A 71,782-nucleotide genomic window follows, 5' to 3' on the forward strand; every position below is an offset into this window, starting at 1 on the left:
CGAGGCAGGGTGTTAAGTCCCCAGTTCCTCCCCCTCAGCCTTTTTGTCCAGTTGTTCAGTCCCCGCTGTTTCACCTTTCAGTTCTATTGCTGGTTCCCAGGAGGCCCCGGGGAACCTCTGGTTCTGCCGCTCCTGGGTGCTGCTTCCTCTGCTCCCTGGGTCCCACCGCCCGTTGCCTACTCTTGGTACAGTCCGCCCGCTTGTTTTCTGTATCTTGGCAACTGTTACCACCCCCATTTCCCAGAGGAGGAAGCCACAGCTCCCAGAGGCTTATGGGAAGGGACTAAGCCAAGGAGAAGCCTCAGGCCACCACCAGTCTCTAGCTTTATTCGTTCCGTTTGGTTTGGTTTTGAAATTGGGAAAGTTGCGGGAGCTGAGACCGCCCACACTAATAGCATGTTTTCTGTCTGGTGCAAATGTGTTTGGCCTGTCGATTGTTTATTTATTTATTTATTTATTTATTTATTTATTTATTTATTTTTTCGGAGCTGAGGACCGAACCCAGGGCCTTGCTAGGCAAGCGCTCTACCACTGAGCTAAATCCCCAACCCCTGTCGATTGGTTTTTAATCTTTCTTTTTCTTTTAGATTTAGAAAAAAAAAAGTGAATGGATATTTTGCCTGCATATATGCCTGTACTATTTGCATATAAAGCCCACATGGGTCGGAAGAGGACCTTGAATCTCCTGAAACTGGAGATTACAGATGGTCGTGAGCTGCCGTGCAGGTGCCGGGGGAATCGAAACTCAGGCCTCTGGAAGAACAACCAGCGTTCTTAACTGCTAAGCCATCTCAAGGTCAGCCCAGGCTGACCTTGAATTCACCATACTCTTTCACTACCGTCTAACTTCTGGAATTATAGGCATGTGTAACATGCTTAATTTATGTCTGCTTCTTTTTTGTGTCATTTCTGTTTTGGCTAGGGGCCAAGAAGTGTGTGCTCACACATACCTGCCTGTAGGCGGTGCTGGCTGAGTCAGCCCCACCTCAATATGGGGGTGTCTTGGAAGGGTGTGCCACAGGCCCTGCCACCTTCCTCCGACTCTCACCGTGATTCATTCTGTCCCAGAGGTAGCATTAGTAGCCGTGTGTGCCTGTCCATGACAGAGCCGTCCCTTCTCCCTGCTGCCCAGATGGAGGGGCTGGCTCTGCTGCCCCTGGCCTCACCCTGTCCCCGGATCCCACGAGCCCGCATCTCCAGGCAACCAGGGCGATGGGCCCACCTGGGCTGCAGGTACCGGTGTCAAGGGTGGTGGAGGGAGGATTGGATCTGTTATGTGTCGGGAACAGGTGTCACTTCAGTCTTCACAACAGTTCTGTGAGGCAAGAACACCTTTAGGCTGGTCCTGGTTCTTAGCGATTCTAAGTGATGCTGGGGACTAGCCTGGGCAAAATCCATTCTTGGATGGATAATTTACAGGTGTGACAGCTCCTGCCACACACATTTTGGCTTGAAGACACATTTGGCTGGAGGCTGGAGGTGGCCCTTCCCCAGGATGAGATTCAGGAAGCGGGGTTGGTCCTCTCAGATGGGGCGAGCTTAGGGATCTGGCTGGGAGTGGTACACATACACATAGATCTTTGTGCCACATAGCACATTCCTTGAGCGCCTGTGGGGGAAGTGTGGGGGCTCGGTCCTGTCAGTGGGAAATGGGCTCAAAAGGTGAAACCTGTCTGTCTGTCCACTTTGCCCCCGGTCAGTCTGTCAGATGGGTTGGCTCCCTGCTACTGCTGCTCAGAGATGTGAGGCAACAGTTACTATCTTTGAGACCTGGCTTCCTTTCCCAGCCTCTAAGGGCCCACATGTTACTTGGCTTACAGCCTTCCTCCATCTGCAATGCCACCATCGGGCACCTTCTACTCTTGGCCGTGACCTTCCCTTCCGTCCCCATGGCCTCTCCTGCCTGCCTCTGCCACTAACAGGGTGACATCAGTGATGGCCTCGTGCCCACTCAGATGATCCGGGCTCTCCCTCCTCTTGAGGGCCTGACCAATCACAGCCGTGTCTGTAAAGGCTCCTCCCATGCCCACCTCGCCAGAGCATAGTCACGAATTCTGGGGATCAAATGTGAACATTGAACGAGGGGCCCCCATTATTCTGTGTATCTATTATACATCCATTCTATCATTAGCCATCTATCTGTCCAACCCATCTGTCTGTCCATCCCTCTATCGACCTACCTACACTCTCTACCAACCTACCTAACAGCCTGACTACTAAGGTCGCTCTTCTTTCTCCCACCCCGGCCTTAATCTCCTGAGTCTGTTAATCCTGATCCAACTGTGAGAACGTCCGGCCGCTGAATGTGCTCGGCGATTATGGCTGGATGAACGAGTGAACGATCCTTTAAGAGTGAAATTTCATAGCATCCCCTTTGTTTACTTACAACAATACGAGAGCAACAAGAGCGGCGCGCTCGCTTTCAGAACGGCGGCTTTCCAGACAACAGGGTTATGTAAGCATCGTCTTCAGTTTTATTTGTATCGTCTTCGAGACGCCCTCTTATTACACGTAGCCTGAGCGTGCTTCGAATTTTCAGTCCTCCTGCATCAGCCTCCCCAGTGCTGAGGTCACCATGCCCAGCATGGTCATAGTTTTTTAAGTGTTTAAAGAAAATCCAGTAAAGGGGCCCAAAGAGATGGCTTAGTGGGTGAAGTGCTCGCTGTGCAAACATGAGGACCTCAGTTCAGATCCATGCAGGTAAAAGCCAGGAGCAGTGCTGTGCGCCTCTAACCCCAGAGCTGTGTAAAGTCAGGTGGATCCCAAACTCATCAGCCAGCCAGCCGGTCTGTCTGAAACTGGGAGCTGCAGACCCAGCAAGAGGCGCAGTCTTGAGAATATCAGGTGCAGGACGTGGAGGCAGAAACCTGATACAAAAGGCCACTTTTGGCCTGTGCACACCCAGGCACACACACCACACACATACACATACACATACACACACACATACACCCATACACACACATACACACCCATATACACAAACACACACATACACCCATATACACACATAGACACACACATACCACACACACTCATACACACACATACATACACCCATATGCACACACACACATACACCCATATATACACACAGACACACACACATCACACACACACACACATACACACACACATACACACACCCATATACACACATAGGCACACACACATACCACACACACACACCCATACACACTTACACACCCATATACACACACCGACACATACACACATACATACACACACACCCATATACACACATAGATATGCACATACCACACACACCCATATATACACATAGATACACACACATACCACACACACCCATATACACACATAGGCACACACCCATATACACACACAGACACATACACACATACACACACACAGACACACCACACACACACACACACTCATACACACAAATAAAACTGAAAAATAATAAATTACCACCGAAAACATGTCCTCCTGTGTGCAATATATGGATAGTTTTGTTCATCAAGGTGATATTAAGTATATGATCAGCGGGCATACAGTGAACTCCAACCATCGACGATGAGCAGCAGATTCTCTTTCTCTGTTGAGAATGGAGTTCATTGTCCCCCAACTGAAAACCACTTCCCGGGGATGGTTGTGGCTGCATCCCTCTAGGCTAGGCATTACATACCGTCCACAAGTCACCGCATCAAGTCTCCCAGCACCGAGACTATTCCTCTCACCAGGCATTCACTCAATCACTTATTTATCCAGAAAATTCCAGTGAGGCCACAACCACCTTCAGGTCACACTCTATCCAGCATGGCTCCCCTCATCTGTGTGTCTGAATGTGGCAGTCTAGGGCTGGCCCCTCAGATCTGTTAGGGAAATAGTCATTCGATGAATTAAATCTCACTGCTGGTGGGCAGGGAGGTGGAAGTCGAAACACGTAGTCTGGGAGGAAGACAAAAGGTTCGCATCGGCATGCGGCACAAGTCAGTGGTCCTTCTAGTAGGACTTTCCACAAAGTGAACAGGGCCAAGGCACAGAATCTTAAAAACCGTACAACATTACAACGTTGATCTTGGGAGGAGCCTTAAAGTCCCATCTATGAAGGTGGCTTTGGTAGGATCTCTTTCCACTCCTCCATAGAAATATATTTTGTTAGCTACCCCAAATCGCAAAGAAAGTTCCATTTCCCACGTGGAAACTAGCAAATATTTACACTTACTTACTTGTGTGTGTATGTGTGTGGGGGTTGTCAGAGGACAGTTTGCCATGAGCTGGCTCTCTCCTCCCACCCTGCGAGACCTAGAGATGGAACCCGGGTTGTCAGGTTTGGTGGCAAGCGTCTTTCCCGGCCGAGCCATCTCACTGGCCACAGCCATGTGGTGACTTTGCTCCTGGCAGCCACTCATCACGGTTGGTGAGCAGTGACTGAGCCAAGATGCTGTATAGCATCTGCTGATTCTTGCCTAGCTTTTGTGAGAGCATCAACGCTTCGAAATCAGGGCAACACAAGCTATCTGATAGCATAAGCCAGTGTATCTGAAGGACAGGCGGCCAGTGCCCTCTGGTAGAGAACTTCCGTAGTTTCATGGTGGGGACAGCATATGCTGTATGTCTGTGACTGTGGCTTCATTTCCCAAAAGCAGGATGCACTTCTGCAGTCCTAAAAGCAGTATCCACTTCTGTGGTCCTAGTTATCACATCATCCATTCATCCAGCTCTCTGTGAACCAAGGACGTGCTGAGTAATTTTGACCTCTTTGGGTACCAGTGTTTATTGACTTGTACCTACGACTGCCATGAGAAAGCAGTGTAAACTGTGAAAAAAAATTAGAAGCAAAATTCACCTGTCATTCCCACCTCCAACCCACAGGGACAGTCACCAAGAATGGTTTAGTGCACATCTTGTAGGATGTTATGCTTGGTAAATACACATAAATGTATATTTCTATGTAAAGGTATATGTAGAATGTCTATGTGATGGTTCGTGTTGTCATGGTGATGGGATCTGTTATTACTAGGAGATAAAACCCCATCACCACTATGAGGGATTGTTTAGATTCCATTCCTCTAACTAGGCATGCCTCAGAGGGGCTGTCTTGAGTAGGGATGAAGACCTACCCTCAAGGGAGGCAGGCACTATTCCCTAGAAAACATCAAGAAGAAACTTGGTCTTGGGCACATAATCTTTAACTCCAGCACTCGGGATGTAGAGGCAGGGAGATCTCTGTGAATTCAAAGCCAGTCTGGTCTCCATAGAGAGTTCCAGGTCAGTCAGAGTTACATAGTGAGACCCTGTCACAAAATAGATAGATAGATAGATAGATAGATAGATAGATAGATAGATAGATAGATAGACAGACAGATAGACAAAAATTTAAAAAAAGACACAGTATCCATCACTCCACTTCCTAGCCACAGATACAATGTAACAAAGTGCATATATAGATAGATAGGTAGATAGATAGATAGATAGACAGACAGACAGACAGACAAAAATTTTAAAGAAGACACAGTATCCACCACTCCACTTCTGGCCACAGATACAATGTAACCAAGTGCCAGAATGGACCACGTTCTCCCACCCCGAGCCAAAGGAAAGACTTCCATCCTTAAGTTGCTTTTTTTTTCCCCCAGAGCTGAGGATCGAACCCAGGGCCTTGCACTTGCTCTACCACTGAGCTAAATCCCCAACCCCTTTAAGTTGCTTTTGCCAGAGGTTTTACCACCATTGCAGGGAGCTCTTCATTACGTAGCTAAGACATTACAGATGATCCTTTCATGATCTGGCTGCATGTATTTGTGGACACACGTGCATGTAATCCCTGGTGTATGGTGCCGTCTACCAGTGAACAGCCTTTCTACCTGATGACAGGTCGACCGCCTCTCCACAGCTGCCTGGCTGCTCCTCTTGTGCCTTGTTTAGTGGCCTCCTCTGAGTGGAATTTGGGGTCCTTTTCCCTGGCTCTTGTTTTCCTTGGGGTGCTGTGGTAAGGTGTCCTGCGATGCTGTACCTTGGGAGATTTCTCCCTGTGACAAACTCCCTCCACAGGGATCACTGACCTTGAAATGTAAACTCTGAGGATATTGAAATATGTCTTGGCATTCTTGTTTTTAAACTTTTATTTCAGTAAGGGTCGTTTTTGTTTGTTTGTTTTTCTAATGCCATGTGCTATTTACCAGAGCACATGTGGACTGAAAGGAAAACTTTGTGTAGTCAGTTCTGTCTTTCCATGTTTATGTGGGTCCTGGGAATCAAACTTAAGTCGTGAGGCTCACACAGCCAGCTCCTCTACCCTCTGTACCATCTCCTTCCCTCATTTCCTGGTATTATTATTATTACTTTTTAAAGATTTATTTATTTATTATATATAAGTACACTGTAGCTGTCTCCAGACACACCAGAAGAGGGCATCGGATCTCTTTACAGATGGTCATGAGCCACCGTGTGGTTGCTAGGATTTGAACTCAGGACCTCTGGAAGAGCAGTCAGTGCTCTTAACCTCTGAGCCATCTCTCCAGTCCTTATTTTAAGGACAAGGTCTCGCTATGTAGCTGTGGGTATCCTGGAACTCACTCTGTAGACCTGCTCGCTTGCCTCTGCCTCTAGAATGCTAGGACTAAAGGCATTCTTGACATTAAGTTATTGTAATATTTAGTTTTTGTTAATTGAATCCAAATATACTTGCAGTGCATTCGTGTGTGTGTGTGCGTGTGTGCGTGTGTGTGCGTGCATGCATGCGTGTGTGTGCACGCTGCCTGTCTGTCTGTCTGTCTTTTGAGACAGTATTTTATGCCATCCAGGCTGACCTAAACTCAGAATGTAGGTGAAGACAACCTTGGATTGTAATCCTCCTGCCTCAGAGCACTGGGATTACAGGCGTGCACAGCAGTACACCATTTTGGCGGTGTTAGTGGTCTGATAGTGCTCTCAAGGCAAGCTTTCTACCAACTGAGCTGATCTCCAGCCCCATCTTTGCCCCTCTAAGATCGCTGCCCATAGGTTGAGCAGCTTTTCTCATACTCAGTCCCTGGCAGAGTTTCCAAACCGGAGCCAAGAGGCAGGAAGACTCATTTTGATCCTAGAGTGACTGTCAGATTCTCTCCATCAATTATAGCTAGGTAACCTGGCTGACGACACCCAAGTAGCTCATGAGCCAAATCACCCTTAACATCCTTAACTCATGCTTCAGTTACCTATGTCTGCAGATGCAAGATCAGAGTGACTCACAAGAGCACAGTGGGGGTGACAAGGTCAACCTGTATCTCTGTGCCTTCATCACTGGCCGGCCGTGGCCTCTGAGGGAGATGGCTCAACCCCTTGGAGCCTAATTTTCCTCGGCTTTAAATGGTTGCGAGCAGCAGTGCCTACATGGGCTCCCTGTGAGGGTAAAATGGAGTCTATGCTCGGCACAGCGACTGACGCAGTGAATGATGCACCTCAGCCATCAGCGGTCAAAGGGAGCATGCTTGGAGGCCTGTTGCCATGGGAACAGCAGATTCAGCGCCCATGGTTTCCTGCAACATTAGATAGTTTCCTTTAGAGTTCTGAATCCACACCCTCCTTCCGACAGCCCCTCTTCTCCAAGCCCACCCATTGATACTCAGATCTGTGCCACTCTGAGAGTAGCTGTCATTCACATGACCATCCTCGGGGATCTCCACTGTGGGACCCAGAGCTGGGCAGAGGCACCAAGGCTGTCGGCTGTAGGCTGGTCTGCAGGGTGCTGCCCACCAGTGCTCTGGGATTTTCCTCCCGCCTGCAGTGTGGACCCTGTTTACACACCTTTCCTCAGACACCCGTGACTCTGTCATCTCCTCAGCAGCTGCTCATGTGAGACTGGACTGCCTTTGCTGCGACTCACACTCACGCCAGGTCTGAGGATTTCCTCAGCTGTTTGTCATTCTGGTGGGCGAAATATCTCACCAGTTCGAACGTACGTTTTCCTGCCCATTGGGGGTTCTGCCTCCTTTCAAAGAGAGCACTGATGCCTCATTTCCAAAGTGAGCGGAATATATCAACTTTCCTAGCCTATTGATATTTTATTCTGGATTTCTGGAAACTCTTTCTAAATTAGATAAGGCACTGTCGTCTAGTTTTTTTATTGTATTTGTTTGTTTAGTGTGTGTGTGTGTGTATGCATTTGTGTGTGTGTATGTATTTTTTTGTGTGTGGTATATGCATGTGTATGTCGTGTGTGGTATATATGTGTGCATGCGTATACCTCTCTGAGGTGTGTGTGTGTGTGTGTGTGGTATATGCATGTGTATGTGTGTGGTATATGTGTGTGCATGAATATACCTCTCTGAGGTGTGTGTGTATGCATTTGTGTGAGTATATATGCATTTGTGTGTGTGGTATATGCATGTGTATGTGTGTGGTATATGTGTGTGCATGCGTACACCTCTCTGAGGTGTGTGTGTGTGTGTGTGTGTGTGTGTGTGTGTGTGTGTGTGTATGGTATGTGCCTGCCTGTGCATCTGGGTGTGGAGTTAGAGTTTCGCTTGAGGTTTTTCTTGTATCCCTCTCTGCCTTATTTTTTCTTTTAGCACAGTGTCTTTCACTAAATTAAGCTCACCGCTTTTGCTAGACTGAGAGCCTCTGAGCCTCTGGGATCCTCCCATCCCCAGCCAAGTATAAAGACACGCATTACCACACCTGGTTTTCTGGTCGGTGCTGGGGCTCCAAACTCAGGTCCTCAGGTTGCACTTTATCCGTCGAGCCACCTCCCAGCCCCGACAGTCTGCCTCTTAAGCCCTTGAATAGCCCAGGGAAGTGGTGAAAGGTAAGAATCCTACAATGAAGCAAGGTGAGAGCCAAGCCCTCAAGGTAAGCAGCCGGTGCTTTTCTTACCACAACACTGGTTTCCGGCTGCTTCATGGAGGGGGTGTTTTGGAAACAAGGATGGCCCTCGTAAGACCTAAGAGCCAGGAAGACCTTCAGTGTTGGTCATCTACAAGCACGCCACTGTTTGGAGAGAAAACCTACAAATCGTGGAGATTGTTTTTCTTCAAAAACAACAAACAAAAAACTGAGCATGGGTGGGGTTTGCGTGTGCATGTGTTTCCTGTGTGTAATTGCACATACGTGTTCATGTGTGAATGCCAGAAGTTAGCGTCAGGTGTCTTCCTCTCTTGGGTTCTACCGTGAACTGTTTGGCTAGCTTATCTGGTCAGCAAGTCTGGGGTCTGTCTTTCCATGTCCCCTGATCCAACGCTGGGGTTCCAGTGTGTATACCATTTGGGGCTTTTCCTGGGTTCTGGAGACCCAAACTCAGGTCCTCATGCTTGTACTGCAATCACGTTACTCACAGAACCACCTCCAGTTCCTCTCAGAGATTTTAAAAGTTCTCCTTAACCTCCTTCCCTAAAGATAGCCGTAAGCCCCAGAGCCCTGTGGGTTGGTCGGGCCATCAAGGTGACAACACATCAGGACACAGGGAAGACTTTGGTGGGATTTGGGTGTGGTGTCTGCTTCATGTGGTTAATACATCTTTCGCCTGGTGTTTCCAGAACATTTTCGCACGTAACCACTATGAAATACTAACGGATGGCATTTTATGTTTCACACATGGCATCTTCTGAATACTGGCACCTAGTTTTCATTCATGGTAACATCCGATGTGGTGCTGCTTTCTCGTCTGGAAGCTTCCGTGTGCACTGAGCGCTCACAGGGTTACAGTGAGGTAATGGGTTCCTGCTCCCAGGGTGTCCTGAACACACCTCCATGCCACGGGAGCTCCTTTTCCTTGTCACAAGGTATCCAACAAGAGCAGTTTAAGAAAAGAAGGTTCCATCTGGCTTCCTGTGTGAAGGAATAGAAGACATAGGCAGGGACAGATGAATGCTGTGTGTGTGTGTGTGTGTGTGTGTGTGTGTGTGTGTGCGTGTGCGCGTATATGCATATGTGTCTCTGTGTGTATTCATGTATGTGTGTGCATGTGCATTTGTGTGATATGTGTTTGTTGCATTGTATGTTGCATGTGTGCTGCATGTGTGTGAATGCGTGTGTATGCATGTGTTTGTTTCTGTGTGAATTCATGTGTGCACATATGCATTTGTGTGCATGTATGTTTGTTGCATTGTGTGTTGCATGTGTGCATGTGTGTTGCATGTGTGCATATGTGTGTGTATGTATGTGTCTCTTTGTGAACTCATGTATGTGTGTGCACATGTGCATTTGTGTGCATGTGTGTTTGTTGCATTGTGTGTTGCATGTGTGCATGTGTGTGTATGCATGTGTGTTTCTGTGTGAATTCATGTATGTGTGTGCGTGTGTGCATCTGTGTGCATGTGTTTGTTGTGTGTGTGTGTGTGTGTGTGCATTCATGCATGTGTGTCCAGGCCTTGTACAGGACAAGCAAACATTCTGCTCGAGCTATATCCTCAGCCCAGTGAGCCCATTATAATTCAAAGAATGAGTACACCGGTCAAGTCACACTTTGTTTTTAATTGTTTTGTCTTAAAAGGAAAGCTACTGCCTTAGAGGGCTTTGAGGAGCCTGGCAGGTGATACACGAACATCTGTAGCCTTTATAACCAGCCTCTCACTGCCCCTGTCCTCCCCGCATGCGTACGGCCTCACAGAGGGCAGTACAGCATTTCCGATGCACAGGTTGTGCTCTGCACAATAAGGTTCAGATTGTGTCATAAGGATGTGACGCCAAAGGTATGCCATTCATACCGTGGTCCTAGGCTGAGTCCTGACAGTGCATGGTGACATGCTCATGGAAGGGCATGCACCCCAGGTTCCCTGCCCCAGCCATGTGCGCATGGCTATGTCCTGAGATCACTATGGATGGCTACGTCTCCACTCTCAGAGGCTGATTCCTGCCCTTCTTTCAACTTGAGTCACCCATTAGTGTTGGCCATGGGAATCTGTGAAGTGTACGCACTGCTGGTGCCATGCGTGTGGCATCTGGGAATGTGTATGAGTGGGAAAATGTAGGCTCCTGCCCCTCTTGGCAAAGCGGTTTGACAGCTCAGCAGTAAACTGTATTAGTCAGCTGCATAACAAATGATCCCGAACTCAACCATCAGTCATTTCTAAAATCTACAATCATCTGTTCTTGTTCAAGTGTCCCAGTTTGGTTGAGGTTAGCTAAGCTAACCTGGGCTCCACAGGGCTTGCCCCGAAGAATAATAATAAAAAAATGATAGGGTGGAAATTGACCGAGACAGAGCTTCACACCACACATCCACACACGACCGTGTACACACACACTGTACACATACACAGCACGTATATGCATACATACCACACATCAAGAGCCTTTGAGCCTGAAACCTGGTATTTGGTTCTGGATCTGTCTGTCCGTTGCTTGCTGGGATAGCCTGTTGTGCTCCCAGCATTCCCTATTGGGATCTGTCTCAGTTCATACGCCCCAGCTTAGCATTGCATAATTGCATAACAACAATTATGAGACAGGAGGAGGCTCCCAAACCAACCAGCAGCCCTGTGCCTGGTGTGAGGTGTGACAGGCACAGGGATTTCAGCTGACAGAGCCAAGATGGGCCTGTGTGGGAGGGTGGCATTCTCTCTCCATCCAGGTGCTATATCCAGCCAATAACAGAGAAGCCACACCTAGCAGCTAAGGTGCACAGGGGACTTGCCTTGCTGGAGATTACAGTCTATGGGGTCAGAATGCCTGGGCTGCCCTGGCTTGGCAGGAAACCTTGGATGAACTACCCTCCTGTTCTGCACCTCTACTTTCTCATCTGCAAAATGGGATAATAGCAACGGGAAGTAGTAAGGACTGACTGAATTGACCCAGGTGAGTGGGGAGCATCCCCATTCACAATGCTGAGTGATTGTTCCCTGGGCAACATTTGGTACATTCTGGTTGTCAACAACAGAGGGATGCTCTCAGTGTCCAGTTGGGCAGAGGCTGGAGATGCTGTTAAACAATCCTAATGCAAGGGATGGCCCTCATTACAAACAAGTGATCCGCCAGGGTCAGGTTGGGAACCACACTGTGGGGTTCAGAGCAGAGCCTCGCACAGGCAAATGCTAATGTCAGTTCGCTGGGGGGCTGTGTTAGGGTCAGCTGCCATTATAGCCACATCAGCTACATCTGTGACAAGAGCCTGTTCCTTATGCCAATGTCCTCTAACATTTATGGCAAGGACAATGGCACTGTTGCTGTGACTGTTTCTGTGGCGTACAGGCTCACACTCCCCGTGTGCCAGGCTGAGCCACCTGTCCTGCTCCAGGCTTACTGGCTTCTCGCAAGGAACCCGGCCACACCTCTACCAAGTCCTGTTTCACCGGGTTGTGCCACATTCCTGGCCCCTGGGTCATATTGACCTTGGCCCCTGAGGAGTTTCTCTCTCCCTTCCCTGAGCTCCTTTTGTGTGTTTCCAAAGCTCCACACTGCTCTTCAGCTGAGGCCTTTGCTCCTGTCAGCTGGAAAGAACGGAGCACAAAAGAGCTGCATTTTTAAAAAATATTTCTTTATTTATTATATATGAGTACACTGTAGCTGTCTTCAGACACACCGGAAGAGGGCATCTGATCCCATTGCAGATGGTTGGGAGCCACCATGTGGTTTCTGGGAATTGAACTCAGGACCTCTGGAAGAGCAGTCAGTGCTCTTAACCACTGAGCCATCTCTCCGGCCCCCAAGACATTTCCATGCTGCATTTTACAGTTACAAAAACCAGACCAGAGAGTAAAAACATATCCACCGTCACATAGAGAATTGGTGAGGTTGGACCACTACTAAGGACTTCTAGGGCCCCTTGCCTCAACCCTGGGACATTGGAGAAAAAGAAGGTGACATTGGGAACTCAGAGAGGAGCAGCTTTGCTGTGAGGCAGCCAATGCACTCAGATCCCCTCGTCGATACCCACGGCCCCAAAACCATCCAGTGCAGGTATTAAGACCCAGGGGGATATCCCAGTAGATAAAGTACTTGGCACACAAGGAGACCCTGAGTTCAATCCCCAACACCCAGCCCCGATTCAGCCTGCATCTGTAATGGAGCACTCTGCAGACAGAGCCAGGGGGGGAACCCTGAGGCTCAGTGAGCAACCAACCTAGCTGGGTCAGTGAGCTTCAGGCTCAATGGATGACCCTGTTTCAAACAAGAAGGTGGAATCTAGGCATGGTGGTGGTGGTGCACACCTTTAATCCAGGACTCAGGAGGCAGAGGCAGGCAGATCTCTGAGTTCAAATACACAGAGATAGCCTGTCACAAAACGCCATAATAGTAATAGTAATAGTAATAATAATAATAATAATAATAATAATAATAATAATAAATGATAAGGTGGAAATTGACTGAGACAGAGCTCCACACCACACATCCACACACGATCATGTACACATACACTGTACACACACACAGCACATACATACCACACATCAAGAGCTTTTGAACCTGAAACTTGGTATTTGGTTCTGGGTCTGTTGGTCCATTGCTTACTGGATAAGTCTAGTGGCTCCCCTTGTCTCTCTGGTACTATTTCCTTGTCTGTACATTAATTGTATCCCCGTACAGGGGACTGATATATCAACTTGAAATTTGGCTGGGTCTACTGTTGGGCATGTACGCATGCGCAGTTGTGTTTAAACCCGGACTAGGAGCCGGAAGTAGCCATGCTTTGCATGCCTGTACACTCCACGCAGCAACAAGGCACTGGCATCAAACCAAGGCTTGTTGGGAAGTTCCAAGCAAGTTCCGTGATTGGAAGTTCCGTTCTTGCTAAAAGGGGACTCATGGCCACACAGCATAGTGTGACCTCAGGAACTGCTTCCCCTTGCGCTCTCTGAACTCCCCAGAAAATTCACCATGGGATGACTGTTCCACTCTCACCGCTCAGCTAGCGAAAGGTGGCACCGAGGCTGGCCCTTGTTTGGGCTTAGTCGCTCTAGTTTTCAAAGTGTCAGGAAAACACACGAATGCATGTGGGGAATTTTCCAATGCTACGAGAGGCAGCTAAGAGCAGAGCTATGTGCCAGCAGGAGATGCAAAATCTTCCTCCAGGCCCCGAAACACTCATCCTTCCGTCCACTTGAGTGCGTTTAGGGGTGGAGCAGTCGACAGCTCTAGATGGAGCTCAGTGATAGGGGGAGGCACAGCCAGAGGCCTGGGCTGAGGTACAGGTAGGACAAGCTATGTGTAAAAGAGAGTGTAAAGGTCTTTATGCAGGAATGATTGAAATTCCAAGATGGTGGAGCTGGAGGTGAGGTTCCTTAGGGCTCCTGCACAGGGCCCTGGGTTTGATCCTCAGCACCACGGAAAGCTCGGTGTGGTGGCGCACACCTGTAATTCCCACACCCCAGAAGACCGGGATCATTCTTTACTACGCTATGAATTTGAAGCCAATCTACGCTACGTGAGACCCTTGCTAAAATAAAATAACATCCCGGTATGACGTCAGCAGAACATGAAGCCAGGAGTAAAAATTTCCTGTGCATACTCTCCCTGGGTGGGGTGTATGGTCATACATCCATGGAGCTGACCGTGAGTTCCAGATCTTACCTCTATAATTTAGGAAGATGAGCTGTAGTAGTCGAAACGCCGTGACTGCAGCGCCAGGTGCATAGTGGGAAATGGCTAGACAAGAGGCCCGCCCATCCCACCAGGTTCACGGTTTTCTATCTGTGCTTGTTCCCTTGGGTGGTTGCTGGGTTTGGATTTGGCTATTCCCATGCAGTTACAGGCATGAAAATTCCCATCGTAAGTTCTTTCCGAAAGTGTTCCCCCTTCCTGGAATGCATCCTAATCTAAAAGTGAATTGAGATCATTGTCTTTGTTAACGCTCATCCAACTTTGCCCATACCCTGCCCTGCCCCTTCCGTGTGTGTGTGTGTGTGTGTGTGTGTGTGTGTGTGTGTGTGTGTGTGTGTGTGTCTGTTTTGTGCTGGGGACTGAACCTACAGCCTTTTCCATGTAAATTTGTTAATTTGTAAATTTGTTGTAAAATTATATAAAAAGGTTTTCTTTTATCCCCCACCAGATCTGGCACCACAGTGCCCCAAGATATCTGGTAGACATCTTGCCAGAAACACACATCCCAACTCCGTGGCGGCCCAGTGTCTCTGCCGCCACACGCTCTCCCAAAATCAAATCGCCACAAGAAAGAACACACAACACAATAACCTCTGGTCCAATTGATAAGATATAATTGCCCACCTAAACATACAAAGCCCTGTACACATCCATCCTTTAAGAACATTCATAACAACAATTTGTGCATAACAGCAATTTTGCACATTGTGTAAAGGTACAGCGTGGAATCTTAATGTCAGCCTCCATGTTCTCTCACAGCTTCTCTTCCGGTCTTCTCCAGTCTCTCGTCCTTTCTGTTCCAGTCTCCTTCTCTTCCCTCAAACTTTTCTCCCGCCCATCCTTCCTTCTCGTCCAATGACAGGCCTCAGTCTATCTGCCTCACCTGTATGACATCATCCCACATTTACATGCCAAGCAAGCGCTCTACGAATGAGCTACATCCCCAGCCAACCTTCCTTCCACTTTTAACCTTTGCCGTTTTATAGTACAAGCCTGTTTGCTCGTTTTTACTTGTGTGGGGATGTGTCTCTGCAGAGTGTGTGTGTGGAGGTCAGAGGTTGACACAGTGGGTGTCTGCCTTGGTTGCTCTCTACCGTATAAAAGGAGGCAGGGTCTTGTCTAGTTAGCCAGCTTGCCCCTGGGGACCCACTGTCTCTGCCTTCTGAGTACCAGGGTTACAGACCCAGCACCGAGGTGGATATCAAGCATCTGATCTCAGGTCCTCTTCCTGTGTGGCCAGAGCTCTCCTGCCTTTGTAAAGCAGCGTCTTCATGAAGTTTTTTTAAATTGAGCATTTAGAGATTTGGGGCTTTTGTTTTGTTTTTGTTTTGGTTTGGTTTTTTAAATCTGGGCAGTTCAAAGCTTGAAGACATTTACTGTTTTCATTAGAGGGACCAGAGAAATAGAGGGATCTTGCCTGGTTATCAATACTAAGCTCAAACAGTTATAGACTTTTCTAGATATACTCACTTCTCATTTGAGGAACCTGGAGGTATCGTCCCTCCTCACCTGACAGGGCTGGTTAATGGTGCAACAGCTAGTGGGTGTCAGGGCCAGTATTTGGGGCACTTTAGTACCAAGGTGTTGAAGCCTCTGGCTCTGATGGGAGCAGAGAAACAGCAACCCAAGCTTATTTGTAGTCCTGGACTGTCATTCATTGGGACCAGGAGCCTGACTGTCTCATTCTGGAGTCATCTGACTGCACAACGTGCAGATCCATTCCGTGTTATGTAGACGGACAAGGAGGGTCAAGAAAGGGATGCAGGAGTTCCCAAACTGCACAGTTTGGGTCATGACAGTCTGGGACTGGGACCCTTACTCCCACCCCTTGTGACTGCAGACACCAGTCCCTCTGTGATTCTAGCTCTTATTAAGTTGACGGTTGAGGTTGACTGTCACACAAAACAAGGACTGCTGGCCATGCTAAGGGAGCACTCCGGCCCTTTAGCTGTCTTTGGCATTAGCAGCATTGCCTGTGACCAAAGATTCTGAAAACGTCGCGGGTCAATTTGCTAAGAGCCAGCGTCTAGTATCTGGGGTCGTACTAACTTCAGGAGGGACCCAGGCCTGGCCTAGAAAGATCTGAGCTGCCCTGACCACCCCCTCCTTTTACTTGCACAGCCCTGGCCTTTCTACAGGCCCCACAAATCTGCCACGGTATCCTCTGAAGCCACGCCCTGCTGACTGTGCCCACTCCCGGCTGTCCTGGGCAGAGAGCTTGTCTATGGACGGCTTCTGGACAGGGGTGGAACGGATCCAACAGAGGGGTGAAATGAAGAAGGAAGACTGTGGTGGAAGCAGAAGCCAGCTCCTAGAAGGTGAGGCTAGCTGGACCTGCAAGCTGGATGTTCAGGCCTTGTTCCAAGGGAAGCATCGTGTCAGGGCCCAGGCACGAGCTAGAGCACAGGGGAGTTCTTTTTGCTTGGACTGTTGCAGCAGTCTCTCCACTGAGCTCCCTGCCATCTGTTTTCTGCTGCACTGTCAAAAGGGATTACCCTATAAGGTCCATCGGTTTGTCTCCATTTGATGAACTAATTCAGGAAATACCTACTGAGTGTCTCTTGTCTGCCAGGCCGAGTGTTTAGACTCTGGGATACAATGGAGAATCCAGCCTATGAGGACCTGACATTCTACAGATTTTAAGCACCCTGTACAGTTCTCTTAACTCCCTCTGTCTCTCAGGGTACCAGCAGTCTTGTGTCCCCGTGGTGACCGCACCAAAGCCATTGTTAACATGTCTCACTCTTCTGGGGGTGACAGGGCTCAGCTGGATCTTCTTCAGTGACAAGCCCAAGGTCATCTGGCTCAGTCATCTCAAAGGACTTCTTACCTACGTGCCTGGGAGCAAGTGTGACCTCCCACACTTGTGACCTTGGTCTAGACTGCCTCCACGTGGCCTCTCTGTGTGGCCCAGGCCTCCTCACAACATGACATCTGGGTTTAGAGAGTAAAACCTGAGGAAGAGCCACAGTGGAGGCTCCCAGCCAGCCTTGGGGGACAGCCACCATTGCTCTGTGCTTCCTATCATCCTACATGCACCCACAGTCTAGGGGAGAGGACCCTATCCCTTGGTGGGATGACATTTCCCCTAGCCCACGAGCTTTCCCAGAACTGGCCTGGGGCCTGTCTCTGCCTCATCCTCCAGTCTGTCACTCCACCACGCTCTTCTCCCCCAAGGCCTCCTTGCCGTTTCTGACCGTGAAAGCATACCCCTGCCTTTGTCCTCGCTGCCTCCTCTTTCTAGAATATTCTTTGTTCAGGCACCATACAAGATGATCTGCCTTTAGCCATTAGCCGAGCTCAGAAAGCGCTTCCTTGCTTCCCTCTCTACGGCAGTACTCTGACAACCCCAGGACTCCTGGCCCATGCTGTTCACTGCTGTAGCAATTCTCATGCCTTGACAGTACCATAGCAGTGGCTCATTCCCGGCCACCATGCACTTTCCATAAGGCCAGGGCATCCTCAGCCCCTCCCACGTCACCTGCGTGCTGGCATCTGGAACAGCTGGCCACATTCCCAATGCCCCATCCTTCCTCGTTTGGCAAGTGAGGGAGCGAGGAGGGTGTGATGGTGCTGCCCACATGGAAACCCTCTGACTTGGCCTACGCTTCATGGGCCTCGGTTGGTCAAATCGGGCATTTGAGATTTTCAGGCCTTTACAGGCTGCTGCTGATTTCTTGGTGCAGGGCCTCCAAGATATGCAAATCGCGGGTGAGGCCAGAGGTGGATACAGGAGATGGGCTTGCCTGCCTTGCTCTACAGCCAGCAAGCGCATCCAAAACCCAACATGGGCTGGGATGAGAAGGCTGGAGCCTCTTCAGACAGCAAAATAAACAGAGAAGTTGTGTAGACTCGGGACAGATGGAGCTAAGAGCATATGTAGTCCATGACCATCGTCCTATTTTAGTTAGTGTAGGAATGAGGGCTTTCTTTCTTTCTTTAAAAATATTTATTTAATTATTTTATATTTATATTATTATATGACATAATATATTAATAATATAGATATAAAATATTTACATTGATTATTTTGAGTATATTGTTGCTGTCTTCAGACACACCAGAAGAGGGCATCAGATCCCATTACAGATGGTTGTGAGCCACCATGTGGGTACCGGGAATTGAACTCAGGACCTCTGGAAGAGCAGTCTTAACCACTGAGCCACCTCTCCAGCCCAGGAATGATGGGCTTCATTGTACTGGTGTTTGTACACGCACATCATTCTGCTTTTCTCATAGCCAGCTGATGCTTTCTCCTGTCCCTGCTCCTGCTGGTCCTTTCTGTGGTTCATCTTCCTCTTAACTCCTCCCTGTGGCAGGTGATGGCAAATACTCCTCTCACAGGGATGCTGCTCCTTTACAACAGCCTTGAGGTAGTCCCTTCTGTTTACCGATCTTGTCTTGTCAGTAGGTGGACCTGGGAGAAGGGAGCCCCCAATAAGACAGAGTAAAGTCTCATAGCCAGCTTTATTCAGAGCGTCAGACAAGGTATACTCTGAGGGTTAAGAAGAGTCACGTGAGGAAAGCGTCCAACCACAAGGACAAGCTGCATGTGGGGAAACCATGTTTTCCCGTAGGAGCGTCTGGACAAATGACAATAGCTAATCGTGATGAATAATCTGACGAGAGCTCACTCCTATCCACTATACCTGGGAGAGGCGGGAAAGCACATCCTTCCCCAAAAAACCCTCCATGGCTTGAAGAAACTGAGACCACAGCACTCTGGCCTTGTTATCTTGGGGTTTTCTCACTAGCACACAGAATTCTCCTCTCACAATCCCATTCTTAGACTGAAAAGCTCTGCTGGGTCTGCCTTCCTTTGAGTTGGTACCCAGGAAGGCTTGACTTCCTGTTTTCTCCCTTTCTGTCTGTTTCTTCCCAGCGCAGCCCAGAGCCTAGGCTTCCGCTGGGAGGAGTTGGTGTTTACCATTCATTCTCTAAAGCTCTCCACCTACCAGTGCCTGCTGGTCCTCTCAGGCTGACCTTTGTGCCAGTTTAGCTCAAACAGCATGGCACTCTCTCTCTCTGTCTCTGTCTCTCTCTGTGTCTGTCTCTCTCTGTCACTCTCTCTCTGTCTCTCTTTCTGTCTCTCTCTGTTTCTCTCTCTGTCTCTCTGTCTTTGTCTTTCTGTCTCTCTGTCTCCCTCTGTCTCTCTGTCTCTGTTTCTCTCTGCTGGTTCTCTCAGGCTGACCTCTGTGCCAGTTTAACTCAAACTGCACAATGCATGCTCTCTCTCTCTGTCTCTGTTTCTCACTGTCTCCCTCTCTCCCTCTCTCCCTCTCCCCCCTCCCTCTCCCTCCCTCTCCCCTCTCCCTCCCCTCTCCCTCCCTCTTCTGGACAGCTGCTAAGGTTTATGACTGGCCTGCCCCTGGGTTTTTTTTTCTTTTTAAGTTCTAATGAAGTTGTTCCTAAGCTTAAAACCAAAAACAACACAAAAGTTAAAAGTATAGTTGGTGACGAAGGGGAAATACTTAGTAATAATTAGCTATAAATTAACATTACATGAATGGATTAATTACCTTTCTTAGTGCTATGCTAGAGTACCTTACAGAAACTTACGGTATTTAAAGATTTATTTACTTTTATGTGTATGGGCCCTTTACCTACATGTCTGTCTGTGCATCATGTGTGCATGGAACCTACAGAGGCCAGAAGAGGGCATCAGCTCCTCTGGAATTGGAGTTACAGACCACGTGGGTGCTGAGAGCCAAACTGGGGTCCTCTGGGAAAGCATCCAGTGCTCCTAACCACTGAACCATCTCCCAGACTCTTGTTTGGTTATTTTTGAAACCATGAACTCCTTCCAGACTAACCTGTTCAACCCATGAGGTCTCGGCTAGCCCTCTCGCAGTTCTACACAGCTTCCTTGGTGAATGCTTGGAGTTCACGACAAGGCAGTATCTCCCCACGGTGGTCTGAAAAGTACCAAATCAGGTTAGCCGGGACCAGTGGCCTGGGTGCAGCATCATAGCCCCTGGCCTAAGCTTCTGGGACAAAGTCCCAGTAGGTGGGATCAGAAACTCCAGTCCCAGCATGGTGTTGCAGTGGGATCCTGGCATGAAACCCATCCAAGAGCACTATTCCAACATATAAAGGTCTGGGACAGAGGGTCCATGCTGTGCACAGCTGGAGATCCGTGACCCTGTGGTTAGTGTCTTTGCCAGAACTGGGAGTGGAAGTAATTTCGTGCCTATATTCCAGAACCTGAGTGCATGGGGCCCTCCCCGGCTTACTGCCTCTAAGAGTCCATTCATCCGAGTTTAAATCTGGTTGCTGGCCAATGTTGCAAGCGCCCCCAGTTCTCACCTGGGGAGAATGATGTGCCTCAATATGACTGCTGCAGAATCTCTTCACATCTGTATGAACATGTGGTTTTATTACATTATCGAGCATGGCTAAGCTACATATGGAGTTCTATGTGTTTATCTGATGTCCTCCCTCTGTCGGTCAAAGGGGACGCTGAATCCCAGTGGCTACAGGACACAGGCCTGGCAGGCCTTGTTGGTGGTCTGGGCTTGGATGGTGATCACCAGGGACTCCTGTCTACACTGACACAGACCCAGGTGGCTGCTGTGTGCCGCCGGCTAGACATCTATGCCCGCTCAGCCCGAAGGCGACAGAAGGCACCCATCAGAGACGTCAGGGATATCTTTGGGGTCTTCACGTCAAGGGTAAGAGCCACTAGGAGCTGTCTTCCTGGGCACAAGAGTGTGTCATGTGCTGGGTGGGGGTGTTTGGGTGCTGCCCTGCCCAGTTCGTGTGTGTTGGTTGCCACCGTGTCCCTGGATGCATCTGCAAGCTTAGGTTCTGTCGCAGTCATTACCAATACAAACTTAACGCTTTCGGTTGTTACGTATTACTTGTATGTTCTGCTGGCACCGAAGCCTGATAATCAAGTTGTGGGCATCTTCTTTCTGGGAGCCATAGGAAGGGCACAACCCTGTGGTTAAAATGACAGGCTCGAAGCTAGACAGTCAGGCCTCCATATTTCTTCCCATCTGCTCAGCTGCTGTGGGATCGTGGCTAAGTAACTCAGCCCCTCAGGGCTTCAGTTGCTCTCCCTGTGAATGGCTCTTATCTCCCAGGCTCTGCGTATTCCCTTCCCACAGAACTTACCGGGTACTGTCTGTAATTTGTATAGGAAGCCGCTCCAGAGAATGGGGACTCAGGAGTGAAATGGACCGAGTTCAATTCTGAGGATTCTGCATCTCCCCTGAGTAAGTGGGCTTCATCCTTCAGGGCCCTGGCAATCCAGGCTGCTTCAGCCTCTCTGTGAAGTAAGGGAATGCACGCCTCTGCACCTTCCTCTGGTTCCTCTCCCTCCAGGAACGGGGCTATCAGGAAGAAACTCCAAGGGGGCATGTTGTTCTGTAAATGGGCCACTTCCTTCAGGCCCACAGGCCTCGGTCCAGAAAATCTGTAGCTAGGTGAACACTTTTGCAGGCCTCAGATAAGAACTCACTTCCTAGGCAATGGGCAGCAGTTAGGACATCACTTCCTGGACAGTGAGCCTGAGTCCTTAGCCTAAGAACTTGCTTTCCTAGTCCAACCTGTCTCTGTGCTTTCATTTTAAAGGACCTGCAGAGCTTAGGGGACCACAGGAGCCGGCTGGGATGGAGGAGGTCTTCAACATGGAGTCTGCTTACTCTGAACAGGCTGCAGTGCTTCTACAGAGGACCTGGTCATCGCCAGAAGGCACCCGTGCCTGGGGCAAGGGATGCCTGCCGGTGAGAATGCTGGCTCTAGGTCTTTGAGCACCACCCCATTCTTCAGTTCCTCATAGCTGCCAGGCTCCCAGGCGCCTATAAGGAAGTTACTGATCATTTCTTCACCTGACTCCCCCTGCAGCTGTTATCTGGGTGGCTTTTGGGTGTCGGGGAGCAGGAATGGGGGTCAGTGGACAGAGGTGTTTGCAGCCAAACCTGACAACCTGAGCTCAGTCCCTGGTCCCACATGGCAGAAGGACAGAACGGACTACTCCAAGTTGTTCTCTGACGAGCACATGTTGTTGTGGCACATGTATGCCTACACACACACACACACACACACACACACACACACACACACACACACACACACACATGAGAACATACACCACAGGAGAACACATATATGTACACAAGCATAAGCACACTTACATGTAGGCTATAATTAAATAAATATTAAATACATTCTACTAATAAAAATAGATTGAAATTTAACTCAGTAATGTATGCAGTGATAAAATACGGGTTTGTAGCCATGGGAGGTTCCATGCAGATCAAGGTCTGGAACCCTCCACTCCATGAAGCACTCCCCATAATACCCTTTTAAAGCAGTCCCTCCCACAGACAGTCAGCAGTATTCTGATTTCTTTCAAGGGACACAGTCTTCCCAGGACCTGCAGTTACCAACGGAGGTTTTCCCTGCCATAGCATGATGTTCTTGAATAACCATGGGATCATTTACAGAGGGCCACCCCCTGGAGGCGTCAGTCCCTAGGCTTCCTGCACACATGCTTGTGGTCTCAGCTTCCCTGGAAGATGAGTACCATTATGCCCTCAGTTTTTGGCAGATAAAAGAGAAATGAGTTTAGAGATATGAAATGGTGAGCTGGCTGGCACAGAAGCCAGAACCTGGGCTTTATAGCTGTCAGGTCCAAGTTGACCCGCTGACCACTACTCCCTACCATTAAGGGGGGTTGCTTCCTGCCTGCAGTGACCTTTATCCCAGAATGAAAGCACTTCAGTTCATCCAAATAGGAATTACACACACACACACACACACACACACACACACACACACACAGAGTTTAAAGACAGAGTCTTATTACATAGCCATGGCTGGCCTGGACTTCGCTTGTAGACAAGGCTAGCCTCAAACACTAGAGTTCTGAGTGCCTCTGCCTCCAGAGTGTTGAGATTAATGGGCAAGTCAGTATTTGAATCTATGAAGTAGGAACCCATGATTTATGTGCTACAGCCTAGTCATAATTATAAAATACAGCTGTGGAATAAAATTTGCCTCAATAAATAAAATGATGAGTGATTGACAAGCGCTTGAATGCCAGCACTCAGGTCATGGAGGCTCTGTGAATTAAAAGCCAACCTGGTCTACATAGTAATATCCTGTATCCAATACATACATACATACATACATACATATAATACACACATGCTTAAATACATACATATACACATACTCACATATACATAAATATATAATACAACACATATATAATTACATACATACACACATACATACACACATATAAAACATACACATACATACATACATACATACATACATACATACATACATATATACTGATGGAGGAAGACACCTGACTCAACTTCTGACCTCCACATGCATGTGATGCATGTGTGTACCTACTTCCACACACGTGTATGTGTATTATATATGCATACATGGCAAAAGAAAAAAAATCTTCCATCTCCTTTGGGCGCTCTAATGGGACACTGTGGAGTGATCTGATCAAGCCTGTCAGGAAGAGAGGCAGAAGACCTGTCCCTCTGGCCACCAAATGCTAAACGCTGCCTGCAGAGCTCCAAAGTGGCCTCTAGGTGGAGCAGCCGAGCAGCCGTCACTTTTCAGTCTATGCTCTCTCAGCTGGCTCGTAGGCAGGAAGGAGAGCTCTGACTGTGGAGGTCAAGGGGTGGAACAGAAGCAGAAACATGGGTGAGAGGAACAAAAGGCAAGAATAGAAGCATGATAAGAGATCCATGGGTGGTCCCTTTCTTCCAGGCCCTTTTGTCTGATTGTAGCTTGCAAAGCAACCTCATACCGGGGCCTTGCAGCCTTGAGTCTGATACAGTGTTGCCCACAAAGGCCTTCCGAGGCTGGTGTGGTTTACAGTTTCCGGTGGAGAACTGGGCTCAGATGTCATCACTCCGCAAGAGGCAGAGCTCGGACTTGAATGCGCTGTGGTTCCTGATCCGGGTCTTACCCACTCTGTGCTTCTCCCACTTAAATGCCCAGGGACCCGCGGATCTTACCCATCATCCCACACACCTCCTGATAGGCTTCTTTACCACCTGCCCTAGAGGTTCAGAATTCCCAAAGGCAGACTGGGTGTGACCAGGATAGGAGACTTGTCTTCGAGGGACATGAAGAAGATCCCTCCCTTGGCCCTGATAGAGCTGACAGCACTCTATGACATCCTAGGCCTGGACCTGAAGAGAAGCAAAGGCGGGAAGTGGAAAGGCGCAGGTGAGCATGTGTGCCAGGAACCTGGCTGCCCCTTCCCACCTGCCACCTTCTGTACCCACCGTTTGCCCCGTGAACTTAGCGTCTGTGTTTTGGTACCTGTAGATTTTTTTTTTCTGCAAGTAAAAAATAGTTCCTAGCCAGTGGCATAGTGAAACTGTAATCTCAGTTTTTGGGAGACTGAGGCAGGAGGATCATGAATTAGTGCCTAGCCTGGGCTACATAGCAAGAATCTGTTTGAAGAAACCAACCAATCAAACAAAACCCAATTCCTGTTCATTTTACCCCATTTCTATTTGAGTAAATACATCATGGAAGCTACAGCACAGATACAAGCAGTGTTCACTTTCAGTGCTCTCTCTCTCTCTCTCTCTCTCTCTCTCTCTCTCTCTCTCTCTCACACACACACACACACACACACACACGCACCTCATGTATGTGTGAGTATATTTTTCCTCTTCATATGATACAATTGTGTGTGGACAGTTTCCTGCACCCTTTCTACAGTACTGTTCCATAGTGAGCAGCTTCCAACGCTGCGACTTAGCCTTTCTTGCCGCATGGGTGAGCTGGACGCTGCTTGCTTGGTTAAGTTCAGGTGTGGCTTTAGCTGTGGGTCGGTCTAGCTCTCCTCCTCTTCCTCCTCTCTGGACCACCAGGCCATCTGAACAGATTCTCCTGGCAAGAGCAGAAACACAGAGGGCAAGCACGCCCACCTAACACATCCAAAGCCTCAGTCTGCATTGTGTAGGCTACTGTGTCAGCGAGCTCCACTGCTCACACGGCCAGGCAGCACACAAAGGGTGGAGGGGCACTCTGCGTCTCCAGTGGGGACACAGCACAGGTTCATACATCAGAGAAGGCGTACAGGAGGAGTGTTGAATATGGAACAATAGTTCTCCTTCTACATATGAGAGAAAATGTGATATTTTTTCTTTCCCTAATCACCATCTGTTCTTCTCCCAAACAACCAACTTTTAGACCCTTTTCTCCCCCTACAGACTCTTTCTATTATGTGTGTCTGTGAGTGTGTGAGTGTGTGAACGTGTGAGTGTGTGGGTGTGTGTATATATATATGTGAGTGTGTACATGTATGTGAGTGTATAAGTGTTTGAGTGTGTATGTGATTGTATGTATGTGTGTGTGTGAATGTGTATGAGTGTGTGTGTGTGAATGTGTGTATATGTGAGTGTGTGTGTGAGTGTATATATGTGTTAGTATGTGCTAGTGTGTGTATATCTAAGTGTGTGTGTGCATGTGAGTGTGTGTATATGTGCATGTGAATATGTGTGAGTGTGTGTATGTGTGTGTAAGTGTGAGTGTGTATATTGTGTGTGTGCATGTGTGTCTTGTGAGTGTGTGTGCATGTGTGTATGTGTGAGTATGTGAGTGTATGTGTGAGTATTTATGTGAGTGTATATGTGTGAGTGTGTATGTATGAGTGTGTGTGAGTGTGTATATGTGAGGGTGTATGTGTGAGTGTGTGTATGTGTGTGTGTGCATGTGTGTGTATATGTAAGTATGCATGTGTGAGTGTGTGTATTGTAAGTGTGTGTGCATGTATGTATTGTGAGTGTGTATGCATGTGTGTATGTGTGTGAGTGTGTATATGTGAGTGTGTATGTGTGAGTGTGTGTGTGAGTGTGAATGTGTGTGATTGTGTATATATGAGTGTATGTGTGTGAGTGTGTATATGTGAGTGTGCATGTGTTATATATGTGAGTATGTATGTGTGAGTGTGTGTATGTGTGAGTGTGTATATGGTATATATGTGAGTGTATATGTGTGAGTGTGTGTATATGTGAATATGTATGTGTGAGTGTGTGTATATGTGAATATGTAGGTGTGAGTGTGTGTATATGTGAATATGTATGTGTGAGTGTGTGTATATGTAAGAGTACATGTGAGTGTGTGTTACATTTAGATTCTGTACATGAGAAAAAGCTCAAGGCATCTGTCCTTTGGAGTCTGGCTTATTTCACATAGCGGGATGATCTCTGTCAGTCTTCCTGTACATGGCATTTCATTCTTCTCTCTGGCTGAATAACAGGTCATCACACCCTGGTACCACAATTTCATACACATCACTGACGGGCATCTAGGCCGGTTCTGTGCAGTACCATGGGTGTGGCCGCGTCTGTGTTTTGCTGGCTTAGCTTCCTGTGGGTGTCTTACTGTAGTCCTATAGTAGGTTTTGTTCAGGCCTATTTTTATTATATGTGGATGAATGCTTTGCCTGCGTGTGTGCCTGTGCAGTGTCCTGCTGATGTCAGAAGAGGGCATCAGATCCTTTGAAACTGGAGTTGCCACCAACCACGTGGGTGCTGGAAACCTCACTGGGGTCTTCTGCAAGAGCAACAAGTGCTCGTAACTGTCGGGCAACCTCTCTAGCTCCAGTTATGTAGGGGGTTTATGTTTTGTTTTGTGAATCACTGTAAGTTTTCCACAGTGGCTTCACCAGCGGGGGTTCCTATCAGCCATGTGTTGTATACGGGTTCATCCCCCCAAATCCTTGCTAGCACTGTCAGCACTCATTGGTTTTGATGACAGCTGTTCCCAATGGATGACATGGAATCTCAGTACAGTTTTGACTGACATTTCTCTGATGAGTAAGGATGTTGAACTTTCCCCCCAAAATATTTACTGGTTATTTGTATTTTTTCCCAGAATTGTCTATTCAATGTGTTAGCCTGTTACTGATGGCACAATTTGGATTTTTGGTATTCAATATTTGGAGTTCTTTGTATATCCTAAACATTGATCCCCTGGTGTGTGTATAGTTTGGCCATGATTTTCTCTAGCTTTGTAGACTGTCTGTCAATTGTTCCCTTCTTTGTCTGGATTTTTTTTCTTGCAGTATTGTTCCCAACCACGTCAGAGCTCTGGTCTCACATTACCGTCTCTGACGCATTTTGAGTTTATTTGGGGGAAAATAATGGCTCTGTTTCATCCTTCTACCTGTGAAATCCAGCTTCCCTGACACTGTTGAAGAGGATTCTTTTCTCTGCCTTTGTCAAACGTTAGGCGGCCATAGCTGGGTGGTTTTATTCCTGGGCCCTGTGCTCTAGCCCAGCTGTCTGTGTGTCTGTTTTTCCGTCTGCCATTTTGTCAGGTCGTCTCTATAGTGTACTTTAGATCAGGTATTGTGAGGTTTCCGATGTTGCTCTTTCTGCTCGGGATTTGATTTAGCCACTCAGATTCTTCTGTGTTCCCATGTGAATTTTAGGATTGCCTGTTTTAGTTCTGAGGAGGGTGTCATTGGAGTACTGACAATCGGTAATATAGCCGTTTCTACAATACTAATTCTGCTAATCCACAAATGTAGGAGGCCTGTCTGTCCTTTAATGTCTCCCTCAATTTATGTCTTCAGTGGTTTTAAGGAAAGTATTTTTAGTTCTGACACTATGTTCCTTCCCATGGCTACACTGTAGTCTATTTAACCATTTCCCTGCTAGAGGGTAAGCACTATACCCATATTTTCCCTGCACCAGTTGTTATATCTAACAGTTTGAATGCCTCAAAGTTTAAAAAAAATTTTTTTGAGACAGAATCTAACAAAATGTAGCCCAGGCTGTCTTTTAGTTTTCTATCCCCCTGCCTCAGCTCCTGGAGTGCTAGGACTACAGGCATGAGCTGCTGTACCCAGTTCTTATTAAGTTCTGGACACACGTTATCATTTAGTGTGTGCTCATCCAACTGTCTCACTCTCAGCACCATACATTCGTGGCTTTGTTGGTACTCTTCAGAGACAGGGGGATGGCGGGTTAGGAAGGTGGCAGGAAGGGTCAAGTAGAAAAAAGAAGGCTGGTGGAAAAAAGAGCGGAAAAGAAGACAGTGAAGGAGTTTGTCTGGGGACAACCTTAAGCCAGGACGGCTGAGACCCCTGGGTCTTGGCCCAGTCCTGCAGAACTAGGTAGTTCCACCCTGGTCTGTTGGCTCGCACTAAGGCGGCAGGATATTTTCCTTTTAGTTCTTCCTTATCCAGGGGGTGGGCTGTGATGTGGCATGCCTGATGTCACCACCATTTCTTCCTTCCTTCCTTCCTTCCTTCCTTCCTTCCTTCCTTCCTTCCTTTCTTATAAGTACACTGTAGCTGTCTTCAGACACACCAGAAGAGGGCACCAGATCACATTACAGATGGCTGTGAGCCACCATGTGATTGCTGGGATTTGAACTCAGGACCTCTGGAAGAGCAGTCAGTGCTCTAACCACTGAGCCATCTCTCCAGCCCGTCACCACCATTTCTGAGGCCAGGTGCTTCAGTTCCACCTCTCTCCAGAGCTCGGTTCTCTGGAGAAATGAGTCTGATTCTATTATTGAGATGCACCCTCTTCTCTTCTGGTCTCCTGCAGACTCCGGCCTTTTTGGGGTGCCCCTTCACAGCCTTCTGGAAGCTGACCACAGAGTCTTCCCCAGCACCCAGGTCCCACTGCTCCTGCAAGCTGTAAGTTGTCCCCAGCTTGGGTTTGCTTAGCCCTTGGAGGGCTGGCTCTGAGGAACATCTGGGAGATGCCTACCACAGGGGAAAGAACCAAGGCTTTAGAGAAGGGGACCTGGGTTCAAATCCTGCCTCTGGTATCTGCTAACTCGGAGAACTGGGTGCAGTTCTGACCTTCTAGATCCTTCCTTTTGATGTCTGTGAGCTGGAGTTCTAACAACAGTCTCCTTTAGTTGAGGATTAAATGAAAAAATGTCTCTGAAGCTCTCAGAAATCACTTGGCTCACACAGTGGTCCGGGAAGCTCGGATAAGCTAAGGATTTGGCTCAGGGGTAGAACCCTTGCCCAACATGGCCATGACCTTGGCTCCATCCCCAGAACCATGGAAACAATAACAGGGGCTCTTGTAGCGCCCTCCCTTCCTGGTTTTCATGACAGACCAATAGGCCCTGCTCAGACCCACTTGTCAGTGGCTGTTAGCTAGAATGATGATTTCTGTCTCTAATAGTTGCTGTCCTGTTTGGAAAAAAGAGGGCTGGACACGGAAGGCATCCTCAGAGTGCCTGGATCCCAGGCCAGGGTCAAGGTAATGGCTGGCTTCTTCCATCTCTAACGGCTGCCTCACCTCTCCAAGCCCTGTGTTGTGTTTGGTTGGGAGAGACTCGTGGTCCCGGCTAGTCTGTGGCCAGACTTCGGTATGGTTGTGGGGTTCCAGGAGACAGAGGGTAGCCCAACAGAGCAGTGGGCTCTGGGGTCGCACTGCCAATACCCATAGAGCGGAGCCCCCCTGCACACTGAGGTTCAACACGGGATGGCATCCCATTCTCACAGCGATGATGTCACGGAAGTGCTGCTGTTATCCTCGCCTTGCAAGAGGACCAGACAGAGTGAGAGGCTTATGAGGGAGCTGTGGGCAACTTCTTGATGGCCCTCCTTTCTCTAGGGGCTGGAGCAGAAGCTGGAGCGAGACTTCTATGCTGGCCTCGTTAGCTGGGACAAGGTTCATCCCAATGATGCATCTGACTTGCTCAAGAGGTTCCTCCGGAAGCTGCCTGCCCCTCTGCTCACAGCCGAATACCTCCCAGCCTTCGCAGCAGTGCCCAGTGCGTGTGACAGTGACGTGCATGTGACAGTGGCCGGAGGGAGGTTGGGGAAGGTGCAGAAGCACGGCAGAGCCTGTGCAGAAATATCTGATGGGGCTGGAAGTGTGTTTGCATGTATGTAAGCATGCCCATGGATGCACAGGCATGTGTGTGGTGGCTATTGGTGCATGTGTCTGTCAAGTGTATGTATTTGTACATGTGTGCACAGACTGACAGGAGAGGAGGGAGATCTGAGGCTTTGGCCTTGTTAACAGTCCTGACATAGACGAGGGACTAGCTAGCTTCAGCTCTTTTCTTAAAAGGTTTATTACGCTTTAAAAGTTTTGTGTGAAAAAAAAAAAAGTGTTGTGTGGGGGGTGGGGTGGGGTGGGCGGAACACACGCCATGGAGCATCTGTGGAGATCAGAGGACAACCTTCAGGAGTCTGGTTTCACGTGGTGTCTGGGGTTCTTGACATCCATGGGCTGGAGCTTGTCAGGTGAATGTAAGTGTGGACACCTGTGTGTGTTGGCCTTTCCATCTATGTGCAGGAGGTCAGACCCTCCTGCATCGCATGCACACACAGATTCCTTCTCTCTCTCTCTCTCTCTCTCTCTCTCTCTCTCTCTCTCTCTCTCTCTCTCTCTCCTCTGTGTCTCACAGCCTCCTCTCAAAACATGCATCATGCCAACTGTCCTCAACACACTTGCAAAAGGACTTGACCCACCTCCTCCTAGGCCCTCCCTCCCTGTAGTAAGACTCCCACAGGGAATGCTCCTCCCTCCTCAGCTTGTCCCCTCATACTCCCAGCCTGCTGCTCTCTGACGAGAAGGGGTTTCCCCCAAACGACTTCACTGCAGCCTGCCAACATTCAAACGTCAGTGCTTCAGGGGACCCCTGACCTGACATGAGATATTGCTCTTCTGTAACTTCCGCCCCTCTTCTTCCTGGAGACTCTGACCTCAGGTGTTGGCTAGCTTTTCCTTTCCAACCTTCATCTTGTGAAAGGTGTCAGGAAACTTGCTGTCTTGCACAAGTGAGCTATCAATGTTCCCTTCCCAGGGTTGACTTTCTGGCCTCTGGCATTCCTGACACTGGGCCATAATTCAGCTCAGTGTCTGTCTGTCTGTCTGGGCATGTATACAGACACACATATGCATGTGTGGGTGCACATGCCTTGAGCATGTGTGCTAGCTTTTTGCTAAGTGTGGTGAGTGTCTTAACCAGCCTGCTTGGGTTTCTGTCTGAGTATGCTAGCCAGGAAGCAGTGGTAAGCCCTGTGGGAAAAGGTCCTGCTAGGCTTTCCAGCCTGGAATTTTCCCCAGAAGGAGGTTAGAGCAACAATGGAGCATCCCTGAGCGTCTTCCTCCCTACCTCCCTCTTCTGCAGACATCCCTGACCTGAAACAGCGCCTACAGGCTCTCCACCTGCTCGTCCTCCTCCTGCCGGAACCCAACCGCAACACCTTGAAGGTAGAAGTGGCTTTTATGTCCTGGTCTCAGGCCTCCGCCTCAGTGCTGGCTCTCTGTTCATATCCTCATCACACGGCCATACCAGGTGTGGTTGTGGTGACCACTGGCCTACACTGTCCTTGTCCGAGAGTCTTCTCCAAAGAAAGCAGGAGGGCTCTCAGAGCACACCTGATCCACTAGGTGCCAGCATCTTCCAGAGCAAGGGCTCTGTGTGCTGAGAAGTCTGGTGAGCAGGGGAGAGATGCGCTCGCTCAGACTACTGTTCCCTGAGAACCTCTCCGAGGCTTTGGTATGCCACGGCCTTGTGCCTCTCAGAGAGGGGCTGGAGCAGTCAGCGCATCCCGGACTCGCTGCTCACTGTCCTTTTCAGCTGTGGGAGGTGTGGTGATGTTAGTGTCCCACCGAGAGCCAGTTTGGGAAGTGGTCCCCTTGGGGGCCCTTTACTGTGTGATCTGGGAGTGGGTGCTGAGGGCTGGGGCTGGGCTGAGGGGCCTGCAGAGGGCCTGAGATCTTCACCTGGGGATTTCTACTCCGTTAGTCACTGAGGACGATGCAGTATTTCGTTGGATTGTTTTGGTGCTATGGGATCTAGCACAGGAGAAGTCATGGGACAGAGGATGTGGGCCCTGTAGGAGCTCAATGGATGGACGGCCTTCCTTCCTTCTTTCCTTCCTTCCTTTTTCTTTCTTTCCCACACCTTTCTTCCTTCCCTTCCCTTTCTTCTTTCTATCTAGCCATCTTTCCATCCATTCATGCATCCACCCATCCATCTTTCCATCCATCCATCCATTAACCCATCCATCTTTCCACCCATCCATCTTTCCATCCATCCCTCCATCCACCTGTCTTTCCATCCACCCATCCATCTTTCCATCCATCCATCTATCCATCCATCCATCTATCCATCCATCCATCTATCCATCCATCTTCCCATCCATCCATTCATCCATCCACCTGTCTTTCCATCCATCCATCCATCCATCCATCCATCCATCTTCCCATCCATCCATCCATTAACCCATCCATCCATCCATCCATCCATCCATCCATCCATCCATCCATCCATCCACCCACCCACTCATCCATCCATCTATCCATCCATCCCTCCCTCCCTCCCTCCCTCTCTCTCTTCATCTTTACTATGTGGCCCTTGGCACATTGTCTAAGCCAGGTCCTTTCTCTGTACAATGGGTCCAACAGTAAAACTCCCTGAGGCACACCAAGGCTGACCTAGTGAGGTGGCAGCTGCTGGGCCAGAGTTACAAGGCGTCGGTGGACGGTAGCTCTGATCCACCCCCTTCTGCTCAGACTCCAATAAAGAGGACTGTGCTGGAGTTTAAGGCGGGTTCTGTGTTCTTCCTTAGGCACTCCTGGAATTCCTCAGGAAGGTGGCAGCCCAGGAGCAGCACAACAAGATGACCTTGTGGAACGTTTCCACAGTGATGGCCCCCAATCTCTTCCTGCCCCGAGGGCGGCCTCCCAAGCTCGCCCAGGGTGAGAAGCAGCTGGCAGAGGGTGCAGCTGAAGTGGTGTGCATGATGGTGCAGTACCAGGACCTGCTTTGGACGGTGAGTGATTGCAGTGGCAGCAGGTCCGTCTGTCTGTCCATCTGTCCATCTGTCCATCACAGTCTCCACCATTCTGTGCTCCCCTGGTGCAGCTGCCCACTCCCTCTATCATGGGCACCATGTTTCATGCCACTACTTAGAGCAATCCCTGGGACTCTGCAGAACTGTGCAGAGGCCAGGATTTTCCTTCCCTGCATTCAAGTCTAAGAAATCTCTATTTTCTTTCCCTACAACCCACACCTCTCACCTCTCAGGCAACTCACAGCACTCCGATCCCCCCCCCCTAGTTTAGTCCAGCTTTGAGGCTCAGGAGCATAGGTCTGGCCCAAGGGGGGCCAAAACCAGACATAGAGGTATCCTTGCCCCCATCGAGAGCATTGCCCTGAAAACATGCAGGGAAGCAGGGGTGGGGTGGGCTTTGCACAGAGGGGGACCAGGTCCTAGTCTGAGGAAGTTGGGGGTGGGACAGAAGCCCTGAGAAGACCCTGCTTTTGCATTCCCACCACACAATTGGTGTCACCCTCGGGGGCTGCTCAGGCCATTTGTTCAATCCGTCAGCCTCCTGTCCATTCGCCCACTGGGCCAAACAATGTTCACCATATCACCCCCCATATCCAACTTCCCACAACTACCCATTTATCCACTTACCAGGCATCTGCCTACCCAGTTGTCCAAACCATCCCCACGTATGCTCCACTCACCCACAAACCCACTAATCTACCAATCTACTTATCTTCTCCATCACCCACCTGATCAGCCACCCATCCATCCGTTATCTGCCCACTCATCCACCCAATGTGCATCTACCCATGTACTCATCGCTCTATCCATCCCTGCCTACTCAACCATGCGCCCATCCACCCTCCCACCCACCCACCTACCTACCATCTATTCATCTTCCCGCTATCCCCATTTATATACCATCCAAATGCTCACCCACTTAGCCATTCGTCATTGCATCACCTGCACACCCACCCACCTATCATGCACCCATTCACTTCCCGTCCATCTACCCCAACCTACCCACCATGTACCCGCCCATCCCCTGTCCTTCACTTCTCCCTCTCTCCATCCACAAGCTAGATTGATCCCTCCAGATCCGAGCAAATGCAGTTTTCTTTAAGCCCCAGATCTCCTGTCCTGAGCCAGCCGCTGTTTTAAATGCATCGTGGGAGGTGGGGAGTGTTGGGGGATAGAGAGAGAGCTCAGTGGTTAAGAGCACATACTGCTCTTCCAGAGGTCCTGGGTTTGATTCTCAGCACCCACAGCGGCTCGCAGCAGTCTACCACTTTCCAGTTCTAGGGATTCTGATGCCCTCTTCTGCCCTCCGTGGGTATCAGGCACATACTTGAGGCACTGTCTTAGAGTTTCAGTGCTGTGAAAAGACCAGAACAAGATTTAATTGGAACTGGCTTACAGGTTTGAAAGTTCAGTCCATTATCATCAAGGCAGGAGCATGGCAGCATCCAGGCAGGCGTGGTGCAGGAGGAGCTGAGAGTTCTACCTCTTGTTCTTGCGAAGGCAGCTAGAAGAAGACTGACTCCCACAGGGTTAGGAGGAGGGTCTCATTGCCCACACCCACAATAACACACTTCCTCCACCAAGGCCACACCTACCCCACCAAGGCCACACCTCCTAATATTGTTACTCCCTGGGCCAAGCATATTCATACCACACACACACACACACACACACACACACACACACACACACACTTAATACATTCCAGCAAAGCATTCAAATGCACCCTGGGTTTCTGCTCAAGCCCTTCCCTCTTCCCGTCCCCTTTCTCCAAAGGCACAGCTTGGTACTAAGAGCCCTCTGCTTATTTTCTTACGACTTAGTTCAGGGTCAATTATTCTGCTGAGAGTCTCCTGCCCGCCCCCAGGCTCCCATGATTCCCTTTTCTCTCTGCATGCAGCCCCCTAAGTTACATTGCTGTTAGAACATAGTGAATTGCAATTTTTAAAGATTTATTTTTATTTTATCTGTATGAGCACTTAGCCTGCATGTATGTGGGCACACCACATATGTTCTTGGTCTCTGCAAAGGTCAAAAGAAGACTTCAGATCCCAAGAGGTGGAGTTCCAGGTGACTGTGGATGCTTGGGACAGACCAGATTTATTTATTTATTTATTTTAATTTATACAAGTACACTGTAGCTGTCTTCAGACACACCAGAAGAGGGCATAAGGTCCCATTAAAGATGGTTGTGAGCCACCAGGTGGTTGCTGGGATTTGAAACTCAGGACCTCTGGAAGAGCAGTCAGTGATCTTAACCATTGAGCCATTTCTCCAGCCTGACAAACCAGGCTCTTGTGGAAGATCTTATCTGCTGAGCCAGCTCTTGGATACTACTTTTTTTTTTTTTATCTGTTTTAGGAAGTTTTTTAAAAAAGAAATTCCTTAAATACTAGTGTTTTTAAGTTTTAGACAGCACAGATGTATACAGCAAGATAGGTATCTCATCGACTTCTCCATGTGTGTCACTGTAATTAGATTTCTACACCCCATTGTCTGTCGCACCTTGGGAAGAGGGTCGCTGGATCTGTGGTAGATTCTCACTGCACAGTGACTGAACTGACCTGCAGGTCTCCAGGAACTCCGCAGGCGCACTCCGCAGGTTAGGGTTCTGAGAGCCTGAGTCCAGTCCAGATGCATTTGGGGGACATCTCTGCATGGTGTGCCAATGAGTAGCCTCTCTCAAGCACAGCTCTGTTCAGAAGCCTCAAGGATTGCTCTACCCTGAATCCAATACTCCGGGGTCCTCATTGGGGCTAAATGTCTAACATCCATTCCTTCAAACTAATGCTCTGGTAGCCACTTCAAGGAGTCAGTTTCAAGCCCTGTGTGGGAGAGACGTGGCCATGGCTGGAACGGGCCTTGCTTTCGACTATCACAGCAACTCGGCCGAAACATGATTTTTCTGGACAGGTCGCCTCTTTCTTGGTAGCTCAAGTGCGAAAACTGAATGACAGTAATTGCCGTCGTTCCCAGCTCTGTGATGGGGGCCTCAAGACTTGGCTGCGGAGGACACACGAAGACAGAGACAAGGCTAGGAACGGGCTTGAAGCGGTGAGTGCCTCCCACACCAGGCGAAGGGAGAGGCGGAGAAACGGTTGAGGGGTGGGCATGCACAACCGCTTGTGACCGCCAGGCGGCGCCAGAGCCGCATTTCAACGATTGAGGAGCCGCTGCTGTGAAACCAGAGGCAGGGGGCGAGGGATGGGAAGCTGGCCTGGTGGGGGGTTCTGGAGGCCACTGACTTGGCCCTAATTTTAGAAGGTCCTTTGTGTGCCTGGGGCGGGGTTCGGGGTTCGGAAAGTGGATGAAGCTGCTTTGTAGGACAGGGATGTGGAAGAATTGAAGATTCTTTCTGGAACACAGAGCAGGAAGGAGTCTTCAACAAGGCTACCTGTGTGTGTGTGTGTGTGTGTGTGTGTGTGTGTGTGTGTGTGTGTGTGTGTGTGTGTGTGTGTGTCTGTGTGTCTGTGTGTGTGTGTGTCTGTCTGTCTGTGTGTTTGTGTGTGTCTGTCTGTCTGTGTCTCTCTGTGTGTCTGTCTGTCTGTATCTGTGTCTGTGTTTCTTTGTGTGTTTGTCACTATCTGTGTCTCTCTGTGTGTATGTCTGTCTGTGTATCTGTCTGTGTGTCTGTGACTGTGAGTGTTGACGAGCCTGGGTGTACATGTGCATATCTGTATGTAGCTCGAATGTAGCTCGTATGTGCTACTGTGTTCATGCATTCCCACACCTGGATGTAGATGTGGGTTTGTGTATGCACGTGACGTTGAATACTGGTCTAACTATTCACGGGTGCATGGATTCCAGGGATGGAAGGGTCTTTCATTGTTCATCCCACATCTCCACCTCCAGACTCCCAAAGTGGCAACGATCCAGGTCCCGGCGACCGGGCCTAGCATGGATCTTCTGCAGGTGCCTCTGAGTCCTAGCACCAGGGTGACCCACGTCCTTAAGCTGTTCACAGAGCACCTCAACCCTGGCTCACAGCCTGAAGAGGGCAGTGAGACCTCAAACAGCCTTCTCTCAGAGTAAGTGCCACCTCCCCGAGGCAGGAGCCTCCCTTCTGGCCTGCAGGGGGTGAGGAGGGGTGGGGCTTGGTCCCTTCCAGCTGTTGGCCATGAGGAGTCACACATGTCTGTCCCTGGCCTTCCCCTTTCTGTGGTGGTCAGCCTTTTTAGAGCTTCTTGGCTCCAAATATTAATGAAAAGGGCCACCATTCGTTACGGCAACTATAGATTGGACACCATGTACAATGCTAAAATGGTAATGAAAGTCCTTAAGAGGGGCTGGAGAGACAGCTCAGTGGTTAAAAGCCCCGACTGCTGTGGTAGAGGACTAGAGTTCCGTTCCCAGCTGCTCACAATCACCTGTAACTCCAGCTCCAGGGTGTACAACAATCTGGCCTCACAGACACCCACACACATGCATGTACGGCACCCTTGTGGCACACATTTAAGCCCAAGCAGAGCAGGCAGAGCTCTGTGAGTTTGAGGCCAGCCTGGTCTACAAAGCAAGTTCCTGGACAGAGACACTCTGTGTCAAAAGAAGAAGAAGAAGAAGAAGAAGAAGAAGAAGAAGAAGAAGAAGAAGAAGAAGAAGAAGAAGAAGAAGAAGAAGAAGAAGAAGAAGAAGAAGAAGAAGAAGAAGAAGAAGAAGAAGAAGAAGAGGAGGAAGAGGAAGAGGAAGAGGAAGAGGAAGAGGAAGAGGAAGAGGAAGAAGAAGAAGAAGAAGAAGAAGAAGAAGAAGAAGAAGAAGAAGAAGAAGAAGAAGAAGAAATGAAAGAAAGAAAGAAGAAACGAAGAAAAAAATAACCAACAAAGACTCTGGCCTTACAGGCTTATGCCATGACAGACAGACAGACAGACTAATTAACTTATATTAAGTAGTCAAATCAAGTTAAAAACCATCCTTTATAAGAAATACAGTGATCACTGTGAATGTGCCCTGAGGTGCCTACTGCAATTTAAGGCACAAACGAGGCTTCCGGGCACAAAAAAATCACATGTGCAACAGTCCCAAGGAAGCAAGAAATGGCGTGGCCAAATGCATCAGAGGGCTGATATGTGGCTGTCATTCCCAGGCACAAGGAGTAGCCGGAGCCCTTGCGAGCTTCCTTCATGGGGTTAGCACAAAGACCCCCAGAGTCTCAGCCCTTAGCAAGTGTCTGACCCAATTCCTTCTGATACGGATGAGAACAACAAAGGCCCAGAGGGGCTAGGGAATGTCCAGGCACAAAGCTAGTCAGGGGTAGATCCTGGAGCTGAATTCAGGATACCTAGAATTATAATCAGATAATTATATATTCGTACCATTATAACTCACACATGATCACACAATGTCTACATTCCTCCTTGGTGCAGAGTCTGCCTCTCACAGCAGGGTGCTCTCTCCTTGTGTCACCCTGACCTCACCCCCTGAGGCCCACTTCTGATGCCCCATGGCAGAGCACCTGGGGCTGATCTTTCCCAAGGACTAACATCTCCCTGCCTCTCCCTGGCTCTCCCTGCCCCGGTGCCAGCCTCCTTCATTGGCTCCAGTTCCCTCAGAAGAGTCCTCAGGCCCTTCCTACTCAACCCACAAATCCTTAAAGATGCTCCTTCCAGACTTGGGGTGATTTTGCCTTCCGTAGCAGAGCCCAGAGTGGGTTTTTCTCTGTCTTACAGTAACACGAAGAAGAAGCCGGTCACCTTTCTTGTTTATGAAGTTGGGGGGAATATTGGTAAGTTCCCTGGTGGGAAGTGAGTCCACAGTGGGGACCCTGCAGGCTTCATCTTCCCTGCTGTGAGGGTCAAGATGAGCAAGACTGAGTTAGAAACTCTTCCTTCGTGGGCAGCTCCACCCAGAGCTGACTCCTGCTTGGAAGAAGACTGATTGGTGTTTGGTATGAAAGCTGTCAGTGCTCCCACGATGCCTCAAGGGCACTCTAGGGGAGAGGAATCTTAGCCCTGACTGTGAGTGCCTTTAGGGATGCTGTAGGCTCTCCAGCATCTGGCTCTCAGGACCCTTGCTTTGTGAGACCAGACACAACACACACACACACACACACACACACACACACACACACACACACACACACACACACACGATGATCCTGGAACTTGAGTAGGGCATTAGAATATCTCAGGGCTGTAATGAGAAATGGTGGTATCTTGTGAACTTGTTTCTAATAAGTTCCCCCATGAAGTTGCTGGTCCAAGGACCAGACTTCCCTCAGAGAGCAGAGAGCCAGTGGTCAAGAAGGGGAGACAACACCAGGTCCAGGAGTTTTGGGTGACTGAAAGATGGCTTTGTGTGGAAGGAGTGGAGGAGGCTAGAGAAAGCATTTCAGGAGCTTGCCAGATCCACCAGGGGCCTCTGGGACTCATGCTCTATGGCCATATTAGAGCTAAAGGCTGCTGGTCTTTGGCACCTCTGGTGTGGATGCCTGGGGAAGAGAGTAAATTTCCTGGCAAAGCATCTTCTACCAACGGAAGTCTCCTCAGAGAAAGGGTAACTGAACCATGGTGAGCTCCTATAACCAGAGAGTGGTACCTTGCCCCGAGAGAGGCTCTTGGAAAGATAACAGCATGTTAACATGTCATGCCATGTTCTCAACCCCTGTGATCTCTTCTCTCCACAGGTGAACATCGCCTGGACCCAGATGCCTATCTCTTGGATTTATACCATGCCAACCCCCATGGCGAATGGGTCATTAGACAGAGCCCCACCTAAGAAACAGCCTGGGAGCAGAGCTGTTCACATGGAAAGACCAGTTCTTTCAAAGTCCCCCTTCCAGGAAATACCTCTTCTACGGCCAATAGCACAGAGCCGGCCTGCCCTTCGCCACATACGGAGAGCCCTGGAGGTACCACACGGGTACCTGCATCTCTACAGGGGTTTGTCCACAATTTCCAGACACAAGGGGAGTAAAAACTGTGGCAGCTCTCTGGAACAGGCAGAAGTTTCCAGAAAATATTGCTCTGGAGGCATCCCCACAGTGTGGAGTGGGAAACCCTGTGTCTTCTCTGAGACCCTAAAGATGCCACAGACAGCCCTAGGATAGCTGCACAGGTGACGGACTTCCCTTTGCACGCCTGTGTCTTAAGTGCTGTTTTACAGAACTGTGTTATCTTGTAGCATAGTAAGTTGCTTCAGCATTAAATGCACAGCTAGCTCAAAGCCCAGTTCACCTGTTCTTCCTAGCCTGGCTCCCGGTGAGTGTAGTCTTTGTGGCAGCCGACTGGAGCTGTGAAAAACTTCTGTGCTATGCCTCTGGGTCTGGTTACACCTTCACCCCGTTCAGCAGGGCCAGGGGCAGTGCTTAGAGTAGGGAGCCCTGACAGGAAGGGCAGCAATTGCTTAAGGTCAAGGGTGAACTTCTGGCACTCCCAACACCTACCACTTATGACCCTAGCTCTTTTTCCTGCCCAAGTTTGTCTTCTCTTCAGGGGAAGTAAAGCCTCATCCATCCATCCATCCATCCATCCATCCATCCATCCATCCATCCATCCATTTAGTCATTCATTCAATAATGACTATGTTGAGCATCTAATTTATGCCAAAAGTTTACGAACTCCATCTCCAGTGTCTCCATTTCAGCTCTACTCAGTAGACTCTGAGACAAAGCTGGAAGAGCAAGTGGTGCTCCCGGGAGTCTGGAGAGTGGTGCTCCCGGGAGTCTGGAGAGTGGTGCTCCCAGGAGTCTGGAGAGTGAGTATATGAGAAGGAAGCGGAGGCCATCATTAGCGGGTACATTATCAAACAAGTTGTCGTAATGGACACATAGAGCTTACTTCTGCTGAGGGACCCTGAGAAACAATATAGATGCTGTCCATTTGAGTCACCCCATCCCAGGGTAAAGAACAAGGATGGCGGGCACATGAGGAGCACAGAGGAAGGAGTCAAGTCCAGGCACTGAATACAGGCTGCTCCCGACTACGATGGGCATGGCTCCCATGCACTTCCAGGCCATCTGAGGGTCTTGCAGAGTGACTCTGACTGCCAAAGAGCTCTTGACTGCGGATACTGGTACAGTTCAAACTGGTTAGTTACTGTACAAGGACTCTGTGAATGCTGGAGGGATGGACATGGGTTTGCACTGATAACATCTGCTTCATCCTATGGCTGCTGCTGGTAGTGGTGGTGGTGGTGATGGTGGTGATGGTGATGGTGGTGATGGTGGTGGTGGTGATGGTGGTGGTGGTGATCCTGTGGTGATGGTGATGGTGATGGTGATGGTGATGGTGATGGTGATGGTGGTGATGGTTGTGGTAGCAATGGTGGTTATGGTAGCAATGGTGGTTATGGTAGTAATGGTGGTTATGGTAGCAATGGTGGTGATGGTGGCAATGGTGGTTCTCTGTTGGATGCTCTGACTGTGTAAAGACAAATCATTTAAATACGTTTTTTCTGTGCTTGGGCATTTTGCCTGCGTGAATGTCTATGCACCCTTTGCATGCCAGGCGCCCACAGAGATCAGAAGGCATCCAGTCCCTGAGAACTAGAATTACACATGGTGGTGAGCTGCTGTGTGGGTGTTAGAATCAAAGCCAGGCTCTTTGAAAGAGTGAGCCATTTTTTCAGCTCCAGATCAATATTGCACTAGGTTTATATGTGATTTTTAGAAGTGTGCAAGCTTCCAAATCATAAGTCTTTAAGTCCAAATCAGACTTAAAGAACTCAGGAACTGAATGTGGTCAGACGTTACGGACAGAAGACAAAGGTCAGACATTATGGACAGAAACCGAAATGGCGTGAAGATAGGTTAACTGCTTTTAGCGTGGCCTTTGCCTTCCCGTCAGCTGCTCATGGGCACCTGAGGGATGCTTAGCTGCTGTGGTGGGGTCTGAGATGCCACTGGTGTGCACCGCACACTCCTAAGTTAGGTCTTCATGGAGCAGTGCTGCAAATCTCTGTAGAAAGACTTACATGCAACTGACAGCACTTCTTCAGGCCCACTGTATGTAACAGAGGTGCCGGCGGTAATGGAGGCTGATGGTGATGGTGAAAGTGGTGATTGGTGGTGATGGTGAAAGTGGTGATTGGTGGTGATGGTGGTGATTAGTGAGGATAATGGTGGGGGTGGGAGTAATTGACAATGACCACGATGATGATGATGATGGTGATGGTGATGGTGATGGTGATGATGGTGGTGATGGTGATGATGGTGATGATGGTGATGATGGTGATGATGGTGATGGTGACAATCTCAATCGTGGGAAAAGCTCTGCACTGACAACCTCTCGAGCATTTAAAGCAGTGTCCCGATCCGTTCCCCAGCCTCCAGACTGCCTATGTCCCTGATTCTACCTCTTCACAGTCATCTGCCTTTGCACAACCGGATGCATGCACCTCCTTCTAGGTCCCCAGGGAACCCAAGTCCATTTCTGCTCCAGAGCGGCTACCCTTGGACTTGTCTCCTTTTCCACAGCTCCTCCCATGTCAGGTCTCAGGTCACATGTCCCTTCTCCAAGAGGCCGCCCCACTTGAGGTTGTTCCTTTGCGTCCCCTTCTCTGTCTCTGTCTCTGTCTCTGTCTCTGTCTCTGTCTCTCTCTCTCTCTCTCTCTCTCTCTCTCTCTCTTTCTCTCTCGTACATGCGTATTTCCACTGTTAATTTTTTCTTAGCATTTAGCACTGCCTGCAATAGTCTTGTGGACTGAGTTTTCACTCTGTCTCCCTGACTGGGGAGCAGCCCCTCAGGGGCAGACACCAATTAGGGGTTTTCTTGCATTTGTGGATTCAACAACATTCTAAATGCACAGTTGAAACTGGTCTCCTGGATGAACGAATGTGTTCACGTTTTGTTCTCTGCCTCCACCTGACCTTACTCTGACCTGCCTGTTTGGCAGACACAGAAGAGAAAACTCATGGGAAACGTTCGTTTGTAGCACCGTTCTCCGAACCACCCCCTTAAGGGGAACCAGGCAGCCTGCAGTGGTAACTTCTACTCTCACGGGTCTCAGCATCTGTGTTGGTCTCAGTCCATACCACACCCACTTTCTCCTCAACTAGCAGGAATGACCAAAAGTTCTGTGGTTGGAATGGTGTTAACCTTGGCAGGAGGTGAGCACGTGCGCTGGATGTTCTGTGGGAGCCCCGTTTGGCTGTGTGCTAAGCTGCAGGCAGTAAGCCCTGGCGGTGGGGGAGGAGCCCAGTTTAATCACATGTCCGTTACCCCATTCATCTTCCGTGGTATCTGAGAACTCATCGTTCTCCAGTCAGTGCCATCTTCATGATTAATGATCCCACAGCTACCCCTCTGCCGGCTTAGTGCAACTCACAGTGGGAGCCCAGCTCCTCCATGCTCTTTGCAGTCTGGGCTGAAGTCCCAAGTCTCTTACAGCGTTGTTAGAAACCAAACCACATCCTCCCCAGACCCATATGTTGAAGCTCTGACCCCCAAGAGACTGTATTTGGAAAGGAAGCCTTTAAGGTGCTTCATATCCAAATTGAAGTTAATTAAAGTGCCAAGAGGCCACAGTGTTGGGCGCTAGTCAATGGTATTGATGCCCTGACAGGAAGAGGGGGTTTCATGGGAGTCCTCTCCCCACCCAAAGCACACAGGAAAGGCCAGGCGAGGACACAGAGAAGGGGCAGAAGCCTGAAGGCAGGAAGACAGCCCTCACTAGGAAGCACGTGGCGGCAGGTCGAAAGTCTAGATGTTCAAGACACTGTGCCGTCTGCAAAGGGACTGACATAAGTTTGCTAAGGTCCCCACTCCCACATATTTGAGAGGAAGAATGATGGGAATTAGCCAGATGTCCTCAAGTGGGAAGAGCAAAGGGTGGCAGTGATGTCAAGTAGGAGATGAGAATAGCTTGGTGACCAATGGCATGCTTCTAGGACAGAGGCAGCATTTAGCAGGGCTACACAGCATCAGACACAGCCTTGGATCTTATTCTGTCCGTGCAGGCTGCGGGTAGTCTGCCCAGTACTCTGTGCTCAAGCTACAGAGAGAACAGGGGGGATGGAGTGGGGGTCTGAAGTCTTTCAGCAGCTGTGGTGAGAGACTTATGGGTGCTGCAAAGGGCAGGAAAGGACCCAGCATGCACAGAGTTCATAGATAAGACAGACATCAATCCAGAGATGAAAGGCATCACATTGTGAGAAAATCAAATGGATAGAGAGGAGAGAGGAGGCCAGGAACGTGTGCGGTTTAGAGCGGTCCAGATATGGGCCATGCAAAGCAGGCCTGAGGCCAACTGGGGCTCAAAGCTACTGGGAGTTCCGCACCTCAGTCGTGTGTCCGTCCCCCTAGCGGTAGACTGTATCCTGCGGATTCCTGTTCCCGGTTAAGAGCTGCTGAGGTGGGGGTGAGAGGGTGGGAACGACGGGGGTGGGGGTGGGGGACAGATTTCTCCGCAATCCCAGCGCTGTCCAAGTGCAGCTAACCACCTCCGTGACAGACAAGACCTTGGATAGAGCACCCGGTGACATGAACAGACGTCATGGGTACCCAGGAGGCGTGGTTAGTGGAATAGACCGATGACGCATCAACAGGGACATACAGGTTCCAAATTGCTGTAAAGGAAGCAGCCACGGGGACTGCTGGTCGCAAAGACCTGCAAATAGAAGGAGCTGGAAAATTCTAGCCAGAGTCGCCTTGAAATTCACCCAGGGTGTATGAATCAGAGAGGCCTTCAGGAGGCTGGGGCAGAGGGACAGCTCAGACCACCTCTCTCAGCTACAGGATACCGAACAGAGGCCGCATTTCCTCTAGAGTCTGCAGTCTGGTGGAAGAAATGAGAAACGTTAACACGCGGCACCTCACAAACTGCTGTGTGATTACAACTGGCAACCGAGAAGGACAGGATGGGGGTGGTGGAAGGGGGCAGGGTTCCTCAATATGTGGAGTGGGGAAGCTGGACAGTCCTGGAACCCCCACCCCGCCCCGGCAATGTATGGAGAGAGGGGAGCTTCCAGAGATGTGATGCTTATGTACAGTAGAGTTTAAAGGGAGGCTCACGGGTAAGTGAGCGACAGGTGGAAGGCCCGCCTCCCCTCCCCGAGCCTGTGGGAAGCGGTGTGCTCGGAACTAAAGTGTAAGGAAGTTGTTTCCTGACACAGATGTTGCAGGCTGGGATATCCTGGGTGATGAACAGTGAGTTGCCTGGTGAGGAGCAGATGAGGTGATTTCAGGAGGGTTTGGAAGAAGGAAACCACCAACTTGTACCGAAGGGCTCCCTCCGCTCCCCCTAAACAGAACTAATGTCTCAGCAAAAGCCTGCCCTGCTGGCATCTGCATGGGGCTCTCACTGTCAAAATCCAGTGTGTGTGCGTATGTGGTGTCACACATTCTTGGTGGCCTTGGGTGATACCTCTGCTCTCTGAGACCCCTTCTACATTGAAATCCCGAAGGCAGAGCGAGAGTTCAGGGTTCAGGGATCTTCTCCAGCGCTGTTGGCGACTCGGGCAGTGAATTAGAATGCAGTTCCACATGGTGCCGCTGGGGGCAGAGCAGCGCGGGCTCTGCTTCCTCCGAGCCTGGCAGGTGCTTCCAGGTTTTGGGCAAACGATACTCAAGGACGTCTTTCTTTCTCATCCCTCGTCCTTAGAGAGTACAAGGATGGGTGCAAGGGAACCTTTTAGGCGTCGTTCAGGGACTTTATCCGCGCACCGGGAACAGTGGGGTTCATCTGCCTGGGTTTTTAGGCTGAAAGGGAAAAGTGTGTGTGTGTGTGTGTGTGTGTGTGTGTGTGTGTGTGTGTGTGTGTGTGTGTGTGTGTGTGTGTGTTGGCAAATCCTTACAACCAAGGCAGGGTGGTAGAGAGGAAAATGAGACTGTGCTGTCCCAGCCCCCACTGTGGGCTGCCAGAGGGACAGTCTATGCATTGCTCCCACCCCTTCCCAGCCACTTGTCTTTGTCCCTGAATACTGGCAGGCGGCCCAGGGAGGGGCTCCCCAATAGGGAATCCGCAGCTGTCTGTCTTTAAGGTAAAAATTACCGTAATTACCCCAATTACCAAATCCATCAAGAGCTTTGGACTGAGGAGACCAGAGAACAATGGGCCCTGATGGATCCGAGGGGAGGGTGGGAGTGAGTCACAGAGAGGGGTGGGTGGGAGCAAGCAGAAAAGGGCTGCAAGCGATGGGGAAGTGCAGGAAACCCCACTTTCTCCTCTCGTTAAGATTTTTCTTCTTTATGAAAAATATCACACACACACACACACACACACACACACACACACACACACACACACCCTCTGCATTCTTTACCTTTCATGGAACCCTGTGCCTTATGGCTACAGCTCAAAGTAAGAAGTGGAGAAATGGCAAACGGCCCCCGCCCCAGCTCCAAGCCAGGCCCTGAGCAGAGCCCTTGGCAAGCCTTGTCCTCTGGCCCCAGCAGCAGCCTTGGTCTCCCCTTCCCTGAGGGCGGCTCACATTTCTTCTTGGTCTGCACACTCCAGATACCGGCTCCATGCTGCTTTCCTTGGGCTACCCTAACCCTGTTCCACTTGGAACCCCAAGGGATGCTGGGGTCTGCTCAGGCCTGGTCTGGCCAAGCAGACATTTTGAGAATAACAGATCTCAGAGAGAGCCTTTGGCTTTTCCTTTGGTAATTCCTTCCGTTTGTGGCCAGATTTTTTAAAATTAATTTTTAAAAGTTAACTTACTTAACTTTTATTAAGGTTCAATTTTAAAGAAATTCTGTGGTGTCATACTTATTGAACCACATTTGTGGTATGTGTTACACATGCCATTTGAAACCTATCAGGGCCAGCAAGGTGTCCCAGTGGCCCCACATGGTAGAAGGACAGAAAAGACTCTGGATGGTGGTTTGACCTCCACATGTCATGTGTATCACAGAGTGCATGCATGTGCACATGCATGTGCACACACACACACATACTCACACACACGCACATGCACACACACACACATACTCTCACACACGCACATGTTTTTAAAAATTATGGGGCTGGAGAGATGGCTTAGCGGTTAAGAGCACTGACTGCTCTTCCAGAGGTCCTGAGTTCAATTCCCAGCAACCACACGGTGGCTCACAACCATCTGTAATGGGATCCGATGCCCTCTTCTGGTGTGTCTGAAGACAGCGACAGTGTACTTATATATAATAAGTAAATAAATCTTTTTAAAAAATCTTTTTTTTTTAAGATTTATTGTGGCTGCTGGGATTTGAACTCAGGACCTCTGGGAGAACAGTCAGTGCTCTTTAACCACTGAGCCATCGAAGAATATTTATTTAATTTTATGTGTATGGGTCTTTGGCTTCATGTACATCTGTGTATCGTGTGTGTGTCTGGTGTCCACAAAGGCCAGAAGAGGGCATTGGATCCCCTGAAACTGGAGTTACTGAAAATTGTGAGCTGCTGCGTGGGTGCTGGGAATTGAACCGGGGTCCCCTAAAAGAGCAGCCAGTGCTCTTAACTGCTTAGCCAACTCTCTAGAGCCCCATGTCCAACTTTTAAAGGATGGATGTGGATAAAAGCCAGGTAGGTGATGCCACAAGCTCAAAGATCCTCAGCAGAGGAGATCCCCTAGAACAACCATGTGCCCTGTGAAGAGGTAGACAGGGCAGTCTGCTTGTTAGCAACCCCCACCCCAAAACTCCCCCGTAAGCAGCCAGCTCAGGAGGCTGATCACTGGTGCTTACAGCTCCTGGCTACCTCCTTATGGTCAGGCACACAGGAAACCTTCCCTTTTTACAGAAACGTAGCAGGCCCATGTTTCCTACATTGCCAGTGCTTAGGTAATAAAGATCAGCTAACAGACTAGGGCCACTGGGAAAATCAGATGTGACCCCTTCAGTCACTCCCACTGCCCCTTCTAAGCTTACAGCAGCTAACCTCTAGTCAGACATCGGTTTCCAGAACTCCTAGTGGGACCCACCCAGTGTGGAGGACCCCACTGAGGCCCAGGATCACCTTGCTGAGAAAGCACAGCCTCGACTAGCCTCAGAAAGAAGTTGAACACCCAGGCCCACTGTGGGTGACCCCTCAGAAGTCCAGTCAAGTGACTGGTTTACTGTCTTACCAATTACATGTCAGTGTTTGTCACTGTCACTGTTTGCTTTTGTTAGACACTAACCACACCTCAGAAAGACAGACCATGAGGCTGGTGTTTACATCCTTCTGAGGCCAGCTGATGTCATACTTTAACTTTAAGAAGCAGACCAGGCAGTCATTCCCCTCTATGCCCCACCCCTTAAAGGAGAGATGTCAACAGGATCCGAGACACCCCTTGGCTGAAGGAAACTAAGACCAGAGTAAAGGTAAGCCTGGGTCACCACAGAGGGCATGGACCCAAAGCCCCAATTATACAACTTGGCCTTGTCTACAACTCCAAGGTAACTGGTGGTTTGAATACACTTGGCCCAGGGAGTGGCACTATCAGGAGGTGTGGCCTTAATGGAGTAGGTGTGTCACTGTGGGAGTGGGCTTTAAGAACCTTGTCCTAGCTGTCTGGAAGCCAGGCTTCTGTTTGCCTTCAGAACAAGATGTTGAACTCTCACCTCCTCCTGTACCTGCCTGGATGCTGCCATGCTCCTGCCTTGATGAAAATGGACTGAACCTCTGAACCTGTAAGCCAGCCCCCATTAAATGTTGTCCTTATAGGAGTTGCCTTGGTCATGGTGTCTGTTCACAGCATTAAAGCTCTAAACTAAGACAATAACCCTGCCGGGCGAAGCTAAAACACCTCACAGTCTAGACTAAATGGATCCCTAACTACTTATAGGTTTAATATCCTGCAGTTCTTCTGGCCAGGAGAGCTCCAATTCTGGCCATCCCCCAGCCTCCTCTGCTGAGACCTAGGGCTGGTAAGGGTCTGAAGTCAGGGATACTCCATCTTCTCCAGCACAGGGCACACTTGCCCTTCATTTGGAGGAAGGAATCTCCTGCATATGTGGAGAACGTGCTTGTTCTGAACGAACGTTCAGCCTAGAAGGCATCCAGACTACCCATCTTGGCTTGGGAGGAATAGAAGACTTGATTTGTCAGTCGTGGCATTTATGACCCCCCTGAAGGTCAAGACTAACTTTAAAACGATCTACTGATTGCCCTCCCTAGGCAATCCACTGGCTAAAGAAGTGGACGATGGGTCTTTGGGGGTGTTGACCAATCCCTTTTTCAGGTTGCCAGATCTCCAAATGAAACTGTTAAAGATTCGATGGCTGGAGTTTCACCTATGGGCAGGCAGTAGGAACCTTACATCCAAAGGCTGCTGAAGATTGGGCAACCAAGGGGCTTTAGGGCTGAGGAATCCCTGTAGCTCTTAGTGGAACTTCAGAGCCTTGGGCGAGTTGCTGGGTCTCAGGTCCTGGAGTGAATGCTCATAGACGGTCCTAGCCTAACACCATGAACTCAACTGTCTTCATAGTTCTGAGGGACAGAGGCCCAAGATGACAGAGGTTGGCATCTGTGGGTTCCTCATAGGCTTCTCTGCTCACAAATCAGTTCGGAGCAACTACTCCATAATTAAAGGGGACAGGCAGGTATAATTAAAGCACAGTGTTCATGTAAAAATAATCCTCTGAAAAGGGACAAGCCCAAGGCAGGAGAAGGCAGGCAGGCAACGGACACTGGTTCTGTCCTTATGATGTAGAAAAGTCTAAACGAGGGGCCTGTGAGAGGGCTCAGCCTAGAAAGTGTGCTTGCTGCACAAACCTCATGACCTGAGTTCGGTTCCTGGAATGAACTGACTCCACAAAGTTATTCTCTGACTGCCTCACATAAGCAGTGGCACACAGCCCCACACACAGATACATCACACTCACACACAAACACACACACACACACACACACACACACACACACACACATTATAATAAATAAAATAATTTTCTAAGTCAAAATGAACCCACAAGTCAGAAAGCACGTTTATGGGCTCAGTGATTCAATTGCTTGCCTAGTGTGTCCAAGACCCTGGGTTCACCTGTAGCTCTGCATAAAAGAAAGGAAAAGAGGACAGAGAGACAGACAGACAGCCTGTGGGAGGGAAGGATCTGCGGCGTGATCTGGAGGGCTAACAGAGCTGAGAGGATTGCATGGATTATCTTAACATTTGTCCAAATTCTGGGACCCGTGCGGTTAAAACAAGAGCGTTTACTCTTCAGAAACGCTGTCTATGCGAAATAAAGTTTTAGGATGACCTCAAAGGGTTAAAAACAAGGTTCAAGTTCAGCTGCTGTTCCGAACAAATGAGTTAATAATGCCCACCAAGCCTGTTAGCTTGGAGCCTGGTGTGAGAGTGTGCAAGTAAATGGTAGCCATGGCAACGTGGAAACAAGACTTTTGCTCAGGAAGTGGGGCAAGGAGGGGAAGGAACCCAGAGGGCCGGTGGGGATGGGGGCTCCTGCCAGCCTGGAGGGAAAGCCTGTCAACTTGGCCTCTGAGGTTGTGGAATTCTCCTGGGCCAGAGGAAGTTCTCTCATCACCAGTCTGCATCTTCTGGCCCTGGGAGTAGTGACCTGCAGCTTAGACCTTGCAATCCTTTGGCACCTAGCTCCTGTCAAAAAGACAGCAGTCATGACTTCCATGCACCATATACCCTCCACTCCTACCCCCTGAGTCTGAACCAAAAGAAAGAACCAACACTCAGCCTGCTTTCACCCACAGTGAAGGCAGTTTGTCATGAGCTCAACCTGGCACGCAATCCCTTCCATCCTCAGGACATGTTCAGGGAAGAGACACACATGACTGATGTTCAGAGAGGTCAAGTGACTGGTCCAAGGTTACACAGCTCTGAGTGCATTGGACCCCAGGTCTTGCCATCACACAATCCGACTTGCCCACACTAAGCGAATAACATTATTTATATGAAAGTGGAAAAAGAAACTTATTTACCATTCTGGGGGCTAAATTTTAGAAAAGAGACTCTGAGTCATCTCTGCATTGCCCAGGATAGAAACAAAGAAACAGAGGTTAGGATACTACATCTCCAGGGTCAGGCGCCTTGCTCCTGGGAAGAGGGGTGTGGCTTCTGGAGTCCTCAGCTCCTGAGTGGATCGTGTTCACCAACGGCTCAGGGCTTTCTGCAGGGAGCTGCATCACTGACTCACTGCAGCCCACGAGGTATGCTACATCCCCCTAGGTCCCACCCATTGCTCCCAAGTCCCTTAGACTGGCTGCATTCAGTTCTCCAGACCTTGGGTCTGACAGTTCTTTTTCTTCCCAGAATGCCAAGGCCCTGGCAGTTCCAAGAAGTCCTGTCTTGTCCAGAATGACCTGGCTCTCACCCCAGCCCTGTCCCTCCTTGGGCCTGGAGGCTTGGTACAGGAGCGAGGCCAGCATGCACACAGGCCTTCTGCAGCCCCAGGAGATGGCCTCATTCTGCCCATCTTGTTTCCAGCCCTGGCTAGCCCCTCAACAGCCTGTCAACAGCCGGGGCCTCCTCACAGCTTCCCTTCCAGTCCAGGTTTGTTTTGAATTCACAGCTCATTTGCAGATCAAAGCAGGCAGGGAGGTCCAGGGTCTAAGGGCTCAGAGGGCCCCTCCTCACCCCGAAGCCAGGCACCCCCTAAGCTGGAGGCAAGGGGTCCCCTTCAGATGCTTTAGAAGCAAGGGATTGGGACCTGGCTCCGGGTTCCCCCCCTCTATAATGGAGCCAGAGGTTGGCAGGTGGGGGAGGCTACGGTCCAACCACTGGCATCAACCCCTCCTCTGGAGCCTGAGCAGGACAAGGACAGTTAATTCCTCTGGTGTTATCTGCTGGGCACAGGCGCTGGTTGCATAGCAACCCAGATTGCTCTCTGTCTCCAGTGCTAGGGAAAAAAAATCAGTATTTTTTTTCCAAGTCTCCATCAATGAATGAGCAGAAGATGGGCCTGGGGCAGCCCAGCCACCCGGCCCTCACAGCCATTTTGCAGGAAGCAACCTTCTCACCCCCAATACACTGATAACCCTCTATGACATCCCTACTCTTTAAGTCTTCACCTCCTCGCCTCCCACTTGCCAGGCTCGGGGCAGGAAAGGTCCTCTGTCTTCTGGTGGAGTGATGGACGTTGAGTGTTCAGGAAGGCAGGACAGCCTGGGGTCAGGATGGCAGGGTAGCCTCAGCCAGCTGGGGAACAGAACAGAATTCCCCACTCTGGATATATAGTGTGCTTGCCCAGGATGCACAAGGCTCTGGGTTTGGTCCCCGGCACTGCACAGACTGGATGGGAGGGCACCCATGCCTGCAATCGCAGCCCTTGGGAGGTGGGGGCAGTTAGAAAGTCAAGCACCTCGCTTCATTGCTAGTTTGAGGCCAGCATGAGCTTCACAAGACCCTATCTTTTAAAAAAATATTATTATTATTATTATATTTTAAAATAATGATTATTGTTTTTTGCTTGGTTGGTTTTGGTCTTTTGAGGCAGCAGTTCTCTGTGTATCCCTGGCTGTCCTGGAACTCACTCTGTAGGTCAGGCTGACCTTGAACTCAGAGAGACCTGCCTGTTTCTGCTTGCCCCTCCCACTTGCCCAAGTGCTAGGATTAAAGGAGCACAGTAGGGCTACAACGAGAAAATGTCTTAAAACAGCAGCAGCAGCAGCAGCAGCAACAACAACAACAATAAATTCTTGAACACTTTGGGTACCTGGCTGTAAATCCTCCTTTTTCCTGGACAGGCTCTGAGAGTTGATCCCGGAGGAAGGAAGCTAGGCTGTCCTTTCCTCCAGACCCTTTCTGATGTAGCATAAATATAAATCTGTGAAAGTATAATTTACATAATTTATAAGATAAACATAATTTTATATTTACATATAATATAAATGTATATGTGCATTTATATTTATGTTAATTATATCATATGTTAATAATATGTAAAATTGGGGTTGGGGATTTAGCTCAGTGGTAGGGCGCTTGCCTAGCAAGCACAAGGCCCTGGGTTCGGTCCCCAGCTCCGAAAAAAAGAAAAAAGAAAAAGAAAAAGAAAAAAAAAATAATATGTAAAATTATGTTGTGTTAGTAAATTTTAAAGTGTTCAGTCTCTGTAGAGACTGTCAAAAGTTGCCAATGCTGACTGTATTTCAAGCCGTCATGGTGGGGGTATTGGGAAAAGTTTTCAGGTAGCAATAATCGCTCCTCGGATAAACCTCATTGGCCTTGATGCTGCCACTGCACAAAGCTTAGTAATTATCAAATTGTAAAAATATATATATAAATATAAATTAGCCTCACCTGATGCTAATCTCTGTCCCTGTCTCTTTCTCGAGGGCTCTTGATCATGGCTACGGCGCCTGTCACAAGGACATACTTGTGGTCAATTCCTTTCCTTATGAGCCCATGTTGTGAACGAGAGTCGCATTAACCACTCCAGTGGCTCAGCCCAGCCTGAATTCTGAGATGCATGCGGTCAATTGCCAGCGTGTGTGTGATAAGTGGCCTCCCCCTGTGGCCGTGCGTATGGACTACAGGACACAGGTGGTGAGCAGGTGTCTTGGCGGTGCCCCTGACCCTCAGCCTAGCCTCAGTCTGCTGAACTATCTTCCTCCTCCACCTCCTCTTCCTCCTTCCTCTTTTGAGACAGGGTTTCTCAGGATATCCCTCCCTGGCTATCCTGGAATTCACTTTGTAGACCAGGCTAGCCTTGAACTCAGAGATCTGCCTGCCTCTGCCTTCCCGGTGCTGGGATTAAAGGTGTGCATCATCCCACACCCATTGGAGACTCGCTTCTGAAGTGTTCTACCATGAAGCCCTCTCTTCCAGCCAGCGGCACGCACACTCTATTGTCTTGATCCATAACCTCTCAGCCTTCCCTACCTGTTGCCTAATCGCATAATTGTCTGCTCCTCCAGGACAAGGATGGGACCATGGACACTGTAGCAGGATATGCCAGGCACCGCGTCCAGTGTCAGCACCGTTCTGTACTGATCCAGACGACACTTGCGGCAGGCCAAGCATCTTCCTGAGGCCTTTATGGACAGACACTACGCATGTTGTTTTTCACTTTCCTTTGGTTGTCTGAGACAGCTCTGACTATGTAGCCCAGGATGGCTTTGACTCACTATGTAGCCAGGGTCGCCATGAATGTGTGATCTTCCTCCCTCAGCCTCAGGCTCTGTGTCCTGGCATGGATACATCATCCCCATTTTACAGACAAGGAAACTGAGACACAGGCACACACAGACACAGACACACACACAGACACAGACACACACACAGACACACACACACACAGACACAGACACACAGACACACACACACACAGACACACACACACACAGACACACACACACACACAGACACACACACAGACACACACACACACAGACACACACACACAGACACACACACAGACACACACACACACACACACACACACACACACACAGACACACAGACACACAGACACACAGACACACAGACACAGACACACACACAGACACACACACAGACACAGACACACACACAGACACAGACACACACACACACACACACACACACACAGACACACACACACACACACACACACACACAGAGCCTGTGCTATTTTAATTGTCCTGAGGAAGGAAAAAGCAGAGCTGTCCCGGAGCATCTTCACTTCAGGGCTCTGGTTTTGCCTGGAGGAGATGAGCCTTGTGAAGGAGAAGGAGTTGTTTCTTTCTGGGGAGCCAGTGTGCGGCGTCCATGCCAGGCCTAGGGCTCTCCAGGGAGCGGGCCTATCCCTGCTCAGCTCCGGCCCTCCCTTAAGCACTACAAATTAGCATCATAATTGCCTTTTAACTATGCGCAGAAAAAAGAGCGCTGGCCTGTCTTTTCTCCCTCTCACCCGTGCCTAGAGAGCTGCACCCTGCTGGGGAAAACCTCACACACTGCCTTGCACGCTGTGGGCAATGGGTTGTGGGTCTTTCTGGAGAAAGGGGAGGAGCGTGCCGGTGATTGGCCAGGCCAGGGTCCGAGCTCTGCCCTCCAGGACTCCTCTCGCTCTAATGTGCCAGCTCTCACATTTACCGTTCCCTATTGGACACTCATAACTGTGTTAGCAGATGGAAACTAAAGAAGTCTCAGGGCTGAATTTGCACCACTTTCTCCTTGTAATTCGAAGATCTCACTAGGAGGCAATGAGAGAACATGGCGGCAGATGATAAGATTTCTCTCTGGGCATCTACAGGTTGTTATGACTGTTCTTTTTTTTTTTTTTAAGATTTATTTATTTATTATATATAAATACACTGTAGCTGTCTTCAGATATACCAGAAGAGGGCAACGGATCTCATTACAGATGGTTGTGAGCCACCATGTGGTCGCTGGAAATTGAACTCAGAACCTCTGGAAGAGCAGTCAGTGCTCTTAACCACTAAGCCATCTCTCCAGCCCTGTTAAGACTGTTCTTAAGGGATGGGTGTGTACAGGACTTTGTCTGTCTAGAGGGGCAAACTATATCTTATCTAGGTGGGTGGTTTATCTCCTTATCAATTGATTGTTAGTTTATTATGTGGGTGAATTGCGGGTTGAGAATTTAACATGTAAATCTGATTTTTGGGTTACAGTTTGTTGAGTCTTGATTTTACCGGGTGGCTGGAACAGAGAGCTCGTGGCTAGCAGAGAGCCATGGGGAGAGATGCTAATCTGAGATGAATTAGCGCTAGTTCCAATGGCCGGTTGGAGCTGGAACTAGAGACCACCAGGGTACACGAAGGCGGGCGGGAACTGGTTCCACAGCTTTGTCATTTTTACCACGATAGATTTATACAGTCTTGGGAATCGAACCCAGGGCTTCAGTCAACTGAAGCCACCTCCCCGTCACTACTCCACGTGTGTTAAGTACTTACTCTTTGCGGCAAAGTAGAACAATGAGGTCCGCGATGCTATCATTTGCTCCCTTTCCCAGCGGAGACATCGAGGTTAGGCTAAGCAACTTCCCTGAGGCCACCCAGCTGTTCCAGGCACAGCTGGCATCCAAACTCGCACACTGTCTTTCCTTTCTGCTTCCACTGCACCAACGACATCAGGAGGCCAGGGCGGCCAGGGCGGCCAGGGGAACCCAGATGGCTGTTTCCTGTGTCGAGGGGCAGCTGCCAAGCGTGGCTTGGATCGGCTGTGGCTATCTGCCTCTGAGGGGTGAGGGGGACAGCATCCTGGAGCATCGGCAGTCCAGCCTAGGCTTGAAGCATCTCCATCTCCTGTCACTGGGCATCCTGTCCTCAGTCACACACATATTTATTTCTCCTAATCGCTCTTCCTTGCTGTGATAAAGTCATTTTTTATAGCGCCGACTACGTGCATTTCATTTGAATTAAGCCTTACTGGCCTGTCAGTTTGTGTCGGAGAATCAGACAGATAAAAGAAGACACATTTCAACAGTCTCTTCCTTTTAACTGCTTGCGCTCCGGGATGCTTTTGTAGTAGTCTCACTGGGATGTGTGCAGTCTGTGTACAAACTTCAAGAACTCGGGGACATCAGGAAGACCAACGAGAGCCTGCGGGAAGGGTTTGGGTCTCACTTCGACACACGGTGTTAGATACTGACACACGGTGTTAGATACCACACCCAGCCTCTGGGGAGTGATACCCCGGGGAAGGCAGAGGGTGTGCTTCCACGCAGAAGGGTTCTGAAACATATGAGTCAAGCTCAAGGCTCTCAGCTCCTGCCCCACAGAAAGCAACAGCAAAGAAACACTGTCAGGCTTCGGGGACTTCAGCCCTCCCTCTGAGGGAAGACAGTGGGAGCTGTGGGTGTCTTTACTGGAAGCGCTTTCATCTTGGGCTCAGTCACCACGGAGGGCCAGGCCCAGGCTCATCAGAGAAGCACAAGGTTTGGTGTAGGGTGGACAGGGTGAGCAAGGTTAGGCACCACTGCCAGCTCCTGACCTCTCTGGGCAGCCTTGCTGTCTGCAGTTGGGTAGGGCCCTCCAGGGTTACAGGCTCTGTGAATCGTCTCCTGTGCTAGTGTGGCTTTTTAATGGATCACCTTCCTGAGGTTGGCTTCTCAGGGATGCAGCTGCCTCTGAGATATTCATAACCCTGTAGGTAACCCCTCACCCGCCACATACTCCCATAGGTAACCCCCTAAAACTTATTGGTCCTTTAAGCTAGATTTAATGTGATAATTTGTTTACACTGTTGTTGACACCCTCTCCCCAGGAAAAGTCACACAACACTGGGTCTCCAGAGTGCTGGGATCACAGGTGTGTGCTGTCTCCCCCAGCTCTGGGTGGATGTTTGTGGTCTCTGTACGTGTGTGTGCTGTCAGGTATGTGTATTTTATCTGCCCTGAAAAACTATGGGGCATTGTAATCAAAATTACCAGCTCTGAAGCCAGAACTCCTGGGTTCTAAATCACACCGCTGTCGCGGGGAAGCCTCAGTGTTTTCATCTGTAGAATGGGAATGCAGCCTCAGTGTTTTCATCTGTAGAATGGGAATGCAGCCTCGGTGTTTTCATGTGTAGACTGGGGATGCTGAGAGAAGCGCACATCACTGCACCTGCTCAGCTCAGCGTCGCATCCCAGAGGTGGCAATTACGTAAATATTTATTGCTCCAGCCCTTCATTCTGTGGGATAATAACCAGGTATCCGGTGCCCTGCTTACCTCTGCCAGAGTCACATGGACCGCTTACCAACTGCCATGACTCCCGACAGCCCTTTTGCTGTGTCATTTGTTTTCATTCTTTCTAGAAGGTTCTTCTCAGTGCTGCCTACCTACGAACACCTGCTCCTCTTCTAGGCTCCTTGCTTTCATCACTTCATTAAATCCATACTCGTGATCTGACCCTCCGGCCCCACGTGATCTGGCAGCTGATTGCAGTTGGACGGGTTATCCATGCAAGTCCAGGAGAGGAACTTCCTGAGAATACAGACTCATGAGGAATAAATAACAAGGCGTTCTCTCTCTCTCTCTCTCTCTCTCTCTCTCTCTCTCTCTCTCTCTCTCTGTATCTGCATGTGAATACAGGTGCCTGTGAAATAGGGTATCAGATTTCCTGGAGCTGTTTATAATCCACCCAACCTGGGATCTGAGCTCCAGTCCTCTGCAAAAGTACTATATTCTCTCAATCGCTGAGCCATCTCTTAAGCCCCACATAGCAGTGGACAGTTAGCAGAAGCTCGCTATGCTCTGGAGTATACAGAACTCACCCCCCTGCCCCCAACTGCTGGCAAAGCCAGTGGCTCACGGTTTGTAATAATCCAGACTATGGTTGAAAGAAGCGAGGAACCACCCCTAAACCTTCAACTAAAAACCTGACATCTTCTGGGAACTCCACAGCCATTGCAACCATGATCTCCCAGCAACTGTGGGTGACTTGCCCTGGGTCTGCACAAGAGTGGGCCCGTCAGCAGCAAAGCACAGATGGAAGGAGAGTTTAGGGGGCCCTTGCCCACCTTGCTGAACTGTTGTCTACTGATAGATTCAGGGAGAGGAAGAGGCACTGCCTTTGTTGTGTGATTTCCTGAAGGTGCAACGGAGAATGCTGATCCAATGGTCACAAAGATGGCGCTGGTTATACTAAATGGGTCACAAAACAAAACTGAAAGTCCTCAATCTGGGAAAGGGATTGGTGGTGAGCAATAAGAATTGATAAGCGTGGGAGGAGATTAAATAGAGTAACCGGAATGTATTATGTGTGAAATCATCAAAGAGCTAACATTAATGGTGTTTGTTTGCGGGAGTCATTGGACTGCCCTGTGAGCTGTCCATGGTGCTGATCCTGCACTCCAGTGCCTCCTGCCTAGGGCCGCACACGCAATCCCTAGGCTCTGTCTCTGTACTGGCATGTGAAAAGGACCAGCCTTCCCGTGGGATCAGTGCTCCACAGCGACTGCTGAAGCCGAAGTAGAATGCTTGCTTCTCCATCTTCTCCTTCCACCCTCCCTTTCAGGAACCACCTGACCACTCTAATAAAAATCCAGCTTTATGTAAATACCCTGTTCTCCAAGTAATAAATGCCATTAGCTAAGCCAGTCTGAGCAACCGCAGGCTTTTAAACATCCATTTGAAGAACTCTGAAAGCTCTCTCGAGGCTCTTGCCTGTAATTCACTAAGGGGGAGTTGGTAATAACTGTGTTAACTGGCCAGGCCCGGCAATTCACAGGAGGTGTGTCTGTTTGCATGTTGTGTTGGTGGAGGGGGCTTTCGGGGAGAAGATGCCTCCTTCCATGCTGATCGGTTACTTAGTTTTAAGAGTCCCCCTGGGGGCTCACAGTCCTTTGATGAGCCACTAATGAAAGAGCAGATCTGACAATTAATTTCCCTGGAGTTATTATTTGTTGTTTTGGCAACAATTCTCTGAAAAGCCTTAATATTCACCTGGCCTCCCAGTGGTTGAAGAGAGCCATGGGTTGGGGGAAGGAAGGGCCGTTCAACAGTTTGTTCAACAGTTATGGTCCAGACACCAACTTTGCCCCTGTACAACTTTGCAACATACGTTCTGTCTTCAGGGGTCCCAAGGCCAGTGGGAGGCAGAGTGGAAGGAAAGGGGCTGCAGCTAAGCACCATGAGACCTACTGTGGTGTGGAGATCTATGGGAGCCAAGGGTAGCAGTGATATAGACTAAAGGAGCCCCAGCTCTCCTGGGAAGGAGTCCTTGTGACCTAGATAAAAGGAATGTTCTAGAAAGTAGGACCGACACTTTCAAAGACTTTGAAGTAAAGATCATCCCGAAAGGCCTGTGGTGAGATGCTGGGTTGTTGAAACTTCTCATTTGCTGCAGATGTGCCCACAAAGGGCCAGGCAGCCATTTTGGAAACCAGCTGGAGACTGTCTAGGAAAGTCGGAGGTGTGCAAGCCCTCTGACAGAAGCTGTGCTTCTCTCTAGGGGCAGAAAACACATTAAGGGACATGTACACAGCAGGAGACGTTACATGAAATGACCAAAGTCCCTGACACAGGCGGGATGACACACTGTGGTCATGGCAAAGCAGTGGGAACATGGAGCACATGACACATCAACATGACAGGTCTTCCTCATGGCAACACCAACAAACTCGAGTGACACAAGCTGAACTGTATCCAGTACCAGGCAAGTAAGACTGAAATATTATTAAGAATGTAGCTCGGTGGTATAGCAATTGCCTAGCATGTGCAAGGCCCTGCATGCAAACTTGCTGCAAATCAATCAATCAATCAATCAATCAATTAATCAAATATTGCTTGAGAATGTACACAGGGGCAGCAGACTCTAAAAGGAAGTGAGGGAATTCTTGACTTCAGAAGCCAGAATGTGACTTTTTCTGGAGAGATAAAGAGGACATAGGAGAGGAGGATCCCATGGGCAGACCCAGAAGAGGGTCTAGTCACTGACCTAAGTTTATAGTTGTGGTGGTGTTTAGCATTATTGGATGAACTGTGTACAATTAAATTTTTGAACTTTTCTGTATTTGTGAAATATTTCTTGCGTAAGGAACGGGAGCTAGAGCAACGACTCCATGTACACAGGCTGTTGTTCTTCAAGACCCACATTCATGGGGTCCATGCATGGAGCTTCACAACTAACATGTCACAGGGATCCAACATCCTCTTCTGGTTTCTGCAGTCACAAGACATGAAGGTGGTGCATAGTTCTGCATGCTGGCAAAACATCTACACATATAAAATGGTAAAAATACTGAAAGCACACACACTCGTGAGACCTGAAGTCTTTCAGATTCCTCTTAAACCATCTCCGTGAGATATGCATGGCTTAGCCTCCAGACAGTCTCAGACAGACCCAAGAATTTCACAGACTGAGGAAGGAGCCAGCTGACGCTCAGTGAGCCCCTGAAGAGCTATGGCATTGCCCTGGCTTTTGACCTGCAAGTCTCTGGAACAGGTTAGGTCCTAAATGTGCAATGTGATCATGGAACCAAACTACAGGGTCCTGTCTCTCCTGACAGGGTCTACAGGAGTACACTGGAACACTAATTACTGTCCACCACTGTGAACCAGTGCCTGACAGAACAACTGACGAGAAGAAGGCTTTAGTTTTGCTTATGATTTCAGAGGGTTCAGTTCATCATAGAGGGAGAGCATGGTGGAGCATCCTAGCTCCTGTCATGATTGGCCAAGAAGGAGAGAAAGGGAACAGAGGTCATCTCTTGGCATTCTCCTTCACCCATCTTTACTCTGCCCATGTCTTCAATCTATGGGATGGTGCCACTCACACTGAGGGCAGATTTACCCCATCGGGGAATCTAAAGACACTCATGTGACAAATCAGTAAGTGCTTCTTAATAATCACCTAGGCAATTCTAAATCTGACCATGCTAACAGTGGCAATTAACTACCACAACCAGGATGGGCATTTGCCATGAAGCTCTGTTTCTGGGTGACTCAGGATCTTTGACACAAGTAAGCTTGAGTCAGACCTGGGGAAGGACATGAACGTCACCGGGAGGAAGAGCTCAGAGGAACTAAGTGGTTACTTGAATCCAGGCCTTATGCTTTTTGGCTGTTGATAAGCTATATATAGTTTATTTATAAGAGTTATTTGCTCTTCTGGAACAAGTGACCCAATGTAGTCATAAATATAGATCGCAGTGTCGTGTCCTGTCCCCTCATGGCCTTGTCTTACAAAGCAACCCAAATCAGGACTAGAGGCATGGCTCAGAGGTTAAGAGAGCTTGGTACACAATTATGAGGACCAAAGTTCAGATCCCAGAGCCCACACAAGCCAGGCATCCCATAAAATATATCAGTATATATTCTTCATGCCAAACTGCTCCAACCCCACATACATATAAACACAGCCCAGGGCTTATTTATTTTTAAATGGCATCACATTGTCTTAGTTAGGGTTATGATTACTGTAATGAAACACCGTGACCAAAAGCAATGGGGAGGAAAGGGTTTATGTCACTCACAGTTCCATAGAACAGTTCACCACCAAAAGCAGTGAAGGCAGGAAGTTACCGAGGGCAGGAACCTGGAGGCAGCAGCTGATGCAGAAGCAATGGAGGGGTGTTGCTTACTTGATTGCTCCTCATGGTTTGCTCAGCCCGCTTTCTTCTAGAACCTAGCACCACCAGCCTAGGGATGGTCCCATCCACAGTGGGCTGGGTCCTCCTCCATCAATCACTAATGCAAAAAAATGTCTTACAGGCTTGCCTGCAGTCCGATCTTATGGAAGCCCTTCTCTCAGATGACTTTAGCTTGTGTCAAGTTGACATAAAATTAGCCAGAGCATACATTATACTAATTTCTCTTTGATTTGATATTTCTATGTTCCTACCTACCATGGACATGATTTGCGATTAACTTTTCTGAGTAATCAATTTCTTTGCTCAAGAGCTGTGGAATATCCCTGGGTTTGGGTGTAGAAGAATTTACTCGGCCAGTTCCTGCTTATTGACTCTTGGGTAATTTCCAGTTCCCGCCAGCCCAGTCAATGTTCAGTAGATGTCCACTGCCCATGCCCATGACTCCTGAAGCCTTTCTTTCTGCAGAATAGATACCCAAAGCTGTCTTGCTAAGTGAAAGAATTCACATTTCGATTTTAACGAACCCTGACAGATTGCTCTCTCCAAGATTACAGTCATTCACACGTTTACTATAGACACAGGAGAGTCTTATTTATCTACAACCTTTCAACACGGGGTGTTATCAGTTCTTGGGGAGTCCCCCACACCCTCTCGCTTGCCTGATATAATATCACCAGCAAGTGATCAAAGAAGGAAAATATGCAGGAACAAAAATACCAGACGAAGCCAAAACTATTATTGGTTTTTAAATTCACACCCAGCCACTGTGGTGGTTATCTTTTCCTGTATCTACGTATTGTTATATTTTCTTCTCCAGGAGCGATAACTCGTTTCTTTTCTGTCTTTCTGTCAAATGATTTCTCGTTACATTACTGGTTTGCTGGAGGGTTTTGTTTTTTACATGTTTAGATAATGAGCCCAGGGCTGAGGACATGCTCAGTTGGCAGAATGCTTGCCTAGTGGTCATGAAGCCCTGGATCCACTCCCCAATACAACACACACACACACACACACACACACACACACACACACACACACCACAGTATTACTGCGAACACCTGTGGCTCCGTCACTGGTAGATGGAAACAGGGTGGTTGGCACTGTGAGATCACCTTCTGGTGTATAGTGAGTTCCAAGCCAGCCTGGGTTGGAGATTCTGCCTCAAAACAAACAACCGCCATCATTAATCTGTCACCTAGTGTACTATCTCTGATTTTTATTGACAGGACAGTGAGTTTCCTGTAGACACCAGAATGTAAGTGTCAAAGCTGGAGAGAGTCCTGCTCCTGGGTCCCCTGCATAGGGTTATGTCTAGACCCATACCCTAGCTCAGAGCCTTAAGGTCTCTTGCCTGGGAGGCTTTAAAGCAGACTTTCTCCGAGTATCATCTAAAGACTTCCTTCATCAAATCCCTAGGTACTTCACTGAAATCCAAGCTCCACGTCTGGGGACGTGGCTCAGTCGGTAAAGAGTGGGATAAGCAACTTGAGGATCTTAGTTTGGATCCTACTACTGTGCCATGTCCACCATAGCAGTGCAATGCCTGTAACCCCAGCCCTCGGGGATGGGGATGGGAGCAGAGTTTGCTGGTCACCCAGTCTAGTTGAATCGGTGAGATCCAATATATATAAAGTGCATTGACTATGATGTGGTCCGGGTATTTCAACAGAGGCTGCCTCACACTGGAGAAACTGAGAATCTGTGGTTGTTCAGTCTGGGAAGTTGGATGTCTCACAGCTTCAACCTGGCCTTGAAGGACAGGCAGATTCCTGGAGAGCTGCTGGTCTTCAGTTCATGTTGGAATCCCAAGAAACAGTGTCTAACATTGGTAAAGGAGTGTGTGGTGGTTTGACTAGGAATAGACTGACGTGTTTGAATGCTTGGCCCGTAGAGAGTGGTATGGCCTTGCTGGGTTAGCTGTAGCCTTGTTGGAGTAAGCGTGACACTGTGGGGATGGGCTTGGAGGTTTCATTTGCTCAAACTAGGCCCACCGTGGAACACGGTCTCCTGCTGCTGCCTGTGGATCCAGATGTAGAACTCTCAGCTCCTTCTCGAGCACCGCATCTGCCTGCACGTAGCCATGCCTCCTGCCATGACGATAATGGACTGAGCCTCTGGAACCGTAAGCCAGACCCAGCTAAATGTTTTCCTTTATAAGAGTTGCTGTGGCCATGGTGTCTCTTCACAGCAATAAGCCCCAGGTAGGACTGGATGCCACCAAAGCTAGAGAGATGAACTTGCCAGAGAGGGCAGGCGGGCAACACTGAGGTTTCTTCCTTGAGCCCTTGTCTATGGTCTGCTCCCAAACGGTGTGGTTTCTTTTAAGCCATATTTAAGGTGGTTCTTCCAACTCGAATAATCTAATTAAGAAAATCCCTCACAGGAATGCTCAGCGGCTTGGATTCTAGTTGTCTTTTAGATACAGTCGAGCCGTCAACCAAGGTTAGCCATCACACTTAACATCTTCCTCTGTCTCCACACACAGCCACACATACACACACACACACACACACACACACACACACACGCACACACACACACGCACACACACACGCACACACGCACACACGCACGCACACACACGCACGCACACACACACACACACACACACACCCCTTCCATCCCCCAACACTCCCCACATACACCACGTCCATGTTCTGTGGCCATATGCCAGCCACCGAGTTTGAATCTCTAGAAGCGGACTCAAGGAGCCTGCATTTGAAGTGAGATTTTGAAGAACTTTTTCTTACATGTACTCATGCTAGACTAGGACCCACTCCAGGTCCTTGGATAGAAGCAAAGGGAACTGACTGGGAAGACAGATTCAAAAAGGACATGGTGAGTCCCACCTCCTCTCTATCACCCCGACTCCACCCTTCCCCATCACCTCCGCCCCCACCTCTTCACTCCCATCCTGCACCCTATCACCCCATCCCCCTCCACCTCTGTTATCCTCTCCTTCCCTTATAACCCTATCCACCATCACCGCCTTATCACCCCATCTTCCACTCCTCCATCACCTCATCTCCCACATCCTCCTCTATCACCCCCATCTCCACCCTCTCCACCCCTGTTCCTACCCCCACCTCCGTCACTCCTCACTGACCCCACTATCCCCTGCATCAGCAGCAGCCAAAGAAGAGCCCTAAAGGCTGACGCTTCAGAACAGAGCTGTCACCGGGGACCTTTCGGCCTAACACCTCCCTTAAGCCGTACTCGGGTTTTTGTTGCAATAGGAGTGAATCTAATATATCACTTTCCTTGCCGGTATAAAGGCGTAAATGTCAACTTCCTGTCCTCTTTTTGGTGAAGATGTGAGAAAGCACTTAGCCCAGCACCCATTTCAATCAACAAAGCAGCCGGGAGGATCACGGGGCAGCAGACACGCCGCCTCCTCCTATCTGAGCTTTAGGTAGATTTCGAAATTGCACTTTTAATTAAAATTGGCATTTGTGAAGCTTGGATTGTAGCGAGCCGTTTTGCTGGGGAATTGCAGACTGCGAGGCAAACAGTCTAAGACAAAGGCTTAAGAGTGTAAAGAGAAAGCGTGTGTATGAACAGGGGCGCCTGTTTAAATAATGAAGTGGAGAAAAGATAATGTAAAAATGCTTTTCCGTTTGGTTAGAGTCCCACGGAGACTCCTGTAATTGCGGTTGCACTGTCCGAAGCACTGACTGTTGGGTGAGAGGCTCTCTTGATCGAATCCACCCCTCTCAGAGGCAAATGCCTCCAGGGCCTTGGCTTCCTTCACAGGTTCATTTCTGCCCAAGGAGAAACACCCTGGCAGGTGCTATGCTAGGACATTAAAGCTAATGGTTCTTTCCATGCGCAATGCCTGTCCCTCCTTTTTGGTTCGTTTCAGCTTTTTGGGGGGACAGTTTTAGCTCAGGCTAACCTTGAGCTGGCAATCACATCTGCCTCTAGAACACTGCAATGGCAGGCGCATCTGACACTCGGACAACTCTGGGAGGATGCTCTGAACACTTAAAGGACATCAGCCTCAAACCGTTGATCGTTTTGTGAACCCCAAACCATTGATTTTTGTAGTGAATCTCAGAGTTGATCTTGGAAGGTGGGAGATTTTGGTGAACTTGAATTATGGGGGACTAATTTCTTAATTCATGGAAGACAGTGACAAGTAGGAGTATTTAAAATACTCTCTCTCTCTCTCTCTCTCTCTCTCTCTCTCTCTCTCTCTGAAATAATGGGGATTGGACTTGAAGCCTTATGCTGAGCAGGCTCTCTACCACTGAGTCACTTCCCAGCCCCAGTAAAACCTACTAGCACTGCACACTGTATGGATTAGATCAAACAACACTTCCCTGACTCAAACCCACTTGCAAAAGAATTGAAGTTTCCAGTTGACAGTGAACTCAAGAATTTCACTATGGCGGTTCAACTATGCTTGGCCCGTGGGAAGTGGCACTATTAGAAGGCGTGGCCTTGTTGGAGTAGGTGTGTCACTGTATGGGTAGGTTTTGAGGTCTTCTATGCTCGAGCTCCACCCAGTGAAGAAGAGAGTTCCCTCCCGGCTGCCTACAGAAGACAGTCCTCTCCTGGCTGCCTTTGGATCCAGATGTAGAGCTCTTGGTGCTTCCGGTACCATGTCTGCTTGCACCCTGTCATGCCTGGTGATAATGGCCTAAGCCTCTTAAGTCTAAGCCAGCCTCAATTAAACACTTTCCTTCGTAAGAGTTGGCTTGGTCATGGTGTCTCTTCACAACAATAAGACAATAAGACACAACTAAGGCTCACGTGACTCACTATTAGAAGAATGCACAGCCCAAGGTTTCATTGGTAAAGGCCCAGTTCCCCTGGCAAGGAAGTAACAGAGACTTAGTTTCATGATCACTTTCCTACCAATAATTGTTTTTCTTTTTTGCTGTGCTGAGAGTGGAACCAAGGGCCTGGTTGATTCTAGGCAAATGGTCTCCATTGAGCTATGACAGCAGACTCAGGACAAGGTTGACCAAATACTGAAGACTACGAATGATGGTTTCACAAGTGTGATGAGGGAGGCAGTCTGGTCATAGACTGGGGGAAGGTGTGATTCCCAAACCCACCGAGTATTTGTTGGGCCCCTAGAAACTATACAGCTCCTAAGATAGTACCAGGCTCGAAGTATTCCAGGATGTCCTTCAACTCACTGTGTAGCTGAGGGTGGTCTCGAACTCCTGTCTCCTGCTCCTAAGTTCTGCTGTGCACAGCCATACTTAGTTCATACAGCGGTGGGTTTGAACCCAGGACTCTGTGTATGCTCGTCAACTACTCTACCACTAAGCCACATCCCCAGTCTGGGAAACAGCATCACTTCTGATGCTTAGTCAGCTCAACCATGAAATGGGAGTGCTGAAAGGACTGTGGCTAAAAGGCTGTTATAGGGGATGGAGAGATGGCTGGTCTTCTAGAGGATCCTGGTTTTATATTTAGCATCCATGTGGCAATGCACAGTTGTCTGTAACTCCACCTCTCGGATATCCAACGCCTTCTTCTGACCTCATTGGGCATCACACACACACACACACACACACACACACACACACACACACAGTGCACATGCATACACACAGATAAAATGCCTTTATACATAAACCAAATCGAATAAATCTAAAAGACTGTTCTTTAAAGAGGTTGCTATTGGGCTGACTGGGGTATCACAGGCAATGCATTTGGTATGGTTCTTGACACGCATTCCCTTCCTTGGGGTGAGTTCCTATCAGTGCTATTATTACCCATGATGTTCAGAGCAGGGCCCTCCTGCATGTTCACCACCTCCGTGGTGGGATACTTGAAGATGTTCCTTCTGGGAAGCAGCTGGTGAGGCCGTGCTGTCTCTTTCAAGAGAAGCAAGTTCCCCCGCCCCACCCCCATCACAGACCATTCAAATATTCCCAGAGCCTGAGTTTCATCTCAGTGCATGGCTTTCAGGAAGGGGTTTGAGCAAGAGGATAAAGATGAAGAGATTGAGGCTCCCAGCTTGAGAGTTCATTGATTCCTCCCTCCCCGGGGGCTGACACCAGCAGCTGGGGAAGCCCACCCTTAGCTCTCTTCATTATCTGCATTTTCTGCCTCGCTGGTTCATCTGAGGAAGCGAATGTCTGACACAGACCTGGCCTTATTGGCCTCTGACACTTGGAAGGAGATGAAGCTACTGACTTCACTGCCCAACCAGAAGGTTTCCAGACTCCCAAGATGGGGAGCCCGTGTCTCCATAGCTGGGCTTGTCTGGGGACTCCTTTCCATCAAAGCATGCGGTCTGAGCCCAGAACCTCCTAATGGTGTCCTTTTGAGGATTAGCCTTGTCCTCTCTGGCTGCACTAATATGTTTACTCTCTGAGTTTTGAACAAAGGAGTCTATTCAATACTAATGCACAAGGCCAGGGAACACGGCTTGGATTTTGCTCGCACAGCACGGCGATGAACTGCCTAGTGAGAAACTTTCGACTCCGGGGGCAAGCTCCCCATGTCTGAGGCGGGATGGTTGGCTTTGGTTGTAGAGCCTTTGCTGGTTGTCTCCAAGGCCTTGGGTTTGATGCTGAGCACTGGAGAAAAGGGAATAAAATAAAACTGCATGCGATCTTACACGTTTTAGGATTTATTCATTTTATTTTTTTGAAGATTTATTTATTTATTACATATAAGTACACTATGGCTGTCTTCAGACACATCAGATCTCATTACAGATGGTTGTGAGCCACCATGTGGTTGCTGGGATTTGAACTCAGGACCTCTGGAAGAGCAGTCAGTACTCTTAACCGCTGAGCTATCTCTCCAGCCCAAGATCTATTTTTATTTTATGTGTCTGAGTGTTTTGCATGCATATGCATCTGTGCACCACATGCATGTGGTTCTCAAGGAGGCAATATTCCTTGAAACTGGACTTACAGACAGTTGTGTGCTGGGACTCAAACCCCAGTCCCCTGGAAGGGCAGCCAGTGCTCTTAACTGCTTAATCTTTCCGGCTGATGCATACAGTTTGTTTGTTTGTTTGTTTGTTTTTAAATGAGGCATTGCCTTGAACTTCTGCTGAGGATTGATGGGGTGCTCCCTGTCTGCAGAGAATTTTCCAGACCCTGAACAGGTAGAGCTCAGCTATATCAATCCTATCCTCAGAATAGTGGGGTGGGTGTTACTTGGCAGCCCTATTTTGTGAGTGAGGAAACTGAAGGACACCTCCATTGACTCATTCAAAGTGACATGCGTCTTTTTTCCAACTGACCATTGGTCCCTGAGGAAAGCCATCCACTGCTACGGCTTACAGTATTGTCTATAGATGGGAGAAGGCCTGAGCTTTTCTCACCTCCAGGTTCGCTCCAGGTTCAGAGAAGACTCGGCCTCAAAGGAACAAGGTGGAGAGTGGTGGAGCGGGACACCCAACGTCTTCCACCAGCCTCTGTGCCAAGTATGGGCGCCTGCTACCCCCATGTGCGTATACATCATACATGTAAGTGCATACACCCAAATAAAATCCCCTATGTAGTGTCTGCTCACAGGGTTCTGTCAGCCCCTCCTCTCTCCCCTCTGGACCACTGTGACACCCACGAAACCACACAAACCGTTCCCGCTCCTGAAGAGAGGCTGGGCCCCAGTCAAGAAGTAAGCCACTGGCTGGCTGGGTTCGGGGCGAAGAGGGCTCATTAGAGAGCACTGTGGGAGCATTACTTCTTCCTTCCGAAGTGATACCTTCCCTTTAATTCCTGTGGCTCAGGGATGAAAGTCCCTGAGGATTCAGTGTATGTGGAGTAACAGCGATGATCTCTGATACCCCGGCCCCCAGGAGTTAGGATATGGCCACTCTCACTTAGCTTCCTCCTACCCACCTGCCTGGGGCCCAGTGTTGGGGTGGAAAACAAGCTCAGGCGATGGAGGGAGGCTATAAAGTGACAAAGGCCTTCCACTTTCTGAGGCTGGAGACTGTGCAGCCTGCAGCCAAGGGAGATTTTTCCCAGGACCATGGCAGGTTCACAGCCCTCTGGGGTCATCTTGACACTTTCCTGCCTAACTATCCTTACCTTGGAATAGCCAGGTTTATATGGAAGGCCCCTCGATAACCAAGGTAGACCCATTCTCTCCAATCTAAGTCTTCCCTGCTCCTTGGGAATCCGCTACAGCTTCACGGTGGACCTCGGTCAGCCTTTAAACAGCACCTCCTCTACCACACCATGCACTGGAGGACTGCAGCTCAGGGAACCCCCAGAGCTTTGTAAATCAAGAAACAGAGACCTCTACTCTGTTTTAACAAGCAGGGTTGAGTTGGCGAGAGAACTCTACATCAGAGTTCAAAAAGAGGGATGGAGAGATGGCTCAGGATGTAAAAGCACTCGCTGGGCAGACACGAGGACCAGAGTTTGCATCTCGGCAGTCATTTGACAAGCTGGGTTTGGTCCATGTATGCCTGTAACTCCAGCCCTGAGGGAGACAGGGCCAGGAAGATTGCTGTGGTTAGCAGGCTGCCAGTTTAGTTGAAAATGTGCGGTGGTTTGAATGTAATTGGCCCCCACTGTCCCATAGGGAGTGGCACTATTAGGAGGCAAGTCTTGTTTGAGTAGGTGTGGCCTTGTTGGAGGAAGTGTGACACTGGGGAGGTGAGCTTTGAGATCTGAGATATACTCAAGTCTGGTCAGAGTAGCACAGTCCCCTCCTGCTGCCTAAGGATCATGGGACTCCTCCAGCACCGTGTCTGCCCCGCATGCTGCCATGCTTCCTGCCATTGATGTAATGGACTACACCTTTAAAAGTGTAAGCTGGTTCCAATTCAATGTTTTCCTTATAAGAGCTGCCCTGGTCTTCACAGCAGTGGAACCTTAAGTAAGTCAGTGAGTTTCACTGTCTTGTTCAGTTCAGTGAGAGATCCAAGATAAGGTGGGGAGTGATACAGAAAGGCACCTGACACCTTGTTCTGGGCTCTGAGTACACATACACTCATGGACATTCATCACACATGCATTCACACACATGTACACAGGCATACATACGCACACATGCATGCAAACACATGCACACTCATGGGCACTCGACACACATGCTTCTGTGCTCTAATACATACACACGTACATGCACACACACATACACGCAAATTAAAGACATCATACAGTCAAAATAGATCATAGACAAGCAGTGGGTCGAGGTGGGGGGTGAGCAGGAAACTACTACCTCTAAAGGTCAAAGACACTGCTACCATGTGATGTCCATCGTGAGATGTTAAGTACTCCCCGTTCTTGTTTCTCTATTTATGAGAGCTTTGGCAGCATTTACCTCACAAGTGATGGGCTAAACGAATGGAGGAATACAACAAACAAACACTTTATCCTGGGTCAGGGCAGAGTAATCACTTGCTTTTCCATCGTTACCGCTTACAGTTCCTTTGCTAGCTGCTAAGTGAGGCAGGCGCCTTAGGGACAATCTCCTACACCAGTACATTGCCAAGCTGGCCTTTCCTTATTTCAGCTAAACCTTCACAGTGCGAGCATTCCCAGAGGTGTGCCTGCCTTCCGTCTTCACGATTACAAGCAATCCCAAATGTTTTCCCATCCACCATGTTAGCCTTGTGAATGTGAACTCCTTGACCTTGAGTTACGCACGCTCCACAGTGTCCTTTAGGTGTGACCTTAACGGTCATACTTTTTGTTCATGGAAGAGGAGTTATTTTGGAAACTGTTCTGTTCTTGCCCA

The 71,782-nt window shown here is 49.1% G+C and overlaps 1 protein-coding gene and 1 non-coding gene across 2 annotated transcripts; one reads left to right on the forward strand and one right to left on the reverse strand.

Moving 5' to 3' along the window:
• The first annotated feature begins 1,099 nt into the window (after positions 1-1,099).
• Positions 1,100-40,290, forward strand: Arhgap40 (Rho GTPase activating protein 40). Its single transcript, XM_032902441.1, has 15 exons — positions 1,100-1,233; positions 16,624-16,820; positions 20,956-21,173; positions 21,644-21,719; positions 22,078-22,229; positions 24,546-24,711; positions 29,061-29,152; positions 29,655-29,732; positions 30,090-30,249; positions 31,618-31,700; positions 33,065-33,268; positions 36,203-36,343; positions 37,142-37,317; positions 38,953-39,008; positions 39,909-40,290. The coding sequence occupies exons 1-15, from the start codon at positions 1,100-1,102 to the stop codon at positions 39,998-40,000; spliced, it is 2,025 nt and encodes a 674-aa protein (XP_032758332.1). The 3' UTR covers positions 40,001-40,290.
• A 12,910-nt stretch (positions 40,291-53,200) lies between these two features.
• On the reverse strand, positions 53,201-53,342 carry LOC116902652. Its single transcript, XR_004388217.1, has one exon. It is a non-coding gene; the product is annotated as a U4 spliceosomal RNA (small nuclear RNA).
• Between the last annotated feature and the right edge of the window lie 18,440 nt (positions 53,343-71,782).

This window comes from Rattus rattus, chromosome 5 (genome assembly GCF_011064425.1).
Source record: "Rattus rattus isolate New Zealand chromosome 5, Rrattus_CSIRO_v1, whole genome shotgun sequence".
Lineage (NCBI taxonomy): Eukaryota > Metazoa > Chordata > Mammalia > Rodentia > Muridae > Rattus > Rattus rattus.

Bases quoted from the DNA above. Each gene is read 5' to 3' on its own strand.
- Arhgap40 (XM_032902441.1), top strand. From the start codon at position 1,100: ATGACAGAGCCGTCCCTTCTCCCTGCTGCCCAGATGGAGGGGCTGGCT. The intron at 1,234-16,623 runs GTACCGGTGTCA...TTACTTGCACAG, and splicing joins TGGGCCCACCTGGGCTGCAG to CCCTGGCCTTTCTACAGGCC. The intron at 22,230-24,545 runs GTGAGAATGCTG...CACCTGCCCTAG, and splicing joins GGGGCAAGGGATGCCTGCCG to AGGTTCAGAATTCCCAAAGG.